General features: G+C 37.6%; 3 protein-coding genes across 4 annotated transcripts; 2 read left to right on the top strand and 1 right to left on the bottom strand.

Annotated features, from left to right (window-relative positions):
• Nucleotides 1-7856: 7856 nt before the first annotated feature.
• LOC125091808 (NADH dehydrogenase [ubiquinone] 1 alpha subcomplex subunit 5) lies at nucleotides 7857-8268 on the bottom strand. The gene has a single exon (XM_047715800.1). It carries the CDS (start codon nucleotides 8238-8240, stop codon nucleotides 7890-7892), a length of 351 nt encoding a protein of 116 aa, XP_047571756.1. The 5' UTR covers nucleotides 8241-8268; the 3' UTR covers nucleotides 7857-7889.
• Nucleotides 8269-24307: 16039 nt separating this feature from the next.
• On the top strand, nucleotides 24308-27009 carry TCEAL7 (transcription elongation factor A like 7). The gene is made up of 3 exons (XM_047716745.1): nucleotides 24308-24377; nucleotides 25000-25066; nucleotides 25416-27009. Exon 3 carries the CDS (start codon nucleotides 25430-25432, stop codon nucleotides 25730-25732), a length of 303 nt encoding a protein of 100 aa, XP_047572701.1. The 5' UTR covers nucleotides 24308-24377; nucleotides 25000-25066; nucleotides 25416-25429; the 3' UTR covers nucleotides 25733-27009.
• Nucleotides 24321-70307, top strand: TCEAL9 (transcription elongation factor A like 9). 2 transcript variants are annotated; one of them, XM_047716743.1, is made up of 7 exons: nucleotides 24321-24377; nucleotides 25000-25066; nucleotides 29681-29751; nucleotides 66665-66822; nucleotides 68318-68447; nucleotides 68962-69035; nucleotides 69447-70307. In XM_047716743.1, exon 7 carries the CDS (start codon nucleotides 69530-69532, stop codon nucleotides 69842-69844), a length of 315 nt encoding a protein of 104 aa, XP_047572699.1. In that variant the 5' UTR covers nucleotides 24321-24377; nucleotides 25000-25066; nucleotides 29681-29751; nucleotides 66665-66822; nucleotides 68318-68447; nucleotides 68962-69035; nucleotides 69447-69529; the 3' UTR covers nucleotides 69845-70307. The 2 variants fall into 2 exon arrangements, with proteins under 2 accessions (XP_047572699.1, XP_047572700.1); XM_047716744.1 differs by lacking the exons at nucleotides 24321-24377; nucleotides 25000-25066; nucleotides 29681-29751 and adding an exon at nucleotides 65539-65594.
• The last annotated feature ends 1782 nt before the right edge of the window (nucleotides 70308-72089 follow it).

The following is a 72089-nucleotide window of genomic DNA, read 5'->3' as shown; positions in this document are numbered from 1 at the left end:
TACAATCCAAATGTCCATCAGCAAGTAAATGTATAAACAAATTATGATGTATTCATATGTTAGGGTACTACAAAAGACATAAAAAGGAACAAACTATTGGTACAAGCAGTAACATAGATAAATCTCAAAAAACATTATACTCAGGGAAAGATATCAGACACAAAAGAGTGCATTCTGTTTGATTCCATTTATATAAAGTTTTGGAAGAGGCAAAACTAATTTATGTTGATACAGATTGGATGAAATCAGTGTTTGCCTGGCTTGAAGGTTGAAATTTTTCTGAGTATAAAACGGGGGGTGCCTGGGTGGTTCAGTGGGTTAAGCCGCTGCCTTCGGCTCGGGTCATGATCTCAGGGTCCTGGGATCGAGCCCCGCATCGGTTTCTCTGCTCAGCGGGGAGCCTGCTTCCTCCTCTCTCTCTGCCTGCCTCTCTGCCTGCTTATGATCTCTCTCTGTCAAATAAATGAATAAAATCTTTAAAAAAATAAAATAAAACGGGAAATAAAATAGCTTTTTTAGCTGTGGGAAATGTTCTGTGTCTTTGATGGGATAGTGACTCCACAGGCAAATACATTTGTTGAAATCGCTGAACTGTATAGTTAAAATGTGTGCATCTTATTGTATGTAAATTATATCCCAATAAAGTTGATTAAAAATCAAATATCTAGGGGCGCCTGGGTGGCTCAGTGGGTTAAAGCCTCTGCCTTCGGCTCAGGTCATGATCCCAGCAGGGTCCTGGAATTGAGCCCCGAGTCGGGCTCTCTGCCCTGCAGGGAGCCTGCTTCCTCCCCTCTGTCTCTGCCTGCCTCTCTGCCTACTTATGATTTCTCTCTCTCTGTCAAATAAATAAAATCTTTAAAAAAAAGAAAAAAAAATCAAATATCTAAAAATAAATCTAGGGGCACCTGGGTGGCTCAGTGGCTGTGCCTTTGGTTCAGGTCATGATTTCAGGGTCCTGGGATCGAGCCCCACATCGGGCTCTCTGCTCAGCAGGGAGCCTGCTTCCCCCTCTCTCTCTGCCTGCCCCTCTGCTTGTGATCTCTCTCTGTCAAATAAATAAATAAAATCTTAAAAAAATAAGTAAATCTAATTAAAATACTTGCAAGACCTCTACCCTAAAAATTATAAAATAATTCTGAGAAACATTAAAGAAGAGATATACTGGGTTCATGGATTGAAAGACTCAATATTTTTAAGTTGTCAATTATTCTCAAATTGAACTATAAATTCAATGCAATCCCTATAAAAAATCTCATCTGGTTATTTTTTGTTGACAAGCAAATTCTAACTATGTATATGGAAATGCAAAAAAAAAAAAAAAACAAATGTAGCCAAGAGAACCTTAAAGAAGGGAGCACCAAAACCTCCACCAGTAGATACGAAACTTAATACAGTCCTATAGTGAGTAAATTATGAATAAATAGTGTAATATTGTCTCAAAGATTAATATATTTGTGTACACATGCATGCATGCACAGACCTGTGAAACATACCTACACATACTGTCGATTTATGGCAAAGATGACACTGCAGTGAAATGGGGAAAAGATTTTTTTCCCTAAAAAGTGGTAACAGATCAGTTGGATAGCTATATGTGAAAAAAGTATATGCTGACTCTACCCAAAATAACACACAAAATAAACTCCCAATGAATTGCAGATCTAAATGGGAAAGACAATGCCATTCTACAGGAATGACAGAAATACACAGGAAATCATCTTCATGACTTTGGAGTAGGCAGTATACTTTTTTTTTCAACTTTTTATTTAAATTCTAGTTGGTTAACATACAGTGTTAGTTAACATACAGTAGAATTAAATGATTGATCAGTTACATACAACACCCAGTGCTCATTATATCAAATGCTCTCTTTTTTTTAAAAAAAGATTTTATTTATTTGAGAGAGAAAAAGAGCACGAGCATGGGTAGAGGGGCAGAGGGAGTGGGAGAAGCACTTTTCCCTCTGATCAGGAAGCCGGATGCAGGGCTTGATTCCAAGACCCTGAGATCATGACCTGAGCCAAAACAGTTGCTTAACTGACTGAGCCACCCAGGCATCCCTCAAGTACCCTCTTTAATATCCACTACCCATCTAGCCATCCCTCACACACCTCCCTCCATCACCTCTCAGTTTGTTCTCTGTCTTTAAGAGTCTCTTATGGTTTGTTTCCCTCTCTTTTTTCTTTTTTTTCCCTTCCCATATGTTCATCTGTTTTGTTTCTTAATTTCCACATATGAATGAAACCATGTGGTATTTGTCTTTCTGTGACTTACTTTGCCTGTCATAATACATTCTAGTTGCATCCCCTCCTTGTGAATGGCAAGATTTCTTTTTTTTTGTGGCTGAATAATATTCCATTGTGTATATATACTACATCTTTATCCATTCATCAGTTGATGGATGTTTGGGCTCTTTCTGTAGTTTGGCTATTGTTGATAATGCTGCTTTGAACATCGAGATGCATGTACCCTCTTGGAATCTGTATTTTTGTATCTTTTGGATAAAAATGCAGAATGCAATTGCTGGATCATAGGGTTGTTCTATTTTTAACATTTTGAGGAAGCTCCATACTGTTTTCCAGAGTGGCTACACCAGTTTGCATTCCTTCCAACAGTATAAGAGGGTTCCCCTTTCTCCACATCTTCCCCAACATCTGTTGTTTCCTGTGTTAATTTTAGACATTCTGACAGGTGTGAGGTGATATCTCATGATGGTTTTGATGGTGTTTCCCTGATGATGGATGATGTTGAGCATATTTTCATGTGTCTGTTAGCCATCTGGATGTCTTCTCTGGAAAAGCATTTCTTCACGTCTTCTGCCCATTTCTTAACTGATTTTTTTTTTTTTTTGGATGTTGAGTTTGTTAAGTTCTTTACAGATTTTTGATACCAACTCTTTATCAAATATGTCATTTTAAAATATCTTTGCCCATTCTGTAGACTGCCTTTTAGTTTTGTTGATTGTTTCCTTCGTGGTGCAGAAGGTTTTTATCTTCATGAAGTCCCAATAATTCATTTTTACTTTTGTTTCCCTTGAATAGGCAGTATTATTAAAGAGGACACAAAAGGCATTAATAATGAAGGATAAAAATAATAGCACATTGCACTTTATTAATATCAGAAATGTCTGTTCATCAGAAGACACCATTAAAAGAATAATGAATCAAGCCACAAACTAGGAAAAGGTATAAGGAACACATATATTTGACAAATGGATCATATCTATAATGTATAAAGAATTCTTACAAATAAATTTTAAAAAGACAGACAATCTAATTTAAAAATGGGCAAATGCCTTAAAACAGCACTTCAAAAAGCCAGAATATCCTAATTCTAATAAATTTGTGAAAATATGTTCAACTTCATTAGTTTGCAGAGATATACAAGTTAAGACCAACATGTCATACCACTAAACACCCTCCCCACAGAATATCTAAAATAATAAAGACAGAAAGTGTTAAGTGTTTATGCGGATGTGGTACAACAGGAACTGGCACTACCACTTTGAAAAGCTGTTTGGCACAGTCTAACAAAGATAAATATATGTATACTTTACAATCAAGCAATCTCACTCTAGATATACCCATAATAAAAATGTGTGCATTGGTTTACCAAACATTTACACATATGTTTATAATAGAACTTTTTATGTTGCCAGAAATTAGCACAGACCCAAATATTCTTTTTTTAAAAAGCATTTTATTTACTTATTTGTCAGAGAGAGGGCATGAGCAGGGAGAGTGGCAGACAGAGGGAGAAGTAGGCTCCCTGCAGAGCAAGGAGCCTGGTGCAGGACCCTGGGATTATGACCTGAGCCTAAGGCAGATGCTTAACGAACTGAGCCACCCAGGCATCTCCTGAATGTACTTCATCAGGAAAATGTATAAATAATTATCATATATTTACACAGTGAGGTGTTATTCAGTAATAAAAATGTACAAATTACAACTACATGCAGTATGGTTGGATCTCACAAACATAATGTCGAGATAAAGAAGTTAAAGTGAAAAGGAATAATGTACATGAGTTTTATGAGTTTAAACACAGGCAAAGCTATGATGTTAGAATTCAAGGTAGAGGCATCCTTAAACAATGACTGAAATACAGTTTCTCCAATGTTGGTAATGGTCTGGGGGGTTTTCTTTTATTTCATTGAGTACTGGTTAAATGTTTTTTGCAAAACTTCACTGAGCTAGGTACTCATGATTTGGTCACTTTTACATATGTATTTTTTTACATACGTATTTAATGCAAAACAAACTGACATCACTCTTCTCATAGTAAATTGTTAAACTTAAAAAAAATATGGGGAAAATTTGCCATCTTGGCTAAAAGGAGTAATAGCAATAAAGTTACCCTTATCAGTCAAACTCTGGCAAAGTTGTTTATCTGAAATACATCCACGCACAACTCAGTTTAGTGCAAAGCATAAAGTTTTCTCTATTCATACTTAAGAAAAATCAACTGGGTGAATATCATTACAGTATAAGGAGAACTTGATCATCCATATTTATTATAACATTGTTATAGGATTTTTGTGAGCATCATTCATTATTTCCTTAGGATGGATGCTTAAGAATGGATTTATAGACTCAATGGGGCACCAGTATTTTAAATGTGCATGCCTCAGTTCCCATACAAAAAGGTTAACAGATTCGGATTCTATTACCTGAAGATAAGTGAGAAAGCCCTCGGGGAAGTGCAGAACACAGATTTCCTGACTTCATGTCATAAAGAGCTTGTACTGAACCTGCTTTGTGATCACAAACCATCAATAGATCTAAGCACCTCTAAAGGAGAAATAAGTGGACTTGTACCCACAAAACAGCATGAGACAGGACAGAGTGATTAATGGTAAGGATGGGGGTGGGCCTGGGTTCAGTCAGATAGTTCTTTTCTCTCTTTCCTACCTTATTTCTAGATCTTTCCCATGTTCTGAGGCCCAGGTCAAGGTCCTTATCCTCCTTGAGGCTTTCTTTATTTTAGGCCAAACTGATCATTTCCTTCTTCTAGCTTCTGTTGGTCAGATAGTTCACCCTTTTGTTTAGCAGTCTCTAAATGGCCTCACGTGAAAGGATATTTGGCTCACCCAGAGACAGTATATGCTTCACCAATGTTGTGCCTTTCTCTTGAGACCTGGCCTTTATCATTCAGAACACACAAGGCAGTACTGGGTGTGAGAAGGGTTCCCCAAAATAACTCATCAGTGAACAAAGATGGGAGAAAACATAGGAACATTTTGAGACAATCCTCATTCTAAAACTTGGGTTGGTTCCGTGATTCAACATTAACCAGCTGTGTAACCTTACTTAAGTATCTCAAAAGGGGAGGGTGGAGGATAGAGGGAAGAGCACCAGAGAATGGTATGTCCTAGTAGTTCAGATAAAAGGTCATGAGGGCCTAAAACAGGATAATGATGAATTCCGTTGTCACAGTGAAGAATGACAGGCTTACTGGCTACGGAAGGGGTGAGAGTCAGACAAGACTCTGACATATCAAGACAGAGCCACTAGACAAATTAATATGGCAGGTTGCATTAATTAATGTTAAGAGCACAGGATCTCACTCAAAGATAACTGTAAAATATCAACAGAAGACTTGAAAGTCAAGTCGGTCCCAACAGACCTGTAGTCACCAAATGATATCCGATGAGGGCAAAACGTTAGAGTCAATATTTTAATCTCCTATTTAAGTTGCCAACTTGCAGGAATTAGAGGAAAGAGGATCAGGTTGAACTATATGTAGGCAGTGAGCAAAAAGTAGACTCTAAGAAAGTCCACAAGTCAAACAGCCCAAGTTTTTCCATAGCTAATGTGTAAGAAAAAGAAATGCAGCAAAAGCCTGTACATTAGTAAAGACTTTAAATAAACATAAACATTTTTTAAAGGGCAAGACTTTATAAGTCTTATATACTTATAAGTATATAAGTCTTATATACTTATAAAAGTATAATGTCCAGGTATGCATACTTGGAAGATAAAAACAAAAAGAAATCAAAGAAAATGATTACTAAAAAAGTCAGGATAGTGGTTACTTTCAGGGTAGAAAAGGGGGGCTTCAATTAGGATGGGGCATATAGAGGAGCTTCTAGGGAGGCTGTAAGTTTTATTTATTGATCGGAGTTATGGTTATTAAGAGGGTTCATCTTATACTATTTCACTAATTTTTACATTTTTAATTTTTCTGGGTTGCATTTTATAATAAAAATGCCTTAGAACTCATGAGATTTCTTTTTATTTACATAAGTGTGACCCAAGACACCATTTCAAAAACCTTAACATGATAGCAAGGGCAGTGATAGTGAGATCTTAGAATCTCCTAATGACCTCATGATAAACAAGTTTCATAGTTTTAGGTTTTATATTCATGTATACGATCCATTTCAAATTATTTTCCGTGCAGGATACCAGATGATCATGGATACCCTGTGAGGTATCTTGGCATCTCTGTTGAAAGCCAATTGACTATATGCTTTTGGATGTATTTCTGGACTATGTATTCTGTTCCACTGATCTATATATCAATTCTGCACCCCACCATCACTGCCTTGTCACTGTAGCTATATCATATCATCAAAAATTTGAGTCCTCCTGACTTGTTCATTTTTATAATTATTAGCTATTATAAATTCATATACATTTTGGAGTCACCTTGTCAATTTCTACAGAAATGCCTTCTCAGATTTTGATTGTGATTACATTGAATCTATAGATCACTTAGAAAGGAGGATTGACATTTTAACAATAATCAGTCTTCTGATCCATAAACATGATAAATCTCTATATTTACTTAGGTTTTTAAAATTTCTCTCAACTCTGTCTTGTAGTTTCTAATGTCCATGTTTATATATTTTGCCAGCCCTGTCTCTAAGATTCTCAAGCTATTGTTAATGATATTGATTTTGTTTTATTTATAAATTTCAATCACAGTTTCAATTGTTCACTGCTAGTATATAGAAATACAATTGCTGGGGTACCTGGGTGACTCAGTCAGTTAAGCATCCGACTCTTGATTTTGGCTCAGGTCATTATCTCAGGATTGTAAGATGAAGCTGGAAGCCAGACTTTTCTTTCAGCTTGGAGTCTGCCTGAGAGTCTCAATCTCCTTCTCCCTCTGTACCCCTCCACACACACACACTCTCTCTCTCAATAAATAAATAAATAAACCAGGTGCAATCAGTGGGTTAAGCCTCTGCTTTCGTCTCAGGTCGTGATCCCAGGGTCCTGGGATTGAGACCTGCATCAGGCTCTCTGCTCAGCAGGGAGCCTGCTTCCCTCTCTGCCTGCCTCTCTGCCTACTTGTAATCTCTCTCTGTCACATAAATAAATAAAATCTTTTAAAAAATAAAAATAAATAAATAAACCAACTAACAAACAAATAAATAAAATCTTAAAAGAAATATACTTGCTGTTTGCATATTGACCTTGCATCCTACGCCATTTCTAAACTCAATTAGTTCTAGTAGCTTTTTTGTATATTCTTTAGAATTTTTCTTTTCAAAATCGTGTCATCTGTGAATAAAGTACGATGATGGATAAGAATGATGAAAGTGAAGAACCTGCCCTTATTCCTGATCTTATGGGGAAAATGTATACAATTTCATGACTAAGTATATTTTCTGCAGGTTTATCATAGTTTCCTTTATCATTGAGAAAGTTTGCTGATTTTCTTTTTTCATTTATTTTTTTTTCTTTGAGATAATTTAAATGAATGCTTTACATATCAAAAATGGATTCACAAGTCCTTATTACCATAGTCATCAATTTTAAGAAGTGTCATAAATATGTTCTATATTAGCTTTCTTGATTATGTCAATAATATAGAAACATTTTTAATAGAACATTTAATTACATACATTTCCCATCAACACACTAATCATTTAATGATGATTATATTGGCCATTTCCATTGGTTGGCAGGAGGCTCTTCCACTAAAGGTTCCCATGGTTTCCACTGTAACATTTTTCTTGCCAGACTTAGTTCATTTTCAGCCTGAAGAATAACCTCTTCTAGTTGGCCACACTGAAGTTGGTCTTCTAATTTCTTAACATCTGGTTCCGCTTTAACCATACTCAGCTTCTCATTTGTAATCTGTTCTGTGTACTTCCTGTATGCTGCATTTTTAGGAATTTGCTCAAGAACATCAAGAATCTTTGTGTACAATATTCTTAGCCTCTCGTGCGGACTCTCACATACAGCCAATCCCACAAGGCCGGTGGTCTTCTTCAGCAAACCCGCCATGACGGCGCCGACAGGACGGGGACGCGCAGCCTCTTTTTTCATTTATTTTTAAAGATTTTATTTATTTGACAGAGAGAGACAGCGAGAGAAGGAACACAAGCAGGGAGTGTGGGAGAAGAAGCAGGCCTCCAGTGGAGCCAGGAGCCAGACGCAGGGCTCAATCCCAGGACCTGGAGATCGTGACCTGAGCCGAAGGCAGACGCTTAACTGACTGAGCCACCCAGGCACTCTGATTTTCTTTTTTTAAATCATGAATGAGTGTTGGTTTTTGTCACATATTTTTATACATCTATTGAAATAATAATGTTTTTTTTTTTTCTCTTTCACTCTATAAATAAGCGGAGTGCATTACTTGATTTTTGAATGTTAAACCAACTTTATATTCCTGGGGTAAACTCCGCTTGGTACTCATCCTTACATACACATCAATGGATATTATATGCTAGTAATTTTATGTGAATTTTTGCATATATGTTCAGGAGTATATTGGTCTATAATTTTTTTCTTATAATATCCATAACAGGTTTTATTGTCAAGATTATTCTAATTTTTTTAAAGAATTCATTTATTTATTTGACAGAGAGATAGCACAAGCAGGCAGCCCAGCAGGCAGAGGGAGAGGGAGAAGCAGGCTCTCCGTTGAGCAGGGAGCATGACTCAGAACTGGTCCCAGAACTCTGGGATCATGATCTGAGCCAAAGGCAGCCACTTAACTGACTGAGCCACACAGGCGCTCGAGATTATTCTTTTATCTTAAAGTGAGTTGCAGAGTGTTGTATCCTTCAGTTTCTGAAAGACTGTGTAATGCAGGCAGTATTTCTTTTTTAAATGACTGATAGAGCTCACAAGTACAATCTTTGTGGAAACATTTTTTTTGGTTATGAATTTATTTTATTTTATAGGTATAAATTTACTGAGATCTGACGCTTGGCGGCACCTGGGCCACCAGGTTCACGTGGAGCCTCTCAGGCTCCCGCGCCACACTTCGTGGGGCCAGCTCGGCCCTGGAGCCGCTCGCTCGCGCGGAGGCGGCTACTCAGACAGTGGCGGGCGCCTTGGAGCGCGGTGTAGTGCTCTGTGTGCCCTCGGAGCCTAAACTAAGCCTGTCGTTCGCGCTGGCCAATGACACGCGGCGCGACAAAGCGAGCCGCTGGGTTGGTCCCTCAGCGGGATTGCAACAAATGCAACCTCAAAGGCTACGCTAAGGTGGACGCCGCCAAGAAGAGCAGGAAGAACGGGCCAAGTGCAAATGGCGACGTGGCCTGTGCGGGGGGCAGGGGGGGCGGAGTCCTGAGTCCGAGCAGGCTGGAGCCTGCGTGCCGGTGCTTAAACTGTAGCACCGGGAGGAGGCAGTTGCCGAAGACGTGCTCGACGTGGACCGCGCGGTGCTGCAGTCTCACTCCAACTAGGAGAGGGTGAAGAGGGAGACAGCGACGAGGGCATCCAAAAGGTAGGTACATTTCTCTCATTCAAATGGCAGTAGCCTTGGCTCACATTAGACATGTCTGGTGTGACCTGTATCCTGGCATATAGGTTATGTTTTGTGGAGGCCTCAATAGTACCCCATCAACAGGAATGTATCTTTTTTTTTTTTTTTGTCAGTGGGGAAGAGGAACGGTGAAACATGTCCCTTACCCATTTTTTCAAACTGAAAAGTGCTTGTGGTGAACCTGCTTACACAAATTCCGTTGGTGGTTTTCTTGGATGTCTGGATTACATTTTCATTGATTTAAATGCTCCAGAGGTTGAACAGGTGATTACATTACCTAGTCTTGAAGAAGTTACCACCCACCAGGCCTTATCTAGTGTTTCCCATCCCTTTGATCACATAGTACTTGTATGTGCTTTAAAATGGGAACAGGGGCGCCTGGGTGGCTCAGTTGGTTGGGCGACTGCCTTCGGCTCAGGTCATGATCCTGGAGTCCTCGGATAGAGTCCCGCATCGGGCTCCCCGCTCCACGGGAGTCTGCTTCTCCCTCTGACCTTCTCGCTCATGCTCCCTCTGTCTCTCTCTCAAATAAATAAATAAAATATAAAAATAAATAAAAATGAAATGGGAACAGATTTGTGTTTAATGGAATGTAAGTCTTTTTTAGTAGGCAATTTAATATGAATTAAAGCTTATGTGTAAGCTTTAATCCTTCAAAGAGGAAAACTAGACAGACACCAAGGCAAAATGTTGTTATTCTACTAGTTACTTTCCAGTGTCTTCATTACACGACTGTTCATAATATTTGCAGTTTCTCCACTTTTCTTTTTTTCCAATGGTGGAAGGAAAAACAACTATATTTACGACTTAAGGGAAGAACATTGAATTATTATGTACATTTTTATAAGTACCTTTTTTTAAAGCTAGGAATTAAAAATTTTGTATAAAAACCCATTTGAATGATCCCTTAATTTTTCTATCATCATATTTCAAGTTGAACCATGTTTATATAATTAGAGAAAAATGCACACAGGTTAAAGTGAGAGACCTGAGTCTGACACATGAAACGAGTAACATTAGAGTCCACCTTTACCTCAATTTGGTTAGCAATTTTATACAACTTCAAGCTTGAACAAAAGATTAAAATATGCCGGGGTGCCTCAGGGGCTCAGTGGGTTAAGCCTCTGCCTTCACTCAGGTCATGATCCCAGGGTCCTGGGACGGAGTCCCACATCAGGCTCTCTGCTCAGCGGGGGGCCTACTTCCCCCTCCCCCTCTGCCTGCTTCTCTCCCTACTTCTGATCTCTCTCTCTGTCAAATAAATAAATAAAATCTTTTAAAAAAAGGTTAAAATATGTCATCACCAATTGTTATTGCTTCTCATCTTTAATTTTTCAATTATCATAAGGTATTTTCATTCTGTTATTTTTAGGCTTTTAATTTTTAGTATATGGTACACATGGGCATTTATATTCTTATTGCAGCTCATCTGAACTTTTAGGATGCAAGCCCAATTTAGTACTCAAAGTGAATAGCAACATACTCAACTTGATCCCATTTTCTTTAATTATCCTTGCCCATGAAAAATGTTCATAAATCAATAGGGTATTTGACCATATAATATTACAGAATACAGCATAATGGATTACTTTATGAGAAGCTACCTACTGATATGGACTTGATGTTTTGGGTGAACCATTGAGCATTTTTCTTTTTGTTTTTAAGACTTTATTTATTTATTTGACAGAGATCACAATTAGGCAGACAGGCGGGCAGAGAGAGGAGCAGAAGCAAGCTCCCCACCGAACAGAGAGCCTGATACGGGGCTCGATCCTAGGACTCTGGGATCATGACCTGAGCCAAAGGCAGAGGCTTTAACCCACTGAGCCACCCAGGCACCCCGATTTATTTTATAAATAGGAGAAAAGGGATTAGTGGGGCTTTTGAGCATTTCTGAAATAAACTTCTTTTTATAGACTTGAGCATTATAGTTTGAGTTATGGGAAAACATTATATATAATTTATATACTGTTAAAAAATTAAATATGAAGCCAAACTTTTTAAAATTAGAAATTACAGATTTATTTATTAGTTTGTAGCCTAGAGTGGTAACTGAGCTCTTCTAACTCAGTTTTCACCATACCTTATTTGTAATGCTTTAGCTGTTACCTTTTGATGTTCAGGAAAACTATAATGTTATCTCATACTTCTGCATTTAGTTTCTATTGCTTAGATATTAAAAGCCCATTCACCTCAAGAAGAGTTCTGATTTTCCACAGTCATGAGAGATTTTGTCCCAAAATTTTTACTAATCTCTAAATCCAATGCCATAAGAACTTTTCTCTTTTGATAAGGTAGGCTGTACTTTCATATTCCACTCACTATCCAATGTATTATTAACCCTTAGTTTAGTAGTTTGTGAATGAGAGTTTTATTTACAGTTCATTTTGAACCTTGAAGTTCTTAAAATACTGGAAGGGAAAAATTAAAGTGGCAGTTTCTTGGAATCTTGCTTAGAAAAAGCTATAAATGAAAAGTTGATGCTACCAATTTGTGCTTTCCTAAATAATATTTTTTAGAGCATTTTAACATCAGTTTACAAATACATGAATATATTAAAGCCAGAATCTGATTCTTTGCAAAATACATATTTTTTGTCCTTCAAAAAATTTACTCAAATTCGTTTCTTCTTTAGTTAGTTTGGAAAGTTTTTCTTTTCAAGTAATTTTACCATTTCATCTATTCATCTATGTCTTTGACTTTATTGGCATGAAGTTGCTCACAATATTTCCTTACTATGTCTGTACAATGTGTGGTCATAGCCTTATTTCAACCCTGATATTGATAATTTGTGATTTCTTTTTTTCTTGATTCATTTCTTAGACATTTAATGCTTCTATAGTATTTTCAAAGAACCAGTATTTGGCTTTTTAATTTTTTCTGCTTTTTAAAAAAATCAGTTTTTTATTTCGTTGTTTTCTGCCTTATTTTACTATTTCTTTGCTTCTATTTATTTTGAAAAAGTAAGCTTCTGTAGATGGAAATTTAGATCATTGATTTTAAATGTCTCTTCTAATATAGACATTTAAAAGTACAGATTTTCCTCTAAGCTTTGTTTTAACAACATCCTCCAATCTAATATGTTATCACTGAGTTTGAAATATTTCTAATTTGTGATGAAATGTTGACCCGTGGATTATTTACAAGTGTTATTTAAAACATTGGTGTTTTTTTTCTAGATATTTTTTCTTTCTTATTTTTAACTAATTAACTTTTTATAGTCAGAGAACATACTCTGTAAGTGCTATTCATGCAGTCCAAATAGCACTGAAAGTACACTTTGGTTAGAGGAGGAATAAAACCTTCATTTTAAAATATTAAGTCAAACAAACTATTTTTCTTTTTTTAAGATTTTATTTTTAAGTAGTCTCTATACCCAGCGTGAGGCTCAAACTCACAACCTCAAGATCAAGAGTCACACCCTCCACTGAGTCAGCCATGCACCCTGAAACAAACTATTTTTCTAATTGTCCCTTCCCATGGTAGTTTCTACTATTGACTGAGACATTATTCTGAATGTTTCTGTGAGGGCGATTTTGGATGAGACTGACATTTAAGTTGGTGGACTTTGAGTGACGCTCTCCATAATGTGGGTGGGCTTCATCTAATCAGTTGAAGGCCTGAATGAAGCAAAAGACTTAACCTCCCCCAGGCAAGAAGGAATTCTGCCAGCATTTGTCTTCTGAGCTTGAACTGCTACACTGGCGCTTCTTTGGTCTCCAAACCTCTGATGTATATAGCCACATATTTGCCATTTTCTGTACACTTCTTTCTTCTATGTAGAGGCACATTTCCAGCAAACGTCATTTTTCTTCCACCTCAAAACTCCCTTTACTATTTCTTATAGTAGCATGATGGCAAATACATTGACCTTTCTTTGTTGGGAAAAGCCTTTATTCATCTTGATTTTTAAAGGATATTTTCACTGGATATAGAATTCTGAGTTTACATTTTTTCCTTCAGTCTTTTAAAGTTGTAATTTCATTGTCTTCTTGTAAATTCTCGTACTGTATGGAGTCATGCTTAAATTTATATTTTCTTTTATAACACAACCTTTTTCTGAGGTCTCTATTAGATTTTCTCTTAGTAACTGCTTCTCAGGACTTTGATTATGATATACTTTGATGTGGCCTTCTTTCCAAAGTACAGATATGGGGTGCCTGGGTGGCTCGGTTGGTTAAGCGTCTGCCTTCTACTCAGGTCATGATCCCAGGGAATTGAGCCCCATATCGGGCTTCTTGCTCACCATAGAGACTGCTTCTCCCTCTCCCTCTGCCTGCTGCTCCCCCTGCTTGTGCTGTCTCTCTCTCTCTCTGTGTGTGTGTCAAATGAATAAATAAAATCTTAAAAATTGAGGTACAGATATAATGGACATATATTAGTTCCAGGTGTACAACATAATGATTTGATATTGGTATACTGCAAAATAATAGCACAGTAAGTCTACTTAACATTCATCAACACACATACATACATTTTTTTTCTTTTTTTTCCCTACGACTACTTCTAACAACTACCAGTAAATCATCTTGCTCACAAAGTGCTAAAACCTTACTCCACCAGCTCAGTGGGGGAAACTGACCAATGAGGACAGGATACAGATTTTTTTCCTTGGATGAAAACTTTTAAGATCTGCTCTCTTAGCAACTTTAAAATACACAGTACAGTATTTTTCTCACTATAATTCCATTTATTTACCCCTTATATACAATATATGATCATTTCAACATGTAATCAAAATAAGAATGAGATGTTTTACATTTTTTCCTACCATATAGTAATAGTAACTATACTCACCATGCTGTATATTATAACCCTAGGACTTCTTTATTTTATAACTGGAAGTTTTGACTTCCTTTTGACTGTTTTCACCCATTTTTCTCACCTATCCCCCCATCCATGCCTCTGGCAACCACCAATCCATTGTCTGTATTTATGAGTTTGGTGGGTTCTTCTTTTTTTTAATATTCCACATATAAATAAGATGATATCATATTTGCCTTTCTCTAACTCATTTCACTTAGTACAATGCCCTCAGGGTCCATCCATGTTGTCACAAATAGGAAGATTTCTTTCTTTTTTATAGCTGAATAATATTCCATTGTCTATATATACCACAGTTTATTTATTTATTCACCCGCTGATGAATACTTAGTTTGTTTCCATAGCTTAGCTATAATAAATGATGCTGTAGTGAACATGAGACTGATGTGACATTCTTTTTGTTTATCCTACTAGAGGTTTATTATGCTTCTTGGATCTGTGAGTTTATAATATTCATAAAACTTAGAACTATTTCAGCCATTATATTTTTCTTTAACTTAAAAGATTTTATTTATTTAAGAGAGAAAGAGAGAAAGAGTGTAAGCTGGGGGTGGGGCAGAAGGAGAAAGAGATTCTCAGTGCAGAGTCTGACCTGGGGTTTAATCTCACAACCCCAAGATCATGACCTGAACCAAAGTCAAGAGTCAGGTGCTTAACTGACTGAGCCACCCAGGCACCCAACCATTATATTTTTCAATCTATTTTTTGTCTCACATACTTTCTTCTTTGCCTGAGGTATATTTCCAGTTATACTACTTTGTATTGATCAACCTCTCATTTATTTTTTACTGTGGTGCAGTTTCCGTAGTTTCTATTGCCATGTGTTCATTGACTGTTCTTAAATAAAAACTTTATTGAGATATAATTCATATATCATTTAATTCCCCAATTTAAAGTGTGTAAGTCAATGCTTTTTGGTATGTTCACAGAATAGTGCAACTATTACTACAGTCAATGTTAGAACACTTTAATTACCTCTAAAGGAAACCTACTTGAAGTAACTCCCTATTTCTCCCCAAGCTACCAAGCCTATGTAACCACTAATCTAATTTCTATCTCTATAGATTTGTCTATTCTGGACATTTCATAGAAATGGAATCATACAAAATGTGGTCTTTTTTGACAGTCTTCTTTCACTTTATTGTTTTCAAGGTTCATTCATGTTGTAGCATGTATTAGTACTTTATTTTTATTGCCAAATAATATTCCATTGTACCAACCTACCACATTATAATTATCCATTTATCAGTTGATGGACATATGAGTTGTTTCCAAGTTTTGGTTAATATGAATAAGGCTACTATAAATGTTCATGAGCGAATTTCTATGTGGACATATGTTTTTATTTCTCTGTGTATATACCTAGGAGTGAAATTGCTAGGTCATATGTTAATTCTATATTTAACTTTTTGAAGAACTGCCAAAATGATTTCCAAAGCGGTTGCACTGCTTTACATTCCCATCAGCAATGCATGAGTCCCAAGTTTTCCACATCCTTATCAACATTGGCTGTTTAGCCACCCTAATGGTTATAAAGTGATATTTCATTGTGGTTTTGATTTGCATTTTCCTAATGACTATCAGGATATTGAACATTATTTCATTTGTTTGTCAGCCATATTTATACTTTTTTAGATATATGTCTATTCAGATCATTTGCTCATTTTTAATTGGGTTGTCTTCTTATTATTCAATATAATAGCTCCTTACATATTTTAGATACAAGCTCCTTGTCAGATAGATGATTTGAAATTTTTTTCATATTCTGTTGAGTATCTTTTCATTTTCTTGATATCCTCTGAAACATAATAGTTTTCAATTTTGAAGATGTCTGACTATTTTTTTAATTTTGTTTTTTGTGCTGTTGTTGTCATATCTAAGAAACCATTGTCTAATCCAAGGTCACAAAAATTTAAGGGTTTTGTAGTTTTGTTTCTTACATTTAGGTCTGTGATTCATTTTGAGTTAATTTTTTTACATGATGAGAGGTGTTCAGCTTTATTCTCTTGCAAGTGGTTATCTCATTCTCTCAGTAACATTTGTGAAAATTTGACTTTTTCCCCCATCAAATTATCTTGGTGCCATTCCAAAAATCAAATGACCATAGCATATGGGTTTATTTCTAGAGTTTCAATTTTATTCCACTGACTTGTATATCTATCCTTCGTCAGTGCCATCTTATTTTGATTATTATAGCCTTGTAGTAAGATTTGAAATCAGTAAATGTAATTCCTCCATCTTTGTTCTTCTTTGACAAGATTATTTGGTTATTTCAAGTTACTTGCAATTCCATTATGTAATAGAAAGTCTACTTTAGGGGCGCCTGGGAGGCTCAGTTTGTTAAGCCGCTGCCTTTGGCTCTGGTCCTGACCTGGGGGGAGGGGGGTGTCAAGGTCAGCCCCCCCTACCCCTCCACTGTGGTCAGGATCCCTGCTCAGCGGGGAGCCAGCTTCACCGGCTTCCTGCCTCTCTCTGCCTCTCCCTGCCTCTGCCTGTGGCTCTGCCTACTTGCTCTCTCTCTCTGTCAAATAAATAAAATCTTTTTTTTAAAAGAAAATCTACTTTTTCTTTTGTTTTAAATTTATTTGAGAAAAAAGAGTGAGAGCACGCCCACGCGTGCGTGAGAGTGAGAGAGAGAGAGAGAGAGCATGAGCAGGGGGAGAGAAAGATGCAGACTCCCCACTGAGCAGGGAGCCCGATGTGGAACTCCATGTGGGACTCCATTCTAGCATCCTGGAATCATGACCTGAGACAAACTCAGACGCTTAAGGTACTGAGCCACCCTGGCACTCCAATTTATTCATTTCTTCAAAAAAGTTCATTAAAATTTTGGTAGGGATTGCATTGAATCTGTAGATCTCTTTGAGGAGTATTGCCATTTTAACGATTTAATCCTCCAATTCATGAATATGGAATGTCTTTCCATTTATTTAGGTCTTTAATGTATGTCAGTAATTCTTTGTAATTTTCAGAATGTAAATTTTGCACTTTTTTTGTTAAATATCTTCCTAGGCATTTTTTCCTTTTATGACACTTTAAATAGAATTGTTTCCTTAATTTTCTTTTCAGATTGTTCATCATAGGTGTATACAAACACTACTGGGTTTGTTTGGTGATCTGTTTACTCTGCAGCTTTGAATTCATTTATGAGTTCTGGTAGCTTTCTTATGGATTTTTAAATGATTTTCTATGTATAGGATAATGTTGCCTGCAAATATAGATGGATTGACTTCTCCTTTTCCAATGTGGATCCTTTTGATTTCATGTTTTTTGCCTAATTGCCCTGTCAGAAACCTCCAGTACAATGCTGACTAGAAGTGGTGAAAGCAGGCATCTATGTCTTGCTTCAGCTCATGGGAGGGAATCATCCAGTTTTTTGCCACCAACTGTAATGTTAACTGTGGGTTTTCCTTCTACGTCCTTCATCAGGTTAAGGATATTCCCTTTATTCCTACTTTTTTGAGAGTTTTCTTTATTATTATGAAGAGTTGTATTTTTAAAAAACTTTTTGGCAGTTCACTGAAATTAAATGATGACATGAAATGGTAATGTGGTGAGGTTTTTTATTCTATTAATATGGTGTATACATATATTGACTTACTTGAAATTAACTTTGTTTGGTAATGGTCTATAATTCTTTTGATATGTTTCTAAATTCAGCTTGCTAGTATTTTTTGAGGATATTTGCATCTATATCATAAAAGTTATTGATCTGTAGTTTTCTTGTGATGTCTTTGTCTGGTTTTGGGATCAGGGTGATATTGACCACTTTTTCCTCACTGAGAAGTTTTAAAATTATTACATTAATTTCTTTGTTATCAATCTATTCAGGTTTTCTATTTCTTCTTGGGTTTGTTTTGGTAGTTTGTGTCTTTCTAGGCATTTGATAATTTCATCTGATTTATTTAATTAACTGGCATGCAATTGTTGATAGTATTCTCTTACAATCTTTTTCTAAAATTTTTGTGAAGGCAGTAGTGGTGGCTGCTCTCATTCCTGATTTTAGCAAATAGAGTCTTCTCGCCTTTTTTTTCTTAGTCTAACTAAAAGTCTGTTAATTTTGCTGTTGTTGTTTTTTTTTTCAAGAAAAAAATTTTGGTTTTTGAATTTCTCTATTTTTTTCCTCTTTTCTATTTCATTAATTTCTGCTCTAATCTTTATTCTCTCCCTACTTCTGGTTCCTTTGGATTTACTACACTCTTCTTTTCTTATTTCATAAGGTGGAAGTTACAGCTTTGAGATCTTTCTTGTTTTCAATGTACTCAAATATAAATTTCACTTTAAGTACTACTTTACACGAATCCCATAAATAGTGGTATGTTGTGAGTTAATTTTCATTTGTGTCAAATTATTTCCTAGTTTCCCTGTGATTTCTAATGATGTTCATTATTTCAAATTACATTGTTTAATTTCTACATATTTTCAACTTTCCAAATTTCTTTCCATTATTAATTTCTAATTTCACTCTGTTATGATCACAGAATATACTTTGAATAGTGCCAATCTCAAAAATGTTATTGAAGCTTTTCAATTGCTTACCATATGGCATATATATAATTAGGTCTAGCTGATAGATTCCATCTCATTTTACTTTTGCCTACTAATTCTATTATTAAAAGTGGTATATATAATTTCTTACTATTGTTGTCTATTTATCCCTTAAATTGGCCAGTTCAAGCGGGTACCTTTAGTTAAAATCCAAAGCAATCATAAAGCTCACCCTGATTCTTTTCTGTCAGGGACCACACCATTGTACTCTCAGTTGTACAGAGTCTGAAAACAGTTTCAGTTGTTTGATATATTTGTCCAGTTATCTGGTTCTTCAAAGCAGGAGTATATGCCTGATCCCAGTCTGCCCATAATTTTTGTCATTTGGTTTATTTTGGCATATTTTGTACAATTCTAAAACAAGTTGCTTATAGATTCCCCTTACCCCATGTAAAGTCAAATTGGAATTTGTACTCCTTAGTTTCCTAATAACAGCATTATAAATATTAATTTAGTTAGTATATGAAAAGTGCTTAGAAGAATTAAGCAGTACATAAGAAGTATTAAATAAGTTGTATCACTGGTGTTGTTATAATGAACCACAGTGACCTCTCCACAAAGTCAATGGCTCCCACATTTCCATTTCTTTACCTCTTACCCTTACCTGTTTCCTTATACTGACTTGGGGGAAGGAAGACTAGGATGATTGTTATAGGTAGTAGAGCTGGCTTAGATGCCTTTTGGCAAGCTCTTATGAAGGTATCTAGTCCCAATTGTTGGAGTTTCTTCTTATGACATATAATGACTCTTTGTCCTCACCTGTGAGTCCCATCAGTTTGTAGTAGGCAAACAAGACAAATCTAATCAGTATCTTACTTTGCTTGTATTTGCATGTATTTTTATACAAGCTTCTACTTAGAAATGGAGATGTAGAGGGATGCCTGGGTGGGTCAGTCGGTTAAGCATCTGCCTTTGGCTCAGATCACGATCCCACGGTCCTGGGATGAAGTTCTGCATTGGGCTCCTTGCTCAGCAGGGAGCCTGCTTTTTCCTCTGCTTTTGCCCCTCTTTCTGCTTGTGTCTCTCTCTGTCAAAATAAATAAATCTTTAAAAATCTTTAAAAAAAAAAAAAGAAAGAAAGAAATGGAGCTCAGTCAGTTAAGCATCCAACTCTTGGTTTCAGCTCAGGTGGGCTCAGGTCGTGATCTCAGTGTTGTGACATAGAGCCCTGTAGTTCTGTACTCAGCAGGGAGTCTCCTTGGGATTCTCTCCTTCTCCCTCTGCCCCTCCTCCTCCTGCTCTCTTTCTCTCTCTCTCAAATAGTAAACAAATCTTTAAAAAGGAAAGGGAGATGTATTCCGTGAAATGTTCAGAAGATCAACAAAAGAAGTTCCTATCTAGTAAGATTGTTGGAGGATGAAATAAAATAATTCAGGACAGTGATATGATCATATTTGTTGCTTGGAATCATCATTCTATTGGAAAGTAGCAAGATGTAAGGCAAAGAGATCAGTAAATATTGTGGTTGTCCTGGAGTTTGTGGCTGTTTGCATTAGGGGAGTGGCAGTAGAGGTATAATGGAAACTGGAAGGATTCCTGAGATCCTTAGGAGGTAATCATTGAGACCTGTCATTTATTGGAGCACTTGGTATTTTTCAGTCATGTACTAAATTCTTTATATAAATTATATCATTTAATCCCAACAACTCTATGAAGCATTAGCCTCATTTTATAGATGAGACACAGGGAAGTTTTAATATCCAAATTTTAGATCCAAGTTATACAACATGTAAGTAAATGCAATTAATTCAAACTCAGATTTGTTCAAAGCTATGTTTCTTACCACAGTGCTAAAATCTTCAGCACTTGGATCCTTCCGTGTGTCATGAAAACCATGAGTCTAACCATCTGCATGAAAAGCTGTTCACAGAGGATCCAGGAATTCCCCACCCTATCAATAAATTGTTATGCTTCTATCACAACTTAACATTTTGTGTAAAGTTTCGCAGGCGAGGTAAACATAATACCAGGCAAGGTGGGCACAAGGCAAGATTTATTAAAGGCACTCTCTGGCGAAGTTTCAGGGCTCAGGAGAAGGGGAGCCAGGAAAGTCATGCTGGGAGGAGGTGGGCACCCTTGGACGAGGTTCCTCAACTCTGGAAAGGGGAGTGGGGGAAGTTGCACTGGGTGGGAGTTGGCGGGGATCTTTTATCGGGCCAAGGTAGGGCATGGGCTCACATCCATATTTGGTGATCGGAAAGTATGGGGTGAGGGCTCCTGATACTCCTGTTTCCTGCATAGGTATCGGGTTACCTATGGAGAGGTGACCTGGGCGTACACCCTTTTGGCTGGAGAGTCTAGGGTTAAGGAAGGGGGTGGGGAGGGGACTGGAAGATGGTGGCCCTGGCGGTCATTTCTATTGTTCCTCCTGCATTCCCGGAACCGGCCGACCCAACATTTTTTTTTTTTTAAACCCAAAGTGCTGTTGGGTTTATTTATTTATTTGACAGAGAGAGATCACAAGTAGACAGAGAGGCAGGCAGAAAGAGGGAGGGAAGCAGGCTCCCTGCTGAGCAGAGAGCCCGATGCGGGACTCGATCCCAGGACCCCGAGATCATGACCTGAGCCGAAGGCAGCGGCTTAACACACTGAGCCACCCAGGCGCCCCCGACCCAACATTTTTTAATAACTGCGACAACAATGCTTCACTCTTCTTAAGACCTCTTCTCTTTCTTTTAAGTATTTTCTGGAATCATTTATATCAAAATTGTTAATGGCAACTTTTCATTCATAATGAGCTACAGTCTTTCTAAAAACAAGTTTAAGAACACATTCCTCTTTGCAAAGGAAACAGTCAACAAAACTAAAAGGCAACCTATGGAATGGGAGAAGATATTTGCAAATGTCTTATCAGACAAAGGGCTAGTATCCAAAATCTATAAAGAACTTACCAAACTCAACACCCCAAAACCCCCAAATAATCCAGTCCAGAAATGGGCAGAAGACATGAACGGACATTTCTCCAAAGAAGATATACACATAGCCAACAGACATGTGAAAAAATGCTCAATGTCACTTGGCATCAGGGAAATACAAATCAAAACCACAATGAGAAACCACCTCATATCTGTCAGAATGGCTAAAGTTAACAACTCAGGAAACAATAGATGTTGGTGAGGATGCAGAGAAAGGGGATCCCTCTTGCACCTTGATGGGAATGCAAACTGGTGCAGCCACTCGGGAAAACAATATGGAAGTTCCTCAAAAACTAAAAAATAGAGCTACCCTATGACCTGGCAATGACACTATTAGGTATTTATCCAAGGGATACAAACATAGTGACTCAAAGGGGCACCTGCATCCTAATGTTTATAGCAGCAATGTCCAAAATAGCCAATATGTGGGAAAAGTCCACTGATAGATGAATGGATAAAGGAGATTTGCTATCTTTATCCATTCTATATAGATATAGATAAAGATATAGATATATTTATCTATTATATATGTATTTATCTATTTATATATGTATCTATATCTATCTATTGTATATATGGAATATATATATGCCAATATATATTGTATATATACAGAATGGATAAAGGAACCACATATATAATATATACATTACCAATATTCATATATATACACACACACCACATATATAATAGAATATTACTCAGCCATCAAAAAGAATGGAATCTTGCCATTTACAATGACGTGGATAGAACTAGAGGGTATTATGCTAAGCAAATAAGTCAATCAGAAAAAGATAAATACCATATGATTTCACTCATATGAGGAATCTGAGAAACAAAACAGAGGAACATAGAGGAAGGGAAAAAAATGAAGTAGGTAAGAACAGAGGAAGACAAACCATAAGAGGCACTTAACTATACAGAACAAACTGAGTGTTGCCGGAGGGGAGGTGGGAGGGGATGGGGTAACTGGGGTGATAATCATTAAGGAGGCCACCTGAAGTAATGAGCACTGGATGTTTTATGCAACTCATGAACCACTGAATTCTACCTCTGAAACTAATAATACAGTATATGTTAATTAAATTGAATTAAATAAATATTTTTAAAAAAGAAATCAAAGGGAAAAAAGAACACATCCCTCTTTCTGTTGTATATATTTCAAACTAATATATCACCAAAACTAATTCACTTAGATTAGTACGAAAATCCTTAGCAACAAAAAATTTGGTAATGTGACCAGTTTCTGTTAGCCCTAATTCCTCAGTGTGGCTGAATGAGGTCAAGAAAACATAAATAAGATGACAGTGTCTGGGAGAAATAAAAAACTCTTTGATTCTCAATGAAAGTATGGAGGAAAGGTAGGATCTCTTGCATATAGGAACTAAAGAAATAAAACTGCATAGCATAAACAGAGAGAGAGAGCATGATACTGAGATCAAACCAGTAAAGTTTTACGACTGATTTTTGAGATCTGAAATTCTAGGGGCAAAGTGCTGTTGGGTTATGGCCTCAACAGTTCACCTAACCAAAGGGCTTCACATGCTTAGGAGCTCCTCAGAAGAGTAGTAGCCTCCAGCTGCCCTGTATGTTTTAAACTTCCAAAAATGTTTCTGCCTGGAGGGTCTATATTTATCTTATGACTCAGCAGAAAAAACAGGTGGCTGGGTCTTTTTTCCCTCCTATCTTGAGTCTTTTTTCCGAATGTACTCATTGTTACTATATTTCTGATTAAAGAAGAATATAATAAATTGATGGGAAAATGGAAAAGTAGGAAATAATCAGAACAAAAGTGAAAAACCACTATCTTAATCATTACTTCCTTTCCTAATTTACCCCACCCCCTCTAATTTGATTTCAAGAAATGAACAGCAAGGCAAATGGTGGCTATTGGTGAGTTGGGGGGGGTGTCAGTGGAGGGAAAACGGCTACCTTTTTTGTTGTAGCTTAGAAGAGGATGTGCAATCCCCTCAACACAACCACTAAAGTAACAGTGGTTAACATGACTATGGAAAGATGCAGCCCTTCTCTGGTAATCAGAGAAAGTCAAATTCCAGCCGCAGGGAGAAGGGGTCACTTTTGACCTCCAGAATTAGCAGTGATGAAAATGAGTGACAGGGCCTGGTGTGGTGGGGAGGTGGGAGGTTGGTAAATCGTTGCACTTCTGCAGCACAGCTGGTGGGAGGGGAAAGTGGGGGCCAGAGTTGGAGGATGACATAATCCTCACGTGACCAGGAGCTGCTGCGAAGTCCTTATATTCCCCGGCTTCTTTCTCCTCTGGGTACCAGCTCCTTACTGTCCTGTAGTCGTTCCTGCTTGTGGCCAAGAGAAAGAGGACTTAAATTCATTAAATCTCAGAAGGTTGGTTTGAAGAAACCGCTGGGACGCCTGGGGTGGTAGTGGCTGAATCTAGCGACAGGAATAGGTCCAGGCTCACTTTGCCCAAATCCCTGCAAACTCGTTGGGAGATGATCGTATTTTTTTTTTTTTTTTTGAAAGGACGGTGGGGAGTAGGTGGAAGTCTCCTGAGAGACACCTACAGATTGAGTGATAGTTTAGAAATAATCGGCTTCTCTCGGATTGGCACGCTTTCCGTTTATCCTCCTCTTTCTCCAATTCCGTTGAGGAAATGAGGTGTGGGCTGTTGTGTGGGGAACGGCTAGAATCCTGGGGTGGAGGCAGAAATTTAGACGTAATTTGAAAATATTTCCTCTCATTCAGTGGCTGCCTGTGGGTCCTGCGGTGGGGGGTGGCAAGGGGACTGCAGCCCTCGCAATGGCTAGGCCAAAAGGGTGAGGGGTTGGGGGTGGAGGCAGGGATCCAGGAGGAAGGGATAAGGATAGGAGGAGGAACCAGGAGATAGGAAATTTGGACAACGACGGTTGTGAGGATCCTGGACTCAAGATAATGAGTGTCTTGTCTCTCGGACTGGTGGATCCACAGAGAGCTCCCTTCTCCCCGCTCCCTTCCTTTCTGTCTGCAGGTCCAAGGGTCTGTGTTCACAGACATCTCGAGGCAAGAAAAAGAGAAACTATCCCGAATCCTCACAGGTCAGTGCAAGGGAGGCACTCAGCCCGGGTCTCTGAGGATGGAAGTTGGGAAGGGCTAGGGCTGGGTAAAATTTGCAGCCTCACAGCTCAATAACCGGTCTGCTCCCTTTCTCCCAGGCCCGTCAGAGAGGCCATTAGCCTTGTCTGCTGGGGAAATGGTGGGTTGCAGAGGGAGGAGAAAGGAGGCGGTGTTGGAGTGCGGGAGGAAGGAGCGGCATCTTGAACTTCAGAGGGCTGGACCTGTGTGGCAGCGGGTGGGAGATTAGGTATCTTGCTTCAAAGAGAAACTGACAAACCTGAATCAAAAGAAACAAAGCAATTCGCTCTACATTTTCTCCCCGGGCTTAAGCTGGAAACAACACCATGCAAAAACCCTGCAAAGAAAATGAAGGAAAGCCCAAGTGCAGCGTGCCAAAGAGAGAGGAAGAACGCCCCTATGGAGAATTTGAACGCCAGCAAACAGAAGGGAATTTTAGGCAAAGGCTGCTTCAGTCCCTCGAGGAATTTAAAGAGGACATAGACTATAGGCACTTTAAAGATGAAGAAATGACGAGGGAGGGAGATGAGATGGAAAGGTGTTTGGAAGAGATAAGGGGTCTGAGAAAGAAATTTAGGGCTCTGCATTCTAACCATAGGCATTCCCTGGACCGTCCCTATCCCATTTAATGCATTTCTCCCCTGAATTCAACTATTTTCTGTTATTAATATTACCACCATTGGCTTCTTTTTGTCTGCATTTTCTTGCTAGATATTGCTGCCTTTTTACTCCTATCCTCTAGTGTTCCTTTGATTTGCATATGACTCCTGTTACCAATGTCTCATCTTTTGACCCAATGTCACTCATTTAATGAGGATGTTTTATTCATTTGCATGGGAAGATGCTTATTTATATTGTAAAGTAAAAATAATAAGTTGCAAAACAGTGTGTGTGTGTATGTGTATATATATATATATATACACACACATATGTGTACATTTATATATGACAAAATGCAAAAGAAAAAGTATGAATTATTATCCACCAAAAGGTTAACAGTGAACCTCTGTGTGATTTATATTTCATTTTTTTTTTGGCTATCAGCATCTTCTCATTTTCCACAAAATGAATATATATGTGTGTGTATATGTGTGTATTGTGTCACAAAAAACTAAAATAAACAGACACAAAAACCTTGTCAATCACCTTTGAAGGGCAGTAAAACACTTAATAAACTTCTGACAACAGAACTATAAAAAAGAAATGTAAACTTCAAATTACCTCTGGATCTCTTAGCCAGAGGAATAAAACTGGCAATTATTACAGATATACTTGCTTAAGACTCAGTCTTTTTCATGGGGAAAACATTTGGCTCACAGGGCTGCTGTGAGGAAGAAATGAGGTGACTCTGAGCTGCGCTTGGTGGACTCTTGTTCCTACCTGTGCATACAGAACCCCAACCCACTGCAGAGCATCAGTTATTTGAGGGCGAGCCCTGACATGACTCACCTTGCTCAGGAACAAGTCCATTAGTAGGCAAGGCAGTGGGGGCTTCATGCCAGTATTTGTTGAGCCCTGCCCTCCTCTTCTCCTGGGTTCTGCCCCCTGGGTTCTCCCCTGCTGGGCACCTGCTGCCTCTTCTGCTGCGACCATTGTTCTCTGCTGGCCTTCACTGTTCCTGGTGCACTGGGGTCCCCCCAGGTGCCAAAACCCACTCACTTACCTGGAGTCCCTAGTGGGCTGAACCCCTCACTCTGTATTCTGAAGCCTCTCTGCTTCATGATGACCCTTCACACAGGTGAGACTGCTTGGGCCACAATGCCTTGCAGGGTTCCTAGCAAGACAGCCTCTTCTGTTTTCAATCCCAGGACCCCTCCTCTGTATTAGGGGTTGGACATGATGAGGCCATTTTTGGAGTTGGACCAAGGTACAACTTGGAATAAAAAAAAAAACTGTAGTTAGAGTTGCCTTAGGTCTAAGGACTAAGGTTTTGTCTTCCTTCTCCTGTGAGATGATCTCTCCCTGAAGTCTCCTTGCAGGCCTGCCCTGCTGGGTCAGAAGACTCTCAGGGGACAGGTATAAATTGCACAAAACAATGCAGAAGATAGATCTAAGAAAGCTATCCCCATCTTTCTATTACTTTCCTTCCAGAAACATGGAAAAATTTTGTAAGACTAATATATATAATATATATATAATATATAATATATATAACATATTATATATAAACATATACATATATATCTATATATGTATATGTACTTTTTAGTATACATATGTACAATATGTATTGTACATATATACAATATGTACATATGTACAATATGTACAATATGTATTGTACATATATTTAGTGCATATGTGTGTGTATATATATAAATATATATATGTTTAGTCTTACAAAAACATATATACACACACATAGCTATACTTATATATATTATACACATGTGTGTGTATATATATATACATATAGGTATATGTATATATATATTTAAACATTATTTCCTAATTGGACTTCTTGCATTTTGCATCTCAAAGTAAATACCATATCATGTATTTCATTATACTTCTTTTGATTAATGACTTATATATAGTGGATATGTAATAAATTTTTACTTAGAATCTACTGTTCTTGGCCCAGTTTTACTTCTGTTTGCATAAAATGGCAATAATCTATTTCACTGCAAACTATAATTTGCATTTTCAAGTAGGACCCAACAGGAAAGGAATTATTTCTCATATTCAGTCTATAAAATTATTGTAACATTGTATAACTGATTTCTCAAATAGCTCTTTACATTATAATCATCTGGAGTACTTGCTAAAAATGCAAAATTTGGACACATGTCCCCATACTCACTGATACTCTTACTCTGAATCAGAATCTCTGCATTTTGCCCTGGCCCTCCATTTGGGGTCTCCTATGATATCATGGTCTCCATTATTGCTTCATATACTCTCATCATAGACCCCGTTTCAGCTAAGCAGTGCAGAAGTCTCCTTATAATCAGAGTCAAATGGTTTACAATTCATAATTTAGGGCTCCTGAAAGTCAAAATGGTGGTTATCATAGCCTAAAAATTGTGTATCTAACAAGTAAATCTATGTGAACAATAAACATTATTCAGCCTCAGTAGGAGACAAAAAATCAAATGGAAAATAAAATTTTAAAATTGCCTATCAAATAGACAAATGTTTGCTTACAATACTCAGTTTTGTTGAGGATGTAGGCATTCTCATACTTGTTGAGAGAGTAAATTGCTACATCCATTTTTTTTTGCTTCTATTCACAGTAAGTACCAAATGCTGTATATATTGCACATACCATGACCCAATAATTCTACAGTTTGGAATATGTCCTAAGGAAATAATCATAGTAGTGAGCAAATGTTTAGCTATAAACATTTTTTATTTCAGGATTTCACATATTTATAAGGATTTTTTTAAAACCTAAGAATCAAGTACATGTGCTATCCAATCAGAAGGAAATGAACATAGATTCCTATTCACCACATACACAAAAATACACCCGAGGTGGACTGAAGATGAAAACGAAGAACAAGGAGCCCCTGGCTGGCTCAGCTGGTGGAACATATGACTTTGAGCTCGGGGTTGTAAGTTTGAGTCCCACAGTGAGTGTAGAGATTACTTAGAAACAAAATCTTTTAAAAAGAGAGAAAGAATGTAAATGTGAAGAACAAGAATAAAATATTGCAATGAAAATTAACTAAAAACATGTATAATCTTGTGATGTCATTATCTTCTTAAGCATGAAAAACAAATCCAGAAATTATAAAGAAAAAAATATAAAATGTCCAAAGACAAGAAACAGCCTGTGAAGAAATATTTTCAATACCGTGACAAATAGTGGGAAAATATCTCTATAACCCCAATAGACTTTACAGATGGAAAAAAAAAAAAAGATTAAAAAACCAGTAAAAAAAAAAAAAAAAAAAGAAAAAAAACCAGTAAAAATTTGTATATACCATATGACCCAGCACTTCCACTGCTTTGTATTACCATAGAGATATATGTACACATATGCACAGGAAAGCATAGATTGATGTTTACTGTGTCATTGTTTGTAAGTGCCAATATATTAGAAATAGCCTAGGTCATCAAAAGGGAAAAGTCAAATAAAAAGTTGTCTATCTATGCCAAGAAAACTACACAACAGTTAAAAAGAATGAGGTTCTTATATTGAAGCATCAATATAGGAATATTGTTAAATAAAGACATAATGCATTTGGGGTGCCTGCATGGCTCAGTCAGTTAAGAATCTCCCTAAGGCTCAGGTCATGATCTCAAGGTCCTGGAATCAAGCCCCATGTTGGGTTTCTTGCTCAGCAGGGAGTCTGCTTCTCCCTCTGTCCCTCCCTCCCAGCTCCTGGTCTCTTTCTCTCTCAAATAAATAAAATCTTTAAGAAAAGACATCATGTATCTTTATGTTGCTATTGTCACAAATAATATTGTCATAAATAATTAATTACCTGGTTCATACTGCTTTAACCATACCTCTAATTTCAATCTCCTCCCTATAACACTTCTCAGTTTGATGGATATCCATCTAGAAATTTACGTATTTCTGTTTTTCATTTTAATTACATATTATAATACTACATTGTGACTTTCAGGAACCCTTAATTAGGAATCATAAACCATTATAAGGAGACTCCTGCACAACTCAGCTGAAACAGGATGAATGGTGAGTGTGCATATTAACATAGCTTTATAATTATTGTTTTATGCATTTGTCTTTTAAGTCATATAGGAAAAAAAGAGTTATAAAGCAAATATGAAAAACTACTTGCTTTTATATTTACCTATGTAGCTACCTTTACTGTTGTCCTTTATTTCTTTATATGACTTTGAGTTACTTATATTGTTTCTCTTCTTCTCAGCATGGAAGTCCTATAGGACTTATATATAAATACAAATATAAATACAAATATAAATATAAATACAAATGAATCTATTTTCTATAGTATGAATGTATTGTATGTTATTAAAATTATTCCCCGTCACTCATGTATTTCTATACTTTGCCCACTAAAAACAATGCTGTCTGCAATTAAAATGTTTGCACATATATTCAAATTACTGGTGATTATATTTCTACAGAATAGATTCTGAAAAGTAAGATTGCTTGATCAAAAAGTATGTGATCTCTTAGATTTTCCAACTTCCCTTGCACATATGTTGGGGTCCCAACGTAATATCTTATATTACCAAACGTAATATAAGTCACTTCTAAAACAATGCTGGGTAATCTTTCCATCTCCTTTCAGTGATCTTGGAAACCATGTGTACCATCTGGAACACATGACTGTGAGATGAATGCAGGCTAGATACCTGAATAATCAATAGAGCAGAGCCATGCAGGAAAACCAATAACTCTCATTAAACTATGACGTCAATGAGTAATAAACTGCTTAAAATCCACTGAGATAGCCTATTTCATCTTAATATACTGTTTTACCCACACCTCCAATTTCAATCCCCTTCCCACAGTTAAACACACTAGTTTGATGGATATCCATCTAGAAATTTATATATTTCTGTTTTGCATTTTAACTAAATAATATAATATTACATCTATTACCCTGTTGTTTTTATGCAACAATATTCCTGGAGGTGCTTCAGTATAAGAATCTTATTCTTTTCAATTACTGTGTAGATTCCTTGATATAGATAGACCACAGTTTATTTAACATTTCCATTTTTTAAAAGGTTTTATTTATTTGACAGACAGATCACAAGTAGCCAGAGGTAGGCAGAGAGAGAGAGAGAGGAAGGGAAGCAGGCTCCCTGCTGAGCAGAGAGCCCGATACGGGACTTGATCCCAGGACCCTGAGACCATGACCTGAGCCAAAGGCAGAGGCTTAACCCACTGAGCCACCCAGGTGCCCTAACATTTCCATTTTGATGACTTAAGCTATTTCCAATACTTTGGTTCTTACAAGCAATGTCATAATAAACATTTATCTATGCTTTTCTGTGCCCCTGTGTGCATATATCTCCATGGTAATATTAAGTAGTGAGAGTGCTGGATCATGTGATATGTACATATTTTTGTTGGTTTGTTTATTTACCACAAAGCATGCCATAAACATATCCATCACCTCCGAAGTCCTGATGAATAATTGATGCAAAAATCCTCAACAAGGGCTGCCTGGGTGGCTCAGTTGTTAAGCGTCTACCTTCAGCTTAGGTCATGATCCCAGGGCCCTGGCTCTGGTCATGATCCTGGCTCCCTGCTCAGCGGGAACCCTGCTTCTCCCTCTCCCACTCCCCCTGCTTGCATTCCCTCTCTCACTATCTCTCTGTAAAAAAAATAAATAAAATCTTAAAAAAAAATCCTCAACAAAATACTAGCAAACTAAGCCAGCTGAAGGATTTTATACCTTGATGAATTGGGGTTTACCCACAAAATTCAAGGGTTATTCAACATATGAAAATCAATGTCAAAATCTTATATTAATATAGGAAAAGGAAAAACACATTATCGTCTCAATTGATAGAGGAAAAAAAAGCATTTGACAAACTCCAATACCCTTTCATAATAAAAACACTCAACAAACAAGGAATATAAGTAGATTGCTTCAACATAATGAGGGGCATTTATGAAAAACTCAATTCTAGATCATACTCTATAGTGAACAATTGAAAGCTTTCCATGTGAGATCACCAATAAGACAAGGATGTTTGCTTCCATCGGTTTTGTTCTGAAAGTTCCAGCCAGAGAAATTAAGCAAGGAAAATAATTGAATCCAAATTGGAAGGAAAAAAGCAAATTATTATTATTTTTATTTGCCAATGGCATTATCCTGTATATAGAAAATGCTAAAGAATATGTAAGAAGTCTACTAGGAGCCCGGGACCTGATGGATTTCCTGGGGAATTCTACCAAACGTTCAAAGAAGAAATAACACCTATTCCCCTGAAGCTGTTTCAAAAAATTGAAGCAGAAGGAAAACTTCCAGACTCTTTCTATAAAGCCAGCATTACCCTGATCGCCAAACCAGCCAAAGACCCTACCAGAAAGGAGAAGTGCAGACCAACATCACTGATGAATATGGATGCTAAGATTCTCAACAAGATCCTAGCAAACAGGATCCAACAGCACATTAAAAAGATTATCCACCATGACCAGGTGGGATTCATCCCTGGGCTACAAGGATGGTTCAACATTCGCAAATCAATCAATGTGATAGAACAAATTAATAAGAGAAGAGAGAAGAACCACATGGTCCTCTCAATTGATGCAGAAAAAGCATTTGACAAAATCCGGCATCCGTTCCTGATTAAAACGCTTCAAAGTATAGGGATAGAGGGAACATTCCTGAACTTCATAAAATCTATCTATAAAAGACCCACAGCAAATATCATCTTCAATGGGAAAAAGCTTGCAGCCTGCCTTTGAGATCAGGAACATGACAAGGATGCCCACTCTCACCACTCTTGTTCAACATAGTATTAGAAGTCCTAGCAATCAGACAACAAAGAGAAATAAAAGGTATCCAAATTGGCAATGAAGAAGTCAAACTCTCTCTCTTCACAGATGACATGATTCTTTATATGGAAAACCCAATAGACTCCACCCTCAAACTACTAGAACTCATACAACAATTCAGTAACGTGGCAGGATACAAAGTCAATGTACAGAAATCAGTGGCTTTCTTATACACTAACAATGAAAATACAGAAAGGGAAATTAGAGAATCGATTCCATTTACTATAGCACCAAGAACCATAAGATACCTGGGAATAAACCTAACCAAAGAGGTAAAGGATTTGTACTCGAGGAACTACAGAACACTCATGAAAGAAACTAAAGAAGACACAAAAAGATGGAAGACCATTCCATGCTCTTGGATCGGAAGAATAAACATTGTTAAAATGTCTATACTGCCTAGAGCAATCTATACTTTTAATGCCATTCCGATCAAAATTCCACTGGTATTTTTCAAAGAGCTGGAGCAAATAATCCTAAAATTTGTATGGAATGAGAAGAGACCCCAAATGGCTAAGGAAATGTTGAAAAACAAAAATAAAACTGGGGGCATCACGTTACCTGATTTCAAGCTTTACTACAAAGCCGTGATCACCAAGACAGCATGGTACTGGCATAAAAACAGACACATAGACCAGTGGAACAGAGTAGAGAGCCCAGATATGGACCCTCAACTCTATGGGCAAATAATCTTTGACAAAACAGGAAAAAATATACAGTGGAAAAAAGACAGTCTCTTCAATAAATGGTACTGGGAAAACTGTATAGCTATATGCAGAAGAATGAAACTCGACCATTGTCTTACACCATACACAAAGATAAACCCAAAATGGATAAAAGATCTCAACATGAGACAGGAATCCATCAGAATCCTAGAGGAGAACATAGGCAGTAACCTCTTCGATATCAGCCACAGCAACTTCTTTCAAGATATGTCTCCAAAGGCAAAGGAAACAAAAGCGAAGATGAACTTTTGGGACTTCATCAAGATCAAAAGCTTCTGCACAGCAAAGGAAACAGTCAAGAAAACAAAGAGGCAACCCACAGAATGGGAGAAGATATTTGCAAATAACAGTACAGACAAAAGGTTGATATCCAGGATCTATAAGGAACTCCTCAAACTCAACACACACAAAACAGACAATCATATCAAAAAAATGGGCAGAAGATATGAACAGACACTTCTCCATGAAGACATACAAATGGCTATCAGACACATGAAAAAATGTTCATCATCACTAGCCATCAGGGAGATTCAAATTAAAACCACATTGAGATACCACCTTACACCACTTAGAATGGCCAAAATTAGCAAGACAGGAAACAACATGTGTTGGAGAGGATGTGGAGAAAGGGGAACCCTCTTACACTGTTGGTGGGAATGCAAGTTGGTGCAGCCACTTTGGAGAACAGTGTGGAGATTCCTCAAGAAATTAAAAATAGAGCTTCCCTATGACCCTGCAATTGCACTACTGGGTATTTCCCCCAAAGATACAGATGTAGTGAAAAGAAGGGCCATCTGTACCCCAATGTTTATAGCACAATGGCCATGGTCGCCAAACTGTGGAAAGAACCAAGTTGCCCTTCAATGGACGAATGGATAAGGAAGATGTGGTCCATATACACTATGGAGTATTATGCCTCCATCAGAAAGGATGAATACCCAACTTTTGTAGCAACATGGCCGGAACTGGAAGAGATTATGCTGAGTGAAATAAGTCAAGCAGAGAGAGTCAATTATCATATGGTTTCACTTATTTGTGGAGCATAACAAATAGCATGGAGGACAAGGGGAGTTGGAGAGGAGAAGGGAGTTGAGGGAAATTGGAAGGGGAGGTGAACCATGAGAGACTATGGACTCTGAAAAACAATCTGAGGGTTTTGAAGTGGTGGGGGGTGGGAGGTTGGGGGATCCAGGTGGTGGGTATTGTGGAGGGCACGGATTGCATGGAGCACTGGGTGTGGTGCAAAAATAATGAATACTGTTACACTGAAAAAATAAAAAATTAAAAAAAAAAGAAGTCTACTAGGACTAATAAATGAACTTGGCAAATTGCCAGATACAAAATCAGGTCTTCCAAATTGGTTGTATTTCTATACACTAGGAATGAGCAATCAAAAAATGAAATTAAGAAACAATTCTATGTACAAAAGCACAAAACAGAATACAATACTTAAGATAAATTTAGGGTATCTCAAGATTTGTACACTCAAAATTACAGAATTGCTGAAAATAATTAAATAAGACCTAAATAAATGGAGAGATGTTCCATGTACATGGATTGGAAGACTCAACATTTGTTAAGATGACAATAATTCCCAAGGCAATGAAAGGATCGAATGCAATTCCATTCAAAATATGAAGTCTATTTTTGAGAAATAGAAAAGCTGAGAGTAAAATTAATATGGAATTGCAAGAAATCCCAAATAAACACAAAATGCTGAAAGTAAAAAGACTCACACTTTCTTATTTTAAAAGCCTACAAATTTATAGTAAAAGCATGTACTTCTGGCATAAGAATAGACATGTAGATCAATAGAATCGAACTGAGAGTCTAGAAATAAACCCATGCATCTATTGTCAATTGATTTTGGGCAAGGATGACAAGTCCTTTCAATGAGAGACAGAATAAGCTCTTCAACTAATGGTGATGAGATAACTGAAAATCCACATGCAGAAGAATGAGATCAAACCCCTGCCTCATGTTATTCCAAAAATAAAACTCAAAATGGAAACAACCCAAATGCCCATCAACTGATGAGTTGATAAACAAAATGTAATGTATTCATATAATGGAATACTATTCCACCCTAAAAAGGAACGAAAGACTGTTAACATGCTACAAGGTTCAAGGATGAACCTTGAAAAAAATTATGGTAAGTAAAAGAGACCACACATGAAAGGTCACATATTGGATGATTCCATTTATATCGAATGTGAAGAATATGTAAATCCATAAAGACAAAAAATGAATTAGTTGTTATCAGGGCTGAAGAGAGAACAGAATGGGTAAATTGGTAAAGGGACTCATTTGTGGGGGTAATAAAAATGTTTTGGAACCAGATAAAAGTGAATAGTTGCGCAACAAAGTGAATATTCTAAATGCCACTGAGTTATAAACTTAAAATAGTTAATTTTATTTTATGTGAATTTCACCTCAATACAAATATTAAACACGTTTTAATTATTAGAAATATTTCCATATTTTGCTCCTAAAAGGTTATACCAATTAACAGTTGTATCAACAATGCATGGGAGTATCTCTTCCATCTCATCATTGCCAGGACCATATTAAAAACCTTTTTAATCTGTAGTCTTTTCAGACTAAACCAGTTCATGAAAACTGCTACTTTCTCTAAACTCTTCTTGTCCTTTTCCTTGTAGTCCATAATCATCCTCAAAATATGTTCATGTCAATGGGTTTTAACTACTTAGCCAAAATGTCATTTCCAGTAGATCAGTTGTATCCTCTTAAACCTAGCTCAGTGCTAGAAATATAGTGATTTCTATTTGTATTTTTTACATTTAGAACCATGGACTTATACCTATGTTGTAGATATAATTCTAACTTTACAGATGAAAAAGCAGGTTCAAAATTTTATGCAATGCCTTTTAACACTGGAGTGTGTCGAGCCTGAGATTCTAGCTCCAATTTACCTACTTTTCCATGTGTCCTCCCTATGAATTGATGAGACCTACCTGTCAATATCTATACATTCATGTTATGATGGCCATACTATGTTGTGAATGTATAGAGGTTTACTTAATGGCACTCCTTGATGAGGATAAGGATGGCAATGAACTCTTGTCCCTCGGGTTGAGAAGTCTGGGTCCAGATTGGCTGGTGTCCAAGTGAGCATAATATTAGAGCATTATAAAAATTATTTAGCTCTTACTGCTGAATTTGAAAGGCTATCTTTATCATATTCTAAAAACCAAGTTGTTCCGAGACCTGTCAACCTTCAAACGCTCTTCCTTAGTTATTTTCTCTATTGTCAAGAAGTCACTTTTAAAAATGTATTACATCGGGGCGCCTGGGTGGCTCAGTGGGTTAAGCCTCTGCCTTCAGCTCAGGTCATGATAAGCCTCTGCCTTTGGCTCAGGTCATGATCTCAGGGTCCTGGGATTGAGCCCTGCGGGCCCTGCATTGGGAATCTCTGCTCAGCAGGGAGCCTGCTTCCTCCTCTCTCTCTCCCCACCTGCCTCTCTGCCTACTAGTGATCTGTCAGTCAAATAAATAAATAAAATCTTTAAAAAACAATAAATAAAAATAAAAATGTATTACTTTATCTGGCACTACAAGTTCATCTTTATTATTTATTTTCATCAATTTCTTGGCCTCTTATGAGCATTTGTAATTCAGAGGAATTTTTGAACAACATTTTTAAGTTCCAAAATACATTCTTTGCGATTTAAATTATGAATTTATGCATAATTGACATTTTTTACAGTACTTATCCTACATAAGATCTTGGACTCCTATCTTCTAAATAACCAAAAGATGTACTTCTTGCTTATTCTCTAGGCATTCCATGGTAACAAGGCTGCAAGCTGCTAAAAGCTCATATGTAAATAACTCAAAGTTCCTTTTTATCCTGGAGAAGGTGGTGGTTTCTTCTTCACTACATCATTCCCCGAAAAAAAAATTTTTTTCTAACAGTACATGTCTCACGGGACCATGGGAGAAAGAAAGAAAATACTGAGTAGCAGTGATTTTTATAAGATTTCATATTTTGAAAAAATTAATCCATTAGATGGTAACAACACATGATACAGTGAGGCCAGCAGGTAATTTTTCACAGTATTCCAGGAGAGAAGTGACTGGGGGCGGAGGGGTCCTGAACCTGAACCAGGGCAATAACAGACAGTAGGATTTGAAAACAGAAGTGGACAGAGGTGGAAGATAATTAAAATGTTGGGTTCTCAGGAACTGGTTATTGAGGAGATTGAGGGAAGTAAGGGAACAAAAGTGAAGGATAATATCCAGGTTTCTGACTTTGGCATTTAAAAGTATGCTGGCATCATTCATTTAAACAGGAAGCATGGTAGTGGCTTAAATGAGTAGTGGTAGAAGAGTTGGAGAGGAAAACTAGTCTTATTTATTGTTTACCTTTTTGTTTATTGGTTTTTAATTTTTTTCCTTTTAAAAATGTTTAATTCCAGTATACTTAACATGCAGTGCTGTATTATTTTTTATTTCTTTACTTTAAATGTTTATTTTAAAGCTATCACGTTCTTTTTTTTTTAAGATTTTATTTATTTATTTGTCAGAGAGAGAGAGAGCACAAGCAGGCAATGTGGCAGGCAGAGGCAGAGAGAGAAGCAGGCTCCCTGCTGAGCAAGGAGCCCGATGTGGTATCAATCCTAGGACTCTGGGATCATGACCTGAGCCGAAGGCAGCAGCTTAACCGACTGAGTCACCCAGGCATCCCTAAATTTTTATTTTAATTCCAGTTAGTTAATTTACAGTGTCATATTAGTTTCAGGTGTATAATATAGTAATTTAACAGTTCCATACATCACCTGGTGCTCATCACAACATAAACTGTTCTATTAGTTTCAGGTGTGCAATACAGTGATTCAACAATTCTATACATTACTTAGTGCTCAACACAATAAGTGTACTCTTTATCCCCTTCACCTGTTTCACCCACCCACCACCCACCTCTCCTTTGGTAACCATCAGTTTGTTTTCTGTACTTAAGGGCCTGTTTTTTGGTTTGTCTTTTTTGCCCTTGTTTGTTTTGTTTCTTAAATTCTGCATATGAGGGAGGTGATATGGTGTTTGTCTTTCTCTGACTTATTTCACTTAGAATTATACTTTGTAGCTCCATCCATGTTGTTGCAAGTAGCAAGATCTCATTCGTTTTAATGGCTGAGTAATATTCCACTGTGTGTGCATGTGCATGTGTGGAGGGGTGCGCCACATCTTCCTTATCCATTTATCTATTGATGGACACTGCTTCCATAATTTGGCTATTGTAAATAATGCTGCTATAAACATAGGGGCTGATGTATCTTTTCAAACTGGTGTTTCCATTTTTCTTTGGGTAAACACCCAGTAGTGGAATTATTGGATCATATGGTAATTTTATTTGTAAAGTTTCAGGAATCTCCATAATGTTTTCCACAGTGGCTCTAACAGTTTGCACTTCCACCAACAGTGCAAGAGGGTTCTCCACATCCTTGCCAACACTTGCTGTTTCTTGTGTTGTTGATTTTAGCCATTCAGACAGGTGTGAGGTGCTATCTCATTGTGGCTTCGATAAGCATTTCTCCGATAATAAGTGATGCTGAGCATCTCTTCATGTGTCTATTAGCTGTATGTCTTCTTTGGAGTAATATCTGTTTTTGTCTTCTGCCCATTTTTAAATTGGATTTGTTTTTGTGGTGTTGAGTTGTATCAATTATCTATATATTTTTGATACTAAGCCTTTATTAGATATGTCATTTGCAAATATCTTCTCCCATTCAGTAGGTTGTCTTTTAGTTTTGTTAATTGTTTCCTTTGTTGTGCAGAAGCTTTTCATTTTTATGTAGTCCCAATAGTTTACTTTTCCTTTTATTTTTCTTGCTGCAGGAGATAATATCTAGAAAATTATTGTCATGGACAATGTCAGAGAAATGATTGCTTATGCTCCCTTCTAGGATTTCTGTGGTTTTGAGACTCACATTTAGGTCTTTAATCCATTTTGAGTTTATTTTTGTGTATGGTGTCAGACAGTGGCCCAGTTTTATTCTTTTGAATGTAGCTGTCCAGTTTTCCCAGCACCATTTGTTGAAGAGACTGTCTTTTCACCATGCATATTCTTTCCTCCTTTGTTGAAGATTAATAGACCATATAATCATGGGTTTGTTTCTGGGCTATCTATTCTGTTCCATTGATCTATGAGTGTATTTTTGTTCCTGTACCATACCATATTTTGATTACTTCAGCTTTGTAGTATAAATTGAAATCTGGGATTAATCTGAGGATTGTGATACCTCTAGTTTTGTTCTTCATTTTCAAGATTGCTTTGGCTATTTGAGATCTGTAGTTCCATACAAATTTTAGAATTATTTGTTCTAGTTCTGTGAAAAATGCTTTTGGAATTTTGATAGGAATTGCATTAAATCTATAGATTACTTTGGACATTTTTATAATATTTGTTCTTCCAATTCATGAACATGGAATGTCCATGTTGTTGCAAATGGCGAGATTTCATTCTTTGTAATGGCTGAGTAATATTCCACAGTGTAGTGGAATATTTTTCCACTATGTAGTAAAAAATTTTTGCCGTCTTTAATTTCTTTCATAAATGTTTATAGATTTCAGAGTATAGGTCTTTCACCTCCTTGGTTAATTTTATATTCCTGATATTTTATTATTTTTGGTGCAATTATAAATGGGATTGTTTTCTTAATTTCTCTTTCTGCTGCTTCATTATTAGTGTATAGAAGTGAAACAGATTTTTATACATTGATTTTGTATCCTGAGACCTTACTGAATTCATTTATCAGTTCTAGTAGTTTTTTGGTGGCATTTTTAGGGTTTTCAATATATAGTTATATGTCATCTGCGAATAGTGAAAGTTTTATTTTTTCTTTATCAATTTGGATGCCTTTATTTCTTTTCCTTGTCTGATTGCTGTGGCTAGGACTTCCACAATTATGTTGAATGAAAGTGGTGAGAGTGGACATCCTTGTCTTGTTCCTGACCATAAAGGAAAAGCTCTCAGTTTTTCCCCATTGAGTATGATGTTCACTGTGGGTTTTTCACTTATGATATTTATTATGTTGAGGTATGTTCTCTCTAAACCTACTGTCAAAGGCTTTTTATCATAAATGGCTGTTGTACTTGAGAATGCTTTTTCTACATCTATTGTTGAAATGATTGTATGGTTTTTATAATTTCTCTTATTGATATGATGTATCATGTTGATTGATTTTCAAATATTGACCCACCATTATGTCCCAGGAATAAATCCCACTTGATAGTGGTGAATGATTTTTTTAACATATTGGTGGATTGTGTTTTTTATTGAGGATATTTGCATCTATGTTTATCAGAGATATTGAGTTGCAGTTTCTTTTTTGTGGTGTTTTTATCTTGGTTGGTACCAGGGTCATGCTGGCCTCATAGAATGAATTTGGAAGCTTTCCTCCCTCTTTCATTTTTTGAAAAGTTTTGAGAAGAATAGATATTAACTATTCTTTAAATGTTTGGTAGAATTTCCCTGTGAAGCCATATGTGAGTTTTAGAGACATATTTAAAGGTTAGATCCCAATAAATATCCCAGCAATTTATTTTGTGGGTGTCAATAAAGTCACTTCAATGTTTACATGGAGAGGCAAAAGACCCAGAAAAGCCAACACAATGTTAAAGAAGAATGAAGTTTGAGGACTGATGACACTACTAGCCAACTACAAGACTTATCATAAAGCTATAGTAAACAAGACAGTGTGGTATTGGCAAAAGAATAGATGGATAGAGCAATAGAACAGAATAAAGAGCCCAGAAATAGACCCACAAAATATAGTCAAGTGATCTTTGACGAAGGAACAAAGGCAACACACTGAAGCAAAGAAATGCACTTCAATAAATGGTCCTGGAACAACTGGACATCTACATGTAAAAGAATGAACCTAGACATAGACCTTATGCCCTTCACAAAAATTAAATAAAAAATGGATCATAGAACTAAGTGCAAAGAAATCAACACAGGAAAATCTATATGACCTTGGATATAATAACTTCTTATTTTTATTTTACTTTTTTAAAGATTTTATTTTTTTTATTTTTTTTAAAGATTTTATTTATTTATTTGACAGAGAGAGATCACAAGTAGATGGAGAGGCAGGCAGAGAGAGAGAGAGAGGGAAGCAGGCTCCCCGCTGAGCAGAGAGCCCGATGCGGGCCTCGATCCCAGGACCCTGAGATCATGACCTGAGCCGAAGGCAGCGGCTTAACCCACTGAGCCACCCAGGCGCCCAAAGATTTTATTTTTAAGTAATCTCTACACCTAATGTGGGGCTTGAATTTACAGCCCTGTGATCAAGAGCCACATGTTCTATCAACTGAGCCAGCCGGGCCCCCCAGATGATAACTTTTTAGATACAACTCCAAAATATAATCCACAAAAGAAATAATTGATAAGTTGGACTTGATTAAAGTGAAAAACTTCTGCTCTGTGAAAGGCGATGTCAATAGAATGGGAAGATAAACCACAGACTGGGAGAAAATATTTGCAGAAAACACATCTGATAAAGGGCTGTTATCCAAAATACACAAAGCACTCATAAAATTCAACAGTAAGAAAGCAAGCAACCCAATTAAAACACGGGCCAAAGAACATAACAGATACCTCGCCAAAAAGATATATAGATGGGAAGTAAGCATACAGAAATATTCTCCACACCATATGTAATCATGGAAATGCAAATTAAAATGACAACAGGATACCACTATGGATCTATTAAAATGACAAAAATCTAGAACACTGACAATATCAAATGCTGCCAAGGTTGTAGAGCAACAGGAACACTCACTCATTCATTGCTGGTGGGAATGTGAAATGGTATAGCCACTTTGGAAGACTGTGAATTTCAAATTGCTCTAAAAATGTTTTTTAAAGACTGTTTTTAAAATATATATACACAAATGGGATCATACCCAAATAAAAGTCAGAGTCTCCAGGACTTGCTGATTGATTGTATAGGATGAGAGAGAAGGCATCAAAGTTGGTGGTATGTTGACACCAATTACTGAAATAGGGTTCATGTAAAAAGGAGAAGGAATGGTATGAGGGAAAGTTATAAGGGCAAGAGAAAGATTGCAAGATCATACTTGGACAAGTTGAGTTTGAGATGTCTGTGGGAGATCCAGATGGAAGTTTTATATATTCTAGAGACAATGTAACTTATGTCTTGGATCACATGCTATATAGTCAGACAAACCTGGATATAAATTCTAGATGTGACTCTTCATTTAGCTCAGTGAACTTAAGTATGCTGTATAACCTCCTTGAACCATGATAGACTTACCTGTAAAATGGGAATATTATATGTAGTATCTACCTCATGATCTGCATACATATATCACCTGGAAAACTTTCATTCTTCTTAAAAATGATAGCTATTGTGAGCAATAGACATTTATTGGGCATGCTAGCACATCCAGAAAGCTGCTATTCATTAATTGTCTAGCCAACAAAAATTGCTTTGTCAGCATTCTAAACAGTATATGCTATATTACAGAGTGCTTTTTTTCAAAGGTCTAGACCAGCTCACCAGGCAGGGAGCTTACACAGGAGTGGGGCAAAACAACGTACTAGAAATAAATAAGCATATGTCTTACCTGTATCCTGTCCATGTTTCATATATAAGCATACCTTGGAGATATTGCGATATCTCCAAAGCAAATACTGCAATAAAGAGAGTCACATGAATTTTTTGTTTTACCAGTGAAGATAAAAGTTTATGTTTCTGCTATAGTCCATCAAGTGTGCAGTTGCACTATGTCTAAAAATATGTACATGCCTAATTAAAAATACTTCATTGCCAAAAAGTGCTAACCCTCATCTTTGCTTTCAGTGATTCATAATATTTTTTTTGCTAGTAAGGGATTTTGCTTCAATGTTGGTGGCTGCTGACTGATCAGGATGATGGTTGCTGAAATTTGGGAGTGGTTGTGGTAATTTCTTAAAAGAGACAGCAATGAGAAGCTTTCCACATTGACTGTTTCTCTTATGAACAATTTCTCTGTTGCAAGCAATAGCATTTTACTCACAGTAGAACTTCTCTCAAAATTGGAGTCCATCCTCTCAAACCCTGCTGCTGCTTCATCAAGTAAGATTATGTAATGTTCTAAATCTTTTGTTTTCATTTGAACAATCTTCACAGCGTCTTCACCAAGAGTAGATTCCATCCCAAGAAATCACCTTCTTTGATCATCTATAAGAAGCAACTCTTCACCCATTAAATTTTTATCATGAGGTTGCAGAAATTCAGTTCCATTCAGTCTCTACTTCTAATTCTAGTTCTCTTCCTCCACTGAAGTCTTAAACCCCTCAAAGTCATCCATGAGGGTTGAAATAAACTTCTAAACTCCTGTTAGTGTTGATATTTTGACCTCTTCCCATGAATCATGAATGTTCTTAATGGTATCTAGAATGGTGAATCCTTTACAGGATTCAATTTAATTTGCCCAGATCCATCAGAAGAATCACTATGGCAGCTACAGCATCATGAAATGTATTTCTTAAATCATAAGGCTTGAACATGGAAATTACCCATTTATCCATGGGTTGCAGTATGGATGATGTGTTAACAGGCATGAAAACATGAATCTCATTATACATCTCCATCAGAATTTTTTTAAAAAGATTTTATTTATTTGACAAAGGCAGGGGGCTACAAGCAGGCAGAGTGCCAGGCAGAGGGAGAGGGAGAAGCCTGATGTGGGGCTCGATTCCAGGACCCTGAGATCATGACCTGAGCCGAACGCAGAGGCTTAACCAACTGAGCCACGCAGGCGCCTTCCATCAGAGCTTTTGGGTGACCAGGTTCATTTGTCAATGGGCAGTAATATTTGGAAAGGAATCTTTTTTTCTTAGCAGTAGGTCTCAACTGTGAACTTCAAAAATTTTGTAAACTATGTTATAAATAGTTGTGCTGGCTCTCAGGCTTTGTTGTTCCATTGATAGAGCACAGGCAGAGTAGATTTAGCATAATTCTTAAGGGCCCTAATATTTGCAAAATGGTACTTGAGTTTTGGCTTCAAGTTAGTCACCAGCTGCAATAACCCTACCAAGAGAGTCAGCCTTTCTTTTGAGGCTTTGAAGCCAGGCACTGACTTGTCTCTAGCTATGAAAGTCTCAGATGGCATCTTCTTCCAACGGAAGGCTGTTTTGTCTACATTGAAAATCTGTTGTTTAGTGTAGCCAGCTTCATGAATTATCTTATCTAGATCTTCTGGATAACTTGCTGCAGCTTCTGCATCAACACTTGCTGCTTCACCTTGTACTTTTATGTTATGGAAACAGCTTCTTTCCTTAAACCTAATAAACCAATCTCTGCTAGCTTCAAACTTTTCTTCTGCAGCTTCCTCACCTCTCCCAGCATTTAGAGAAGTGAAGAGACTTAGAGCTTTTGTCTTTGTCTAAAAAGAGATTTAGGTTTTGTCTTAAGGGAATGTTGTTGCTGATTTGATCTTCTTTCCAGACCCCTAAAACTTTCTTCATATTAACAGTAAGGCTGTTTCACTTTCTTATTCACATGCTCACTGGAGTAGCACTTTTAATTTTCTTCAAGAGGCTTTCCTTTGCATTTACAACTTGGCTAATTGTTTGGTGAAAGAGGCCTAGCTGTCAGCCTACCTTGACTTTTGACATGCCTTCCTTACTAAACTTAATCATATCTTGCTCTTGATTTAAAAATGAGAGACGTACAACTCTTCTTTCTACTTGAACATGCGAGGTCATTGTAGGGATATTAATTGACCTAATTTCAATATTGTCATGTCTCAGGGCATAAAGTCCTGAGGAGAGGGAGAGAGATGGGGAATGACTGGTTGATGGAGTAGTCAGGACACACATACATTTATCAGTTAAGTTTGTTGTCTTACATGGGTACGGTTTGTGGTGTCCCAAACAATTACAATAATCACAGCAAAGATTACTAATCACAGATCACCATAACAAATATGATAATGAAAAAGTTTGAAATATTACAAACGTTATCAAAATGTGACACAAAGTGAGGAAATACTGTTGAAAAATGAAGCCAATAGACCTGCTCAATGCAAGGTTGCCACATACATTTAATTTGTAAAGAATACAATATCTGCAAAGCTAAGTAAAGCAAAGCACAATAAAACAAGATATACCTTTACCATTTTAGAAGTAGCAGCACAAAGTGGGGCTGGCTGAAGATCCAGAATCATAGTAAAACTTCTTTTTTTAAATCACTACAAATATCTGCATGATGTTCTTTGACTAGAATGACACCACTACAAAAATACAATACTCGTGCTTATAATACACACACACACACACGCACACACACACACACACACACACACACACACACATCTTTGATGCAAAGGAAATAAAAAGAAGATTTGTCAGAGAAGATGTGCTAATAGCCAATAGCCCTAAAAGGAATTGTAGCCCCTCTCTGGTAAACAGAGAAAGGATAATGAATGCCACAGGGAGGGGCACTAGAGAACTAAGTACAAATTAAGTAAAATGACTAAGAGTGAGCTAATGATCAAAAGAGAATACAGGGGCGCCTGGGTGGCTCAATGGGTTAAAGCCTCTGCCTTGGGCTCTGGTCATGATCCCAGGGTCCTGGGATTGAGGCCCCCCCCCCCCCCGCCGCCGCATGGGGCTTTCTGCTCAGCAGGGAGCCTGCTTCCCCTCTCTCTCTGCCTGCCTCTCTGCCTACTTGTGATCTCTGTCTGTCAAATATATAAATAAAATCTTAAAAAAAAGAGAGAGAATACAAACAAAGCTTCAGTCAAGAGATTGAATACTGGGAGAAGCAACATAGTCACAACAGATTTTCAGATCATGTCAATTCGGTAGTTTATTTTAGTAAAATATACATAACATAAAACTTTCCATTTAAATAATTTTTAAGTATACAGAACAGTGACATTAATTTCATTCACAAAGTTATGCAAGCATCACTCTTATCTATTTCTAAAACTATTTCAGAAGCCCAAGCAGCAACTGTATCCAGTAAGCAATAACTGCATTTTTCCCTCCGCCAGTTTTGGTAACCTCCAAATCTACCATCTGTTTCTATTAATTTGTCTATTTTAGATATCTTATATAAGTGGAATCATACGATATCGTCCTTTTGTGTCTGGCTGACTGCATTTAATGTAATTTTTTGAAGATTCATCCATATTGTAGCATGTTTCAGAACTTCATTCATTTTTATAAGTGAATATTATTCTATTGGATGTATATACTACATTTTGTTTATACATTCATCTGTTGATGAGAACTTGGATTTTCCACCTTTTACCTATCGTGAATAAGATTGCAATGAATATTCATGTACAAATATATGTGTCCCTGTGTTCAGTTTCCTTTGGTATTCTTTTGTCTACCTCTTTTGTGGTTTTATCACAAATTACGTCTTTACCCATGTGTATCTAATAACATAAACTTATAATTATTTTTATGCATATTTTTTATGTCAAGCAGGCAATAAAAAGTGAGTTACAAATTAAAAGTGTAGTAATACTGGCTTTTATATTTGCCCATACATTTACCTTTACCAGAGATCTTTATTTCTTATATGACTGAGGTCCTTTCATTTGAACACCTTTTAGCATTTCCTGTGGGGCACTTTTCTTGGTAACAAACTCACTTAGCTTTTGCTTTTCTGAGAGTGTCTTAATTTCTCCCTTATTTTAAAAGGACAGTTGTACCAGATATAGAACTCATGGTTCACTTATTTGTGGAGCATAAGGAATAACACGGAGGACGTTGGGGATGGAGAGGAGAAGTGAGTTGGGGGAAATCAGAAGTGGAGACAAACCATGAGAGACTGTGGACTCTGAGAAACAAACTGAGGGTTTTGGAGAGGAAGGGGGCGGGGGCTTGGGTGAACCTGGTGGCGGGTATTCAGGAGGGCATGTATTGCATGGAGCACAGGGTGGGGTGCATAAACAATGAATTTTGGAACACTGAAAAAATAAAATAATACAAAATTAAAAAATATATATATATATAATTTGTTATTCATTTCTTTTTTCTACTTTATTTCTTTCCTAAGATTTTATTTATTTGACACAGAGAGAGAGAGGTCACAGGTAGGCAGAGAGGCAGGAAGAGTGGGAGAGGGAAGCAGGATCCCCACTGAGCAGGGAGCCTGATGCAGGGCTCCATCCCAGGACCCTGAGATCATGACCTGAGTGGAAAGCATAGGCTTAACCCACTGAGACACCCAGGTGCCCCTTTTCAGTACTTTAAATATGTCATTGCACTGCCTTCTGATCTCCATGATTTCTAGTGAGAAATTAGATGATAATCTTGAGTATCCTTAACTTGTGATAAGTTGCTCTTCTTATTGCCTTCAAGACTCTTTTTCTTTCAATGGTTCAATTTTATGTCTTGGTGTAGATCTTTTTTGGTCTATCCTTCTTGGAGTTGTTGAGATTCTTTGATGTGTAGATTTAATGTTTTTCACCAAGCTTAGTAGTTTAGGCCATTATTTTTATTTCATCTTGAGTCACTTTCAGTAGTTTCTGTCTTTTATATGGATGTGTCCATTTAATCTAAGTTATTGATTTTGTTGCATTTAGTTGTTCATAATATTCCCTTATAACCCAGTTTATAACAGTAAAGTTGATAGTATTGTCCCCTCTTTTATTTTTCGTTGTAGTAATTTGTCTTTTCTCTTTTTTCAGTCTACCTAAGGTTTGTCAATTTTATTCCTCAAAGAACCAATTTCTGGTATTAATTTTCTCTATATTTTCTCTTCTATATGTCACGAATTTCTTCTCTAATCCTTAGAATACTCTTCCTTCAGGTTGGTTTTAGTTGAATTTGCTCTTCTTTTTCCAGATTTTGTTTGTTTGTTTTTTGTTTTAGCAAATTGGGAAGTTTTCAGCCACTCTTTTTTTTTTTTTTAAGTAAGTTTTATGCCCAACTTGGGGCTTGCACTCAAAACTCTGAGATCAAGAGATGTATGCTCTACTGACTGAGCCAGTCAGGCACCCACAGCCATTATTTCTTTGAATATATTCTACTCTTTTCTCTTTCCTCTTTTTCAGGTACTCCCATTGCACATATGTTGGTGTGTCTTACATCTTTTGAGTCTCTGATTATTTTTCTCTATTCTGTTTTATCCTTGTTCTTCAGATTGCACAATGTCATTCTTCAACTTCACTTATATTTTCTTCTTCTATTGAAATCTGTTGAGCACCTTTAGTGAATTTTTCATTTTCATTATTATACTCATCTAATCCAGAGTTTCCATTGTTTTTCTTATTTTTAAAAATCTTTGTTGATATTCTCTATATGTTGATATTCTCTATTTATATCTCTGATATAGAACATTGTCTTCATATCTTACATTATTTCTTTAAGCATTGTTTGTTAGTTCTTTGAGGATATTTATAATAGCTACTTTAAAATCTTTGTATGTTCAATCTGACATCTGGTACTTCTCACAGCATAGTTTGTGTTGCCTCCTTTTTCCTGTACACAGGTCTCATATTCTTTCTTTGTACTGACTTTATATGCAAGGACTTTCTTCTTTCTTTATAAGACTTTATTTATTTGAGAGAGAGAGAGAGAACAGGGGAGAGAGAGAAAGAGCTCAGGAGCGCAAGCCAGGGAGGAGGATAGGGTAGAGGGAGAGAGAAGCAGGCTCCCCGCTGAGCAGGGAGCCTAACATGGAGCTCAATCCCAACACCCTGAGGTCACGACCTCAGTTGGAGGTAGATGCTTAACCAACTGAGCCACCCAGGCATCCCAAGCCTTCTTCTTGATTAGGCCCTGTCCTTGGACTGTCAAGATTAGTTTTAGTTTTGTCAAGATTAGTTTCATCCTCATTTTAGCAAGAACCCTGGTTAGGTAGTTTAGTAAGAATCCTTCTACTCTTGAAAGTCAATTAAGTTCCTCTTCCTCCACCCTTGATATCTAATCAAGTTCCTATTAGTAATTTTAATCCAATGACTTTTTCTCCTTGTGTATTGATCATAAAAATCCCCCGCTGCCCCTGTTAAAGTAGTTGGAATTAAGTTCAATCTCAAGGAATAAATCTTCTTGTCATATTTTACTCTGTACAATGCAGCTTTTCTTGACAGAATATTTTGTAACTTTTGTTGACATCTGCACAGGTTAGGTAGTATATTTTAACATCTTTGAATACAAACTAACACCCCCCCCACCTTCTGCGCTCTTTGTTTTGGTTGTTGTTTGCTTGCTTGTTTTGTGACTTGACTAGGTTATGTTAGTGAAGCTGTTTCCCCCACTTTGTGAACATTTTGGGTATCAATCCTCAGAGGGTGCAAATAGGCACATATACAGGCATCCTGGAATTACAGTTGTTTCTGCCAACACACTTTTTGACTGTCTCTTTCTCTGATCTCTGTATTAAGCTGTTTGCTTCATTTGGTGTTACACTTGGCCTGTTAGGCTCCGCTAATTATAGGCTGATTGATCTGTTTTCAACAAAGCCCTGGAGGATAAAATGCTTAAAAGTCTGATCCAATTAAATTCAATCAGGTACAGTTTTTGACCCAGTCTTTCAAGTTTATTCTGACCCTCAGTAGACTCTTATTTATTAACTCTCCCCCTAATTTTCTCTGGTGTACTAGCTGGCCTATAGTTTAACCTGTTGCTTTTATTTAAGGAAAGCTAATGTTTTTTAGTGTAAGTTTAAGCTTTACCTTCCCCAGACTGTGTTTCAAATTGAGTCCTCTCTTTTGGGGAGAGCTGAGAAGCTCTCTATTTTTATGGGCTACTTCTCTCCCTGGGCAAAAACTGTGAGCTGCTACTTTTGGCAGGGCTGTAGCCTCTGGTTTTATTTGTTTATTTATTTATTTGATTGCTTTTCCTGGTATGAAATCTCTGCTCTAAGAGGAATCCATGATGAGGGCATTTAGGACCCCTTTATTCTTGGTCTGCCTTGTTGGGTAAAGCATTTGTCTTTGGGGTAGTAACTGGTTACTTAGAAAGGAATCCATGAGTTCTTGGTCACATTCACTAAGAATTTAGCTTCTTCAACTCTAATTTGGAGGAGATAAGAAATGCTGGTGACCTGCCCTCCCAGTGAGACATAAACCTTGATTGGGAACTGAGGGGAAAGGAAGCTCTGTAATTTTGGCTGTGCCTCCAGAGTATAGTTTCTGTTAAGCTGAGCTGGAGATGAAGAGGAAGGAGGCAGCAGGTCTTGGTTCAAATGCCAGGAACCCTTATTGTTTTTACCAAGTTTTGGTAGATTTTCCTTTAATGAATGTTTCTTCATGTGCTATTTTCCCTTAGGATAATTCCTAAAGACATTAAATGGTTAAATGTTTAATTGTTGAGTGGGTCTTCATAGCTCTTCCTGTTGTCACCACAAAAGTGGGAATTATGTCAATTTTTAAATTGCCATGCAGTTTCACTTAATAGATATAGGACTGGTTAGATTTTCTATTTCTTCTTTTTTTCCATTTTGGTAAGTTGTGTTTTTTATAAATTCATGGATTTAATCTAAATTTTAAATTTACTAGAATGACATTGTTCTTATTATTCTTTTATTATATTTTTAAAATCTGTAGAATATGTGCTGTTCTTTCTTTTATCCTTGGGATTTATATTAGGTCTTCTCATTTTTTCTTGGACAATTTTTTATTCTATTAGTATTTACATGCAATTAACTTTTGTATGCTTCTTTTTTTTGTTTCATTTCTTTTTTATTAGTTTCTATTCTTAATTATTTCTTGTTTTAAGAATCGTGTGGATTTGTTTTCCCCAAAAAACTTATCTTCAGGCAAACTTAAGATAATTTTTAAGTCTTTCTTTAATTTTAAGATTTTAAATTTTAAGATTATTTTTCAGTCTTTCTTTTTTCCTAATATATGCATTTAAAGCCATAGAATATTTTATTAAGCACAGATAGCTGCCTTCCACGAGTTTCCATTTGTTGTGTTTTCATTATCATTCAATTAAAGGTAATGCTAAATTTGATTGTAATTTCTGTTTTTACTCATGAATTACTGAGAAATGTATTGCTTAATTTCCAAATACTTTGAGATTTTTGTTGTTGTTATCCATTTGTCATTATTAGGTTTATTTGTCATCCGAGAACATATTCTGAATTATTTTAGTATTTTAAAATTTGTCGCTACTTGGTTAAAAGACTGAGTAAAAGGTTGATTTCAGCAAATGTCCTGTTTGTATTTGAAAAAAATGTATATTCTCCAACTGTAGTTTGTATTGCTCTATATGTGTAAATTAGGTCAACTTTGTTAGTCTTATTGCTTAAATCTTTAATACTTCTGCTGATTTTTTCTAATTATCCTATTAGTTATTTAGAGAGGTATATTTACATGTTCCACCATTCCATAACTTTACATTTCTCTAATTTTCCTTTTATGTCTGATATTTTTTGTATTGTATATTTTGAAGCAATGTTAGTAGAAGGATAGAGACTTACAATTTTAGTACCCTCCTATAAGATTGACAATTTAATCATCATAAAATATATCTCTCTATCTCTAGTAATATTTCTTGGCTTATGGCTTACTTGGACTTTCAGTCTTTCTGTGTCCTTAAATTTATGTTGTGTCTCTTTAAGCAGCATTTGATTTATTACTTCTATCAAGTGTGATTTGAACTGTTTAGTCTATTTATATTCATTCTGATTATTGATCTGTGTGTATGTCTTTCATCTTACTATTTGTTTTCTACCTGACCCTCCTATCTAGGTTCCTACTGATTAAACTGGACTACAAAGCCTTAATAAGGGCTACTTGTGGATCCCCTTAAACTTGTGTTCAAAATTAAATGCACATATGTGAGTAGGGATGGATGAATCCATTTATTCAAGGTGTATGCATATGCTAAGGAGAGAGTCTATAGTTCTCATTAGTTTAGGAAGGGAGTTTATGATATAAAAATAGTGAGGGTCACACAGCTAGTAAGAGGCAGTGTGTGGATTTTGTTCCAATGCCTGGACTCTTACTAAGTATCCTGAGGCTATCATGGGTAAATTTTTTTATATCCTTACTGATATTTTTCTGACTGTACAATTAGTTACCAAGAAACTTCTGTTATTCTTTCTCACTATGATTGCGGATTTTTTTACTCATCCTTTTATTTTGGTTTTTAGTTTTGCTTTATGTCTTTAGGTGCATATAAATTAGGTATCATAATACAATCCAGGTGAATTGGTCTTTTTTTCTTTATTAAATATCCTTCTTTATAAATCCCCATTGCCTTAAATTCTATCTTGGTTGATATTTAAAAAGCAACAATAGCTTTTTTATAGACACAATTTGCATAATATACCTTTTTAAATTAAGTTTTAATTCCAATATAGTTAACATACAGTGTTACATTAGTTTCAGGTGTACAATATAGTGAATCAACAATTCTATACATTACTCACTGCTCATAATGATAAGTGTACTCTTTAATCCTCATCACCTATTTCACCCGTCCTTCTGCCCACCTTCCCTCTGGTAACCATCAGTTTGTTCTCTATAGTTAAGAGCCTCTTTCTTGACAGGTATCATATGATTGGTTTGTCTCTCTCTTTTTTCCTTTGTTCATTTGTTTTGTTTCTTAAATTCCACATATGAGTGAAATCATATGGTATTTGTCTTTCTCTGACTGACTGACTTTGGTTAGCATTGTACTCTCTGGATCCATCCATGTCCTTGCAAATGGCAGTATGTCATTATTTTCTATGGATGAGTAATATTCCATTATATACATATACCTCATCTTCTTTATCCATTCATCAGTCAATAGCATTTGGACTATTTCCATAATTCGGCTATTTTTAGATAATGTTTCTATATGCTTTGGGGTGCATGTATTCTTGAATTAGCATTTTTGTATTCTTTGGGTACATACCTAGTAGTACAATTGCTGGATCATAGGGTAGTTCTGTTTTTAACTTTCTCAGGAAACTCCATACTGTTTTCCAGAGTGGCTACGCCAGCTTGCATTCCTACCAACAGTACAAGAGGGTTCCCTTTCCCTTTCATCATGTCCTCACCAATATCTGTTCTTCCTTGTATTGTTGATTTTAGCCATTCTATCAAGTGTGAAGTGATCCCTCATTGTGGCTTTGATTCTCATTTCCCTGATGATAAGTGATGTTGAATATCTTTTCATGTGTCTGTGGGTCCCTGGATGTCTTCTTTGGGGAAATTTCTATTCACATTTTCTCCCCATTTTCTAATTTGATTGTTCATTTTTAGGGTATTGACTTGTAGAAATTCTTTTTTTAAATTATTTGACACACACACAGAGAGAGAGAGAGAGAGAGAGAGCGCACGCAAGTGAGAAAGAGAACACAAGCAGGGCGAATGAGAAAGGGAGAAGCAGGCTTCCCACAGATCAGGAAGCCTGAGCAGGGCTCGATCCCAGGACCCTGGGATCATGACCTGAGCAGAAGGCAGATGCTTAACAAATGAGCCACCCAGACACCCCTAGAAGTTCTTCATATCATTTGTATACTAAGTCTTTATCAGATATGTCATTTGCAAATATCATCTCCCATTCTGTTGGTCGGCTTTTAGTTTTGATGTTTCCTTCACTGTGCAGAAGCATCTTATTTTGATGAAGTCCCAATGTTTATTTTTGCTTTTGTTTTCCTTGCCTTAGGAAATATATCTAGAAAGAAGTTGTTTTGTCCAATATCAAAGAAGTTACTGCCTTTGTTCTCCTCTAGGATTTTGATGGTTTCCTGTGTCACATTTACATCTTGCATCCATTTTTGATTTATTTTTGTGTATGGCATACAAAAGTGGAAAGTTGTTCAATTTTACAACTTTTCTTTTGCATGTAGCTGTCCATTTTTCCTAACACCATTTGTTGATGGGACTGTCTTTTTTCCATTGCATATTCTTCCTCCTTTGTCAAAGATTAATTGACCATATAGTTGTGACTTCAGTTCTGGGTTTTCCGTTCTGTTCTGTTGATCAATGTGTCTGTTTTTTGCCAGTACCATACTGTTTTGATCAGTACAGCTTTGTGACATAACTTGAAGTTTGGAATTCTGATGCCTCCAGCTTTGCTTTTCTTTTTCAAGAGAACTTTGGCTATTCAGGGTACTTTTTGGTTCCATACAAATTTTAGGATTGTTTGTTCGTGTTGGTATGTTGATAAGAGATTGTGTTAAATATGTAAATTGCTTTGGGTGGTATAGATAGTTTAACATTTGTTCTTCCTTCTTCCAATCCATGAGCATGGAATGTCTTTCCATTCCTTTGGGTCTTTTTCAATTTCTTTCATCAGTGTTTTATAGTTTTCAGAATGCAGTTCTTTCACCTCTTTGGTTAAGTTTATTACTAGGTATCTTATTGTTTTTGGTGCAATTGTAAATGGGATTGATTTCCTTAATTTCTCTTTCTGCTGCTTCATTATTAGTGTGTAGAAATGCAACAGATTTCTGTACATTGATTTTTATATCCTGCAGCTTTACTGAATCTGTTGGTAAGTTCTAGCAGTTTTTTGGTGGAGCCTTTTGGGTTTTCTATATAGAGTATCATGTCATCTGGAAATAGTGGAAGTTTTACTTCTTCCTTGCGATTTGGATGCCTTTTATTTCTCTTTATATTCTGATTACTGTGGCTAGGACTTCCAGCACTATGTTAAAAAGAACAGCGATGAGAGTGGACATCCCTGTCTTGTTCCTGACTGTAGAGGAAAAGCTCTCAGTTTTTGCCCATTGAGGATGATATTAGCTGTGGGTTTTTCATATATGGCCTTTTTTATGTTGAGGTATGCTCCCTCTAAACCTACTTTGTTGAGGGTTACTTCATGAATAGATGTTGTACTTTGTCAAATGCTTTTTCTGCATTATGAATATTGTTATTATTACCATTATTTTCTGCATATTCTGAACTAATGTGATGACATATAGTCAGAATTGTTTTAATTGCAATAAGATTGGAACTGTAGAATAGAATAAAATATAAAAACCTGACATTGACGTACATACAACAAAAATTTTGCCTTCAATTACACATCCATTCCAAATATCACCAGTGGTGAATTTCTTTAGGTCTATTTGTATATGCACACTCCTCTATATATTTATACACCTAACTTTCTTGATTATTAGATTGCAGCATCAGCAACATATACCATTGATTCAGAAACACTTTTTTTGAGAAAAAAATAAAACCATCACATATAATCTACATACATATTTTATTATGTTTTATAATATGAAAAATGTTGAATGATTTTTTTTAAAAAAACAGATACTAACAATAGAATAAGACAATTTAGGTCATGTGATATATGCATTGCTAGGATCTCTGACATTTTGAGGTATTTCCTTGCAGTCTTTTTCTAGGCATATTTGTACTTACCATAGACTAAATGTGTCCCTCTGCCAAATTAATATGTTGAAAGTTAATCCCCACCTTGGTAGTAATTAGGGGTTAGGCCTTTGGGAAGTGATTAGGTCCTGAGGGTGGACCTCTTGTGAATGGGATTAGTGCTCCTATAAAGGAGGCCCCTGCATGCTCCCTTGATCTTTATGTGATATGGAAAGCAAGGAGACTTGAAACATGAAATGGACCCTCTCCAGATGTCAAATCAAGATGCCAGGGCCTTATCTTGGACTTCCCAGCATCCAGTACTACGAAAAATAATTTTCTGTTATTTAAGCCACCCAGTCTATGGTACTTTTGTTATTGCAGCCCAAACGGACTAAGTCAATACTCAATATAATTGTATTTCTACTGCACTACCATGGTTCTCCAGTGTTAGTCCACATTAGATTCTCTCAGAGGAGCATGATAATAATGTATGCTTTGGGGCCCAGTTAGAAGTGTGTTTAAATCATGGAATATAGGAAGGGGTACTAAAGTCTACATTTTTAGCAAGAGAGAGAGAAAATTCTAAAGCAGGCAGTCTATGTGACACATTTAATTTGCAAATCAAATTAAATTTTATTCATGTTTTTTTTTAAAGATTTTATTTATTTATTTGACAGAGAGAAATCACAAGTAGGCAGAGAGGCAGGCAGAGAGAGAGGAGGAAGCAGGCTCCCCGCTGAGCAGAAAGCCCAATGTGGGGCTCGAACCCAGGACCTGGAATCATGACCTGAGCTGAAGGCAGCGGCTCAACCCACTGAGCCACCCAGGCGCCCCAAATTTTATTCATGTTTTAATTTGGCATGCCATCCACACCCTACTAGGCTCCTTAGGAAATACAAGTTGGCCTCTAGAGAAATAAAATTACTTACTTGCTGTTCTTTAGTTAAGAGTTAGGACTGCATCAAGGACAAGGATCCCCACAGAGACATAATGTGCATGGTGGACATTTATTCAACATTTACAATGTGTCAAACATTACAATAGGCACTAGGACTATAAGGTTGATTAAGAAACTCTACTTGCTAAGAATGACACAATTTTGCAGAGGATTAATTGATAACATTTTTATGGATTTTTTAATCTTATAAAATATTTTAAACTCTTTCATGTAGGGATAAGATCAGGTTTTGGGGGTGTTACTCTGCTTTAATGTAAGAAGGTGAAAATGCCTGTAATTTATATACTTCATGTATGCCTGTTGCCCTAGTGGGTGGATCTGCCCAGAAGTCAACTGTGGCAAGAACGTGGGAGGCATAAAAAGCCAATGTTGTGTTATTCTTGAAATTTCCACTACTAAAATATATAGAAAACCAACATAGTCTTTATTATAATTAAGATAATAAATGACTGGCTCCAATTGTTTAAGCTATCATTTTATTTTATTCATCATTTACTTTATTAATGAAGTCTCATATTCATGTGTTGACCCAACACTCTCCATCCAAATGGAATCATGTCTGAGTCTCTGGAGAGCAGAGGACTCGTAAGTAAAACAGAAAAGTCCTATTTTTACTAAGATCTTGGCTAAGATGTTCAATTACTGAGGCACATTTGTGTGGTACCCACCTTCATAAGTGTGACAATGATCTCATAGAAATCAGTGGGGTTTTGTCACCTTGAAGACCCCAACATCAACCACTGTCAGCATATGGAAAAAGATGAAGGAGAGGTGACAGTAGAGTCTAGAAGACATGGCAGAATCCAGGGAAGGGTGGCACCCACTTTTCAGCTACCTGAACTTGTTCCTGGGCACAGGTTAGACATCTCTCAGCCCTCCCTGAGTATCTCTGGGGTTTGCAATTCTGAAAAGGCAAGCACATGGGGTAGGGTCTAAGTCAACACAGTTCACACATTCAGTACCTCATCTGATTTACTCAGCAGCTCTGGGAGGCAAATAGCATTCCCTTTTCACAGGTGACAAGAGTGACCCTTTAAAGTTATGGTAATAAGTACTGGAGTTATATTGCTAAGTAAGAAATTCTAAAAAAAAAACTTGAAATGCTCTTTTTTAATTCTTTCAACAAGTTTATATTAAATGGCACTAAAAAAACGCTGAGTGACACATTACTTTAACTATTTTTATTATATTTAAGGATACGAGTAATATATACAAATTCTTGGAAAGTATGAAAGGCAAAATTTTAAACCATCTATAAGTATGACATACAAAGATAAACAGCCCCATTTTAGTAGATATATTTAAGACTGTTCATATATATAATACATAATTTAAAAATAAGTAGCAATAAATTTACACATTGCTCTGTAACTTTTTCATTTTAAAATCCATAATGAGGGGCACCTGGGTGGCTCAGTCGGTAAGTGGCTGCCTTTGGCTCAGGTCATGGTCCGATTGAGCTCCTCTTTGGGCTCCCTGCTCTGCGGGAGGCCTGCCTCTCTCTCTCCCTCTGCTTGTGTTTCCTCCCTCTCTTTCTGTGTCTCTCTCTGTCAAATAAATAAATAAAATCTTAAATAAAATAAAATCAATAATGAATGGTACACCTGAAACAAATGTAATATTGTGTGTCACCTATACTCAAATAAATAAATATTGACCATCTTTCTATTCAAATGAGTGAAACACCTCTGCTGACAAAGACTTGTTGATTTACTCAGAATGCAATATTCAAATAGAAGTTGGCAATACTAAAAGCTCTGAAGTAATTGAATCAGCAAAATTATATCAAGAAAAGGTGAAAGGGGGCGCCTGGGTGGCTCAGTGGGTTAAAGCCTCTGCCTTCCGCTCAGGTTGTGATCACAGAGTCCTGGGATCAAGCCCAACATTGGGCTCTCTGCTCCGTGGGGAGCCTGCTTCCTCCTCTCTCTCTTCCTGCCTCTCTGCCTACTTGTGATCTCTGTCTGTCAAATAAATAAATAAAATCTTTAAAAAAAAAAAAGAAAGAAAGAAAAGGTGAAGAAACAGAAAACAATACTTGAAAAGTAGTAACTCCAGAGTAAACCTTAGTTTTTAAAGCATAAAGAAAAACTCATCATGGTAGTGATGCTGAGAGTAATTTCATTAAGGCCATGTGGACTCTACCTTAACTTTGTTTACCTGAGTTTAACTCTCTCATCCCTTCCGTGAACCATTCCATGTCATCTACATCTACCATGTTGATGTTATTGACACGACTATTGGGCACTCCTCTTCTAAAACCTGGGGAAAGTGGAGCCCAACTCCATTATTGCCTTCAGGCTCTTTGTCTTCATTCCCTCTCATGGGGGCGGGGGGTGGGGGCTTCCTTTCCATTCTGCAGAGAGACCTGTTTCTCCTCCTTTTTCCCTTTTCTTTTCTTTCCTGGAAGACGTTTTCCATGTTGAAATCCCTCCCCGGACCGGCCCGCTTATTTTCTTTAGACTCCATTACTCCTAGGAGACGAAAGGACTGAATGCTTGGTGGAAAGATTAGGACCCAGGACAGGGGCCCTACTATGTGCCTTTCAAGGTTCCGATATCAGAAGGGATTTGTTTTGTTTTGTTTTTAATTCTATTTTTCCCACCTGAGAGGACTCTTGCGCCCTCTAGTGGGCATCCAGTCACAGCCCCTCCTCCACTCCTCCCTCTCCCAGCTCGCTCCTCTTTCCTTCCTCCTCTGAAGCTCACCATCTTTCCTGTAGATACCTTCCCCGGGACATACTGCATTCACCAAAAGGGAAGACCCGGAGGGGAGCCCTAGAAAGGGTGTGTTCCCATCTCCACCACTGTTCCTTGCACCGACCCGAGCCTATCCTTTTAGTCTCCTTCCCCTCTCACATACGCATTCTTGCTGGGAGGCGTGCAGCCCTGACCCGCTGACCCGCAGAGGAACGGGGTGGGAGGATCCCTGGCAACTGCAGCCAAGAGCTCGCTGCAGACCTTCCATTCGCCCCTCACCTCCCAGCACCTTGTGTCCCAGCTTTGTCACTCTTTATATTCCTTCTTTCTCCAAAGCCACCCTCAGCCTCCAGTATTCCTGGTCTTTTAAATATCCACAATGGTGGAAGAGGGTATACTACTTAAAACAGAACTTTTACCTTCTGTGTCTCTCTGTTGCCTTCTGCTCTGATTCATTTCCACCCCTCTATTACCAAAATGTTTTGCACCAAAAGGGCATGGGACACAGGGAGCGGGGCTTGTGTAAGTTGAAAGCTTTCCAGAGTGTACCCGTGTATCCATATTCATATACTGCTTGCCCCCAGGACAACCCACAGTGGACTTTGGGTAAGTAGGGGATGTCAAGAACGAAGACTGTCTCAATTGGTGATTCTGCTTTCAGCTGCCAGCCATCCTGGTGGCAGAGTTAGCCCAGCCAGCTCAAGTCGGAACACAAATCCAGGGCGTTCCTGGACAATTGTTTTGCCCCCATTCATTGACTTGAAGTTTTTCCTCCTCTGCAACAGGAGTCATTACTCAGGATACAAAGCAAGAAAGGGACTTGGGCCCAGATAGACTCCAGTCATGTGACAGCCACGTCACAGTGGGGTATAGACTTCCAGTCCTCCCTTCCACTCAGGCAGGGCAGTGGGAAACCTTCATCCCCTCCTCCTCCTGTCACACTGGATCTGGAATGTCTCTTTTTCCACTTTGGCATTTCAGGAGGCCAGGTAGAGTCTTTGGCTTTCTCTAATCATCAGCAAGAGGCAGCATTTTCTCTTGGAGTCACTGTCCATTTGCAATTCTTGTGGAATTAGCCCTTTCCTCATTTCCCCTGCCCTCCAACCAGTTCCTTCTCCTGGTGTCCTCTCACCCTTGTCGTTATTTTTCTCCTGGGGCCCTTGCTTGCACCTAAATGGACATAAAGTTAGGTATCAGGAAAGGAGGCTGGGAGTGGAAAGTGGAACATTAACTTTTCTTCTGTGTACTTTTCTGTTCCATTTTTTAAAATTTAAAATTCTTTGTTTTTTTACATTATAGAAATACAATACTTACATTTTGGGTGAGGGAGAGAATGAGTATCCCAAGATTTCTCTTTTCGCAGGAGTGCCTTGTTATTTGAGTAAATTAACTTATAACCAATAGAAAATATTTTGCATCAGCTACAAATGAAAGAGCTAATTGTTCACAATGTTTAAGACAGTATGACTCTTGGGGCGCCCGGGTGGCTCAGTGGGTTAAAGCCTCTGCCTTCGGCTCAGGTCATGATCCCAGGGTCCTGGGATCAAGCCCCACATCGGGCTCTCTGCTCCGCGGGGAGCCTGCTTCCTCCTCTCTCTCTGCCTGCCTCTCTGCCTACTTGTGATCTCTCTCTGTCAAATAAAAAAAAAAGACAGTATGACTCTTTGGGGAGAAAAGTAATTTAGAATTAAAAAAATAAATTTTTTATTAAATAGGAAATCCTTCATAACTTGGTCATGTTTGTATTTGTCAATTGGAAAATGTTCTAATAATGCTTCCTAAATATTCTTTTTGAAAATACAGACTAATTAGTTTGACAATTTTAAACCTAAATTTTAAAAAAATTTAGGTTCAGTAAATTAATGTCTATAGAGCTTCAGTGTCTTTTTTTGTCCTGCTTTAGAGAAATGATCTAATGTTTCCACTTCTGAGAGGTTTTTAAAAAATATTTTATTTATTTATTTGAGAGTGAGAGAGAGCACAAGCAGGGGGAGCAGCAGAATCAGGCTTCCTCCTTAGCAGAGAGCCTGATGCAGGACTCCATCCCAGGATCCTGAGATCATGACCCAAGCTGAAGGCAGACACTTAACAGACTGAGCCACCCAGGCACCCCTTCACTTCCAAGAGTTTTTAATCTTCATAAATAATTGTTTCAGTTTTGTTCTCTTAGAAGGATGAAGCCTGCTAGGCATCTCACCTGTGGCCTCTGTATCTGCAGGGAACTCTAGCCTAGCCTTGCTGGAGGGTTGCTGCCTGCCATTCCATCCCCACCATGGTGGCACCTCATCCAGGCTTAGGCCAGTGTTTAAACAACTCTCAACCACTAACCATATAAAATTCTTTTCTTAAGAGGGGGGGCATGCAGAGGGAGAGGGAGAAAGAAAATCTTTAAGCAGGCTCCATACCCAATACAGAACCCGATGGAGGATTGATCTCACAATCCTGAGATCATGGCCTGAGCCAAAATCAAGAGTCATCAAGAGTCGGAGGCTTAACCGACTGAGCTACCCAGGCGTCCCCCATTCACTGACTGTATCACTTAACCTAGACCAGGTGTTCTCAACCCAGGAAATCTATGGACGGCTTAAAATTCTAAACAAGTTGTGCATGTTTGGGGCTAGTGAGGTACATGAAATTTTGTGGGGGAAAGTGTTGTACCGTAGGAACCTGAGAAAGCCTAATACATGAGCAGAGTGGCATTATGAGGAAGCTGAAACTATGAGGTAGAGCCAAGACACAGAAAGGGGAAGGGGATGTTAGAGGAAGGGAGAATGAGACAGCATCTGAGCCAAGTTAATGGCAGAGCACTATAGTGTGCTGGTCCTGGCACCTAGAGGTCCACTAGAAACTGGCTGTTTGTTCTCAGATTCCCTTAACATCATAGTGCTATTTACTGCCCCATAAATACTCACCATGGATCCTGCTTCAGCTGAGCTAGCCTAAGTATCTATTCCTTACAACCAATGAGACTAACTGAAACAATAGTTTTCTGTAGTAAAATGTTCTTTAAAAAACTCAACAGAATAACAGTAGTTATCACTACCTGAAAACTGGTGAAAAGACATCAAAAAGTTATTGACCAAAGAAGACATCTATGTGGAGAACCAAGTATAAGTTTTTCAGACTCCCTAGTGGTCAAAATATACAAATGAAAACTTCATTCTTATTCACCTGTCAAACTGAGGAATTCTTTTTAAAATCATACTATCTATTTTATGTGAGGTTATTCATATGGACTGTCAGTACACTTGTAAATTGGTTAAATTAACTTGTAGGCCCTTTTGCAATATACATTTAAATTCATAAGATTTTTCAAACTTTTAGACGTAGGAATTTCAATTCTTGAAATTTTTCCTTAGGGAGTAACTATGATTTTGTGCAAAGAATTTAGTGATGGCTTGGCTTGTGATAGAAAAAAAATATAGAGGAAACCTAAATATTAAGCAACAGAGAATTGACTTAATTACTGTTAATTTTAACATGATGAAATACAGTAAGAATAGGTTGAGTTATCTTAAAAATGTGTATTTCATTGTTTTGTGTGTGTAACCCAGATAAACAAATGAATTTGGAAAATATATAAGAATTAACAGACATAAAATTTAAAAAATCCGTATTATCATAAAATTTATATATTGATAAGATTAAATACTTTGTTATGATTTTTCCCCCACTAACATTGCAACTTATGTTAATATGCTATGAAGTAGGGATCTAAATATTTCATAGGTAAATTTGACTAGGTAGGACTTCACTTGATATGCTGACTTTAGAATCCAGCCAGATGCAACTCCATTGCACTAACACATCCAGTCAGGGATGATAATTGAGAAGAAAAGTCTGGAAGAGACCTGTGGATTTGTGTTAACAACACCTAGTAAGCACCTAATTAATATTTACTGATAATGAGGGAATAATATATATGTTTGAGAGTCATCAAATAAATGAAATTGAGTGTAGGTTTTTGAGGGTTTTCCTTCTATATGTATTTTTGAATATAACTAAGATAATTTTATACACATTGTTTTATAGCCTGCTTTTAAATAATAATATTTATTGTGTTTATTTGTAAAAGTAAAGAATTTTCACTGGAAGAAAAGTCAGGGAACTATAGATAAATGCTATTTGTCAAGGGAGCCAGAAATAAAATATTTTCTTTTTCTCTTCATGTGTATTTCTAAAAGAATTGAGTTCCGGGCGGAGGGGGCAGCTCCTGGGTGGCTCAGTCAGTTAAGCTTCTGACTCTTGATCTCAGCCCAGGTCTTGATCTCAGGGTTGTGAGTTCAAGCCCTGTGCTGGGCTCCACACTGGGCGTGGAGCCTACTTAAAAAAAGAAAAAAGAATTGAATTGGTGAACTGGTAACTAAAGCTATTTTAAAATCTGCTTAAAATATATTATTGCTGGGTGCCTGGGTGCCTTAGTCATTAAGCAGCTGCCTTCAACTCAGGTCATGATCCCAGGGTCCTCGGATCCAGCCCCGAATCAGGCTGTCTGCTCAGCAGGAGGCCTGCTTCTCTTTCTCCCACTCCCCCTGCTTATATTCCCTCTCTCAATTGTGTGTCTCTCTCTCAAATAAATAAATAAAATCTTTTAAAAAACTTTTTAAAATGTATTATTGCTAACAATATTACTCTTTCTGGCAAAACATTATCTTATGAAGAAAGGTTTCTCACCAGGTAAAATTTAGGGAAGAGATTCCTCCCTTTCCTATGTATGACTAGTGTTACAGCTTGACTATCTCAAACTTAGATTGAAGAAGGCATAGTCAGAAAAATAAGAAGAGTCTCATTTTAATGCATACTAGTCACAAACAAGGCAAGAGAACCAAATATGAAGAATTCCACCATTGCAAGGACCTGAAAAAGGTAGTGGAGCTCTTAAATCAGATCCTACTCCACTACAGAAGAAGTATATATGTGAAATATGTGCTATGAAATAAGATTGCACTGTTTACAGACTACTCTTTATTATAGAAGTTACACACCCCCACTGAGAAAATGTAAAAGAATCCACAAAGAAGTATATAAAAAGAGAGCACAAATCACCCATAAGCCCACCAATCATCCAATCATACCCATTTTTAATATTTTGGTGTATATTATTCCATAATATTTGTTATGCATGCATACATATAAGTAGCTATACACATATTACTTTTTAAAATTAGATCCTCTGCAAGTTATATTTTGTAACCTGCCTTTTTCACACACCAATATATTATAAAAACACTTCCATTTAAATAAACTATGGTTGACAAGGTATTTTATTTCTTCTGCATGTTTACAAAGGTTTCTCTCATTTTTCTGAATATTATTAATTAATACAAGACTATTAAAGATAAAATTTAAATATATAAACACAACACTTAGAAAGTAAAAGTTGCCTTTATATTAAATGTTCATTCTCAAATATATCCTGTGGGAATAGTTCAGTGTATATTCATTCACATTTCTACTATGATATAGAAACACAATAAGACCCCATAATAAGATGGCATTAGATATAATATGGTGGGTGATGGGGTATGGGGAAAGGCAGAAATAGAAGGATGACATTTAAGCACCAGTGTAGAGTAAACAACTGTTACAAGGTGGCCTCAGAACTCAGTGGAGTCCCTGAGGGATTTGAATTTTGCACCCAGCTAACCAAAGAGGCTCACATCATTCATTCATCTCTCAATAACACAACCTGAAATTTTGTAGGAATTAATTTTGTGGACTATATGTTATGGTGCAATTTAATTATACGCTCATATTTTATTTTATTTATTTTTTAAAGATTTTATTTGTTTATTTGACAGACAGAGATCACAAGTAGGCAGAGAGGCAGGCAGAGAGAGAGAGAGGGAGGCAGGCTCCCTGCTGAGTAGAGAGCCCGATGCGGGGCTCGATCCCAGGACCCCGAGATCATGACCGGAGCCGAAGGCAGAGGCTTAACCCACTGAGCCACCCAGGCGCCCCATATGCTCATATTTTAAATGCTCCCAAATAAATATATGTATGTTGTGACAGAAATGTAGTTCTAGATATCTTAACTTTCAATTTGCCTTTTTTATTTATATGTATGCATAATATAATGGTTACTTTCCATTTCTAAATGGTACATACCATTGGTGTAGTTTGAATTGTTTTAACAGAATCCATGACTTTTGCCTTCTTTATCCCCCATCAAAATAATCTGGGAGAATCTTTGGCTCATGAGAATGTGCACACACGTGTGTGAGTGTGCATGTGCACATGCTTGGGTACATATCTGCTATTGCCTAGAACAATTCTCTGTGTTCCTTCATTGCTGCTTTTCACTTGGGGCTTCTCTTTGTATATCCAAGTCCAAGTCAAAGGACTGATGCTAGGAATTCAGATCTATGGACTTTGGTATGGCAAATCATTGTGGCTACCATTAAATATTTTCTTAGGATGGGTACCTAAAAATGGCTTTATAGGCTCAAGAGAATGTGTATTTCAAATACTTAGCAATTGCTTAAGTAAGTCCTGTCCAGAAAGGTTGACCAATTCAGATTCTATGACCTGGAAATAGGTGAGAAAATCCTTGGGGGTAAGTGCAGAACATGTCACAAAGTCCTTACACTGACACTGCTTTCAGATGATAGCCACTGGCAATAGAATTAAACCCCCCTAAGGAGGAACAAGAGGACTTCTACCCAGCAAGGCAGCATGAGACAGGCCACAAGGCCTAGGTTCAGTCTGACTGCTATTCTTTCCTGCCCACCCTCCATCTAGGTCCTGCCCATCCTCTGAGGCTCAGGTCAAGTTTTTTGTTTGTTTGTTTGTTTGGTTGGTTGGTTGTTTTTTTTCGTTTTTGTTTTTGTTTTTGTTTTTGTTTTTGTTTTTCCCTGCTTGAAGCTTTCTCTGACTATTTTGGGCTAACTGGTCATTGACTTCTCTGAGTTCCTGTTGGCCTGGCCACCCACTCTTTCCTTTAGATTTCTTGAAATAGGCTCGTGTGAAGGAGCCTTTTCAGCTATCTCATTGATTCTGCCTTTAGTGTGAACCCACAGTGAATGTGACCCACTCTCAGGATAGACTTAGAGAAGAGGCACAAGTGGGACTTGGATTTGGGCTCCAAGTCCTTTCGGCAGAATATTCTAGGGTCTTAGGTATCTAGAGTGTGGTCTAAAAGGAAATAAATGAAGGCTCCAGGTAAACACATCTTGCCCCACTGACTCTTCACTACCTGGGGAAGAAGCCATCCAGAAGAGGGTCAGATGCTGACCCTCTAAAAGTGGGCCCTTGGGCTGAGGCCTTTTCTGCTCAGATATAAGGAGACAATGCCTTTGGGCATATTGTTTTAATTCTTTGTTTAGAATAGGAAATGTATATATATGTATACATAATGGAAATGAATTATATAAAATAGAAATGAAAATATCTTCCTTGTGGTCGGTTGGTTTGAGAATATAAAATGAGATAATGGCAGTAAAGCATCTTTCACTTTTCAGGACATTCTAAGGATTTCTGGAACTATTTTCTTCAAGCTAAAGGAAAGCAGCTGCTATTCAGGATGTTTCCGTTTTCCTACGGACAATATATTGAAATGTTTTACCAATCACAAGCTTCTTTCTAAAGTTCTGAGAGCTTGCCTGTGCTCTCCTGTTTGGTAGGTAAGGCCAGTACAGGGAGAGTGACTTAGTAAGGGTAACACAATCTAGGTCTGGCACTGGGACTAACATCTGTCACACCAGTATTCTGTCTGGCAGGTCCGAACCATTTTATCTTGGGTTTTGTGTTACTCAAATACACATACTTCCCAGAAAATAGAGAAAATGTGACAGAAGGGCAAGTGAAATAAAAACAACATGGGGTGAAGGTTTTTTTCTTTCTACAAAATCTGTTGAGCTCTTTATTCTGCCTCACAAAGGGGCACTCGAACTGATACAAAACAAAAATACATGTATGTCTCCTGTTATCTTTTAAATGTTGCCTCTGAGAACTATGTAATTTGCATTGGCAAATTTGTGACTTACACTAAAGACTGAAGTGAGGCTGAAAGGTAATCTGTATCTGTTGAAGGTAATATGAGCCAGGTATCATTTAGAATTCCCAAAAGTCAGTTCTATGAGGTGTACCTTTATTATGTCCTTTCACATGAGGAAACTTGGGATCATAATATGTATCTGACAGTTGACGATTCTGCAGGCAGTACAGCTGCCTGGAAAATAACGCCATCAGGACTTGGAAGTGAAACATTATTTTCTTTTTTAAAAAGTTTTATATTGGGGTGTCTGGGTAGCTCAGAGGGTTAAGCCTCTGCCTTCATTCAGCTCAGGTCACGGTCCCAGGGACCTGGGATGGAAACCCACATCAGGCTCTGTGCTCAAGGGGAGCCTGCTTCTTCCTCTCCCTCTGCCTGCCATTTCCTCTGTTTGTGCTCTCACTGTCAAATAAATAAATAAAATCTTAAAAAAAAGTTTTGTATCATTTTCCCCAAATGAAATCCCAGTATAGTTATAATAATAGCTTGCACTTTTATTTTTTATTTATTTTTTAATTTTTTTTAAAGAAATAGCTTGCACTTTTAGAACCCTTACAATAGGCCAGGGAACTATTCTCAGGACTGTACGTGTGTTAAGTCATTTAACTAAAGTAATTTTGCTTTTGTCTTTTCTGACTATAACAAAAATGTTACTTTTGTTTAAGAAAAGAATGTACAAGTATTGAGAACAAAGTGAAAACTAAATTTAAAAATGTCACTCCTGTCCCAGGCTCCCCTTTTTTTTTTTTTTTAAACACACCCCGCTGCCAAACCGACCCTGTTCCACAAGAGCCAGGAACCAGACTGCAGATGAAATGGAGTCTAGGGGAGGGGCGATGGATGTAGGAGTTCTGTCCTGTGAGCTGAAGGCACCGAAGTGACAATTCTTAAAAGAAATAGAAAAGTTTAGTAGCTCCAGAAAAAAAAGATGCAGCCCCTCCCTAGTAGTCACAGAAAGACGAATAATATTTTGCCCTCCGGGATAGGCAACAATAACAAAGAATGACAAGCCAGATGTATTGGGGGGGCGGGTATAGGCGGGCCCACTTCTGCCGCGCTTTTGGTGGGAGTGGAGATTGGGGACCGGAGCTCACTGGTGACGTACAATTCACGTGACCAGGAGTCGACGTGTGCAGAAGTCCTGCTAGTCTGGTCCTTGTTCCCGTCTGGGTACCAGGTTTCCTTTAGCAGTGCAGACGGTGGAGCCTGACGCCAGGGAAAAGAGGAGCCAACTTCTCGGAATTTTGCAGGTTGGTGTCAAAATAGGTACTGCTTGGGGATTTCTAGGGTGGGAGTGGCCTAGGGCAGAAACTTGTGAGAGAGCCCAGGTCAAAACCATCCCTCCACCGCCCTCCTCCAAGTCTGCAGGGAATGATGACCCTTGGGAAAGGGACTAGGAGTCCCGGGAGAAGGACAAGGAGACCTGTGATTGTTTAAAAAATAATCATCCTCTACCACTTCAGACCGCTTTCCCAAGACCTACCCTCCCCCGCCAACCCGCGCCTCAGTCTTAAAGATAGTTTGGAAATAATCTGTTTTTCCTACTCCTTGTCTGATGGGAAATTCGAGCTAACTTGCACTGTGGGGCGAGGAGAGAAGTGGGAGAAACAGAAAGTGGGGAAGTTTTCATAACCAAATACCTTAATGAGGAAAAAGGTACGAGGTGCGGGTGGGCCCACCAAGCGCTCGCCCCTCCCCCACCCTCCCCCCCCCCACCTTTCTCCAACCCTCGCTCTTCCCCTAGCGTTTCCCGTTTGTCCGCAGGTCTGCAGGTCTGTCGTTCCGAGCACTACACAAGGCTAGAAAAGGGGAGGAAGAAACCGGTCGGATCAGTACAGGTAGGTGAGGGGAATATTTTAAAGACCCCTGAGGTGGAGTGGGGCGAGGGTGGGACAGAGGTTGTGGGCTCCACTGTTCTACCCCACCCCCACCCCATCCCCATCCCCATCCCCCCACGCCTGTTCTCCCTACCCATTCCGTTCTAGGAGGATTTTGCGTTTTGCCTTATGCGAAGAAATTGTTGGGGAGGGCCTTGAAAAGGGCTGGAGGGAGGGAGGAGAGAGAGGTAAGGAGGTGGAACGTGGAGGTTAGAACCTCAGGCTCAGGGAAGCTCTGATTGCTAATTAAGTCTCCCAAGTGGAAGATATTTAATGATAGCTCTGAATAGAAGAAAGTAAATGCTGAGACTTCTGTCTAGAGCACTGGTTCATTCACCAAGCCTTTGACTTAACGGTCACCTTGCTTTCTAGAAGTAATTGTATTCAAAGAGGAATAAAGCAGAAAAAAAGAAAGGAAGAGGAAAGGAAAGAAGGAAGAAAGAGAAACTCACAAGATGAAGCCCTGTCAAAAAATTGAAGGAAAACCAGAAAATGAGAGTGAACCAAAGCTTGAGGAAGAGCCAAAGCCTGAGGAAAAGCCAGAGGAGGAAGAAGAGCCAAAGGAGGAGGAAAAAACAGAAGGAACTTTTAGAGAGAGGCTGATTCAGTCTCTCCAGGAATTTAAAGAAGATATACACAACAGGCATTTAAGCAAGGAAGATATGTTTAGAGAAGTGAATGAAATAGATGAGATAAGGAGAGTAAGAAACAAACTTATAGTCATGCGTTGGAAGGTTAACCGAAATCATCCTTATCCCTATTTAATGTAGTTTGCCTTGATTTTAATTTTTTCTGATATTAACATTGTCATATAGCTTTCTTTTGATTTTCATTTTCCTGATATACCTTTGTCCATCTTTCTACTTTTAACTTGTTGCTATTAGTGATTTTAGATGTATCTCTTGTTAATCTGCATCTCATTGTTTATCATATTTTGAACCAATATACAAGTCTCTATCTTTAGGAGAGCTTTACTCATTTGTACAAAAAGAGGTTCCTAACAGGATATAAAATGAAAAAAGGTTACTTGGTAATATGTAAATGTCATATTTTTGAAAGGAAGACTGCATCTGTATATTACATATATGCACAAAAAAATTGTGAAGGATGAAAGACAAAAAGTGTAGTCAGTGGTAGGATTATGAGTAATTTTTTATCCTGCTTATTTGTATTTTTCCTTATTCCTAGAATGTACACACATTATTGCTAAAATAATAAAAGTTTTATAACAAAAAAGAAGTGATCTACAGGACTCAATCAATTTATTTCTAAAGGTACTGGGGCACTTAATATATGTTGACAGAATTTTAGAAGCAAACGTGAACTCCAGGTTACCACCAGACCACTACTTAGCTAGAAGAATAATTTTTTTTGTATCTTTTCTCATCCATAAAATAGAGATAATAATCTCTAAGGGATCATGTGAGGACCAAATAAGGTAATGACTGTGTGTTCTATTTTAACAGGTTATTTCCCCCACCTGCCCAGGTAGGATCCCAATTCCCAAGGGCTTTGTATCAGCTATTTGGAATGAAGGATAAAGCAGTTCTTACCCGAGTTTAAGAATAAATCCAGGCAGGGGCGCCTGGGTGGCTCAGTGGGTTAAGCCTCTGCCTTCGGCTCAGGTCATGATCCCAGGGTCCTGGGATCGAGCCCCCCATCGCATTGGGCTCTTTGCTCAGCGGGGAACCTGCTTCCCCCTCTCTCTCTGCCTGCCTCTCTGCCTACTTGTGATCTCTCTCAATGTCAAATAAATAAATAAAATCTTCAAAAAAAAATGCAGGCAGCTGTTAGGTGGGTGCCCCATTGTTTCTTTCCTGTGGTGCCTGCTCCATCTCCCTTTCTTCTCCCTTTGTTATTATTATGTATATTGGGTAGTTTGTCCCTGTCATCCAGGCCCCTACCTATCTGCTCATGATGTTCTGGATTTCTCAAATAGTGAAGCCCAGTTGGGCGAAGCCTCAGACTGACCTATGACCTACAGAAGTGGGAAGAATGTCCATTTTTTTCAGTTTAGATAGATAGTTATACAGGGCAACTTGGGCCATGATATCTTACAGATATCTCGACAGTTTGAGGAATTTTAGCCACAAGCCCAAACTTCCCCCATAAGACTGACACGATGGGTCAATTTGGGGATTGGACCAGAAGGCAAGTTTGAGTAACAGACGTTATGCTTTAGTCAGAATTGCTTCACTTTGAGTCTAAAGATGATGGTTTTATCTTCTGGTGGTTTCCTTAGGGTGAGTGATCTCTCCCAGATGACTGGTGGCAGCCCTCTTTGCCAGTTCAACAGATGCCTCTAGACCTGTGTAAATTTTAAAGGGAGGTTCAAGTCAGATTTGGGGATACTGCCCTCCTTGCTTGGAAATGCAAAAGTGCTATTGAAGCCTAAATCTGTATATGTATCTACCTATATATATCAATGGCTCATAGTTTTTCCAGTTGTGTGTTATTTTATTTTTTCCTCTGATACTCTTTTTGGGTCAATTCATGACTCCAGACTATTCTTCAAGGCTGCAACAGCCTGATGGATGCTGGTCGGGCTGGATTCTGACTGGAGTGAGATAAACTTGCAGCAGCTCACTGCCAGTTTGACAAGACAGGGTAAATCCATTCCCCGCCACCCCACCCCCCCGCCCCCGTGCTCAGAGGGGCAGTGCTCAAGTAGTATGCGGAAAGGCTCACCCAAGTTACATTTCTCTTGATTTTGGTTTCTCTGCTCTAGCCTGCAGCAGGCACCACACTCTCTGAGGCTGGTGGCCAAATTGTCCTGGACACACTTACCTGGAGGATGACGACTGTCCCTGTAGCAGGTCAGAGCACTAGACTTAGTTTTTCCCTTTTTATCTTCACAAGGGGGCTTGACGAGAATTTTTTATGGGAGAGAAGATAAGACCTCAAAGTGGACTAACTAAAAACATTGGTTGAGATAGTCTGTCCCTGCAGGGACTCCTGTGGATGCAATCAGCTTGGGATTTAATCAGAGGGCCTGATGGTGGGTAGGGATGATTT

This window comes from Lutra lutra, chromosome X (assembly GCF_902655055.1).
Source record: "Lutra lutra chromosome X, mLutLut1.2, whole genome shotgun sequence".
Classification (NCBI taxonomy): Eukaryota; Metazoa; Chordata; class Mammalia; order Carnivora; family Mustelidae; genus Lutra; species Lutra lutra.
The sequence above is the reverse complement of the archived record's forward strand: the minus strand, read 5'-3'. Positions and strand labels throughout refer to the sequence as shown.

Excerpts from the sequence above, each read along its gene's own strand:
- LOC125091808 (XM_047715800.1), bottom strand. The coding sequence starts at position 8,240 with ATGGCGGGTTTGCTGAAGAAGACCACCGGCCTTGTGGGATTGGCTGTA.
- TCEAL7 (XM_047716745.1), top strand. The coding sequence starts at position 25,430 with ATGCAAAAACCCTGCAAAGAAAATGAAGGAAAGCCCAAGTGCAGCGTG.
- TCEAL9 (XM_047716743.1), top strand. The coding sequence starts at position 69,530 with ATGAAGCCCTGTCAAAAAATTGAAGGAAAACCAGAAAATGAGAGTGAA.